The sequence below is a fragment of the Haliotis cracherodii genome, unplaced genomic scaffold, assembly GCF_022045235.1.
Source record: "Haliotis cracherodii isolate W230 unplaced genomic scaffold, xgHalCrac1.p SCAF_7, whole genome shotgun sequence".
Classification (NCBI taxonomy): Eukaryota; Metazoa; Mollusca; class Gastropoda; order Lepetellida; family Haliotidae; genus Haliotis; species Haliotis cracherodii.
Genome location: NW_027266330.1, coordinates 7,504,865 through 7,576,953, shown reverse-complemented (window position 1 = coordinate 7,576,953; position 72,089 = coordinate 7,504,865). Strand labels below are relative to the sequence as shown.

The 72,089-nt window shown below is 42.8% G+C and overlaps 3 protein-coding genes and 1 long non-coding RNA gene across 4 annotated transcripts; 3 read left to right on the top strand and 1 right to left on the bottom strand.

Moving 5' to 3' along the window:
* The first annotated feature begins 11,017 nt into the window (after positions 1 to 11,017).
* LOC139447550 (uncharacterized) lies at positions 11,018 to 26,296 on the top strand. Its single transcript, XR_011652032.1, has 3 exons — positions 11,018 to 11,092; positions 22,261 to 22,332; positions 26,209 to 26,296. It is a non-coding gene; the product is annotated as an uncharacterized lncRNA (long non-coding RNA).
* Positions 26,297 to 30,759: 4,463 nt separating this feature from the next.
* LOC139448022 (uncharacterized) lies at positions 30,760 to 31,206 on the bottom strand. The gene has a single exon (XM_071229525.1). The coding sequence runs from the start codon at positions 31,204 to 31,206 to the stop codon at positions 30,760 to 30,762; it is 447 nt and encodes a 148-aa protein (XP_071085626.1).
* Positions 31,207 to 46,318: 15,112 nt separating this feature from the next.
* LOC139448103 (autotransporter CRAC-like) lies at positions 46,319 to 49,803 on the top strand. The gene is made up of 2 exons (XM_071229618.1): positions 46,319 to 46,895; positions 47,939 to 49,803. The coding sequence occupies exons 1-2, from the start codon at positions 46,319 to 46,321 to the stop codon at positions 49,249 to 49,251; spliced, it is 1,890 nt and encodes a 629-aa protein (XP_071085719.1). The 3' UTR covers positions 49,252 to 49,803.
* A 10,680-nt stretch (positions 49,804 to 60,483) lies between these two features.
* LOC139448358 (uncharacterized) lies at positions 60,484 to 61,360 on the top strand. Its single transcript, XM_071229897.1, has one exon. It carries the CDS (start codon positions 60,484 to 60,486, stop codon positions 61,132 to 61,134), a length of 651 nt encoding a protein of 216 aa, XP_071085998.1. The 3' UTR covers positions 61,135 to 61,360.
* The last annotated feature ends 10,729 nt before the right edge of the window (positions 61,361 to 72,089 follow it).

The window sequence follows — 72,089 nt, the reverse complement described above, 5'->3', positions numbered from 1 at the left end:
GTTGACGTTTTATATTTTATGAATGGGCGAACACGTATATTTCAGTTTGTCATTCCATGATATCAATGCACTTTTCTATAGTTTTAGCATTTCTCTTTGGAATTTATTTAAAGCACTCACCTACATATACATTCAATAAATGTTTTTTTCTTTTCTTGTCAGTGTTTACTAAAGGGCGAGGTATGTGTAAGAAAACGCGGAATGATACCACAGATGATGATCATGCTCAGCCATCTTGGGAGGATGGGGTGGGGTGGGATGGGGTGGGATGGGGTGGGGGACCTCGGGAGTGACGCCAGGAGGCACGTCACAACAGAAGAGTTAATTTTGATATGGTGGTTTCAGGTTATTTATCTTTAGTTAGTTTTCTTCTCACGTTAGGCCGTTTAAAATGGCTTATGTAGGATTTCAAATGTGTAGAAAGACATGTCCAGGTGTGAAGAAGAAATGAGTTGCTGCATGTGGTTGAACACCTTTCAGAAACTGCCATTTGGTTGTCAGGATACGATCCATTTGGAATTGAAGTGGTATCTCACACTGCCTTTCGGTCCACTCCCTCATGTGTAATGTTAGTATTATTTGATATAAGACAGCTACGCGATAAATCGCAAAGAACAACGAAGAACGAAGCGCTGGTTTAATTCACGATAAAATATTGTTCTATCATGACGTCATTTCTGGAGATTCGAATATGTGCTCGCAACTTGATGACCTCCTAAATTGGACGACGTAATTTTGAGAGGAGAGTGTCTAGTGAGTTGTTCCCTTAGGATTGAGCCGGGCAACGCAGAACAATGCAGAACAATGCAGTGGCCGATCGATCGCATCCAAAAGTGGGAGAAGGAAATGTTCCTCTGAAAGTTTGTTTCAACCTTAAATCACGTCTGTGGATAATTGTTGCTCGTTTAGTTAGCCTTCATGATTCAGAATCAAAAAGGCATGTTTTAGTGCTGGTCCAATATCTTTATCACATTCCAAGTTCAGTTACAGAATTTTAACCAAGTTCATGCAGTCCAATATATTCCCCAGATCTGCCTTACGGAATACAGATCTTGCTTCAATTGAATGAATTTAAGTACCAAAAGCTTATACATTCGGTAAAGCAATAACTGGAATTGTTTTAAAGCCAGATTTGATTGAAATGATTGCAAAAAGCAAATGATACTGATATTGTGGACAAACATTTGACATTTTTTGAAGTCACTTTGGCGGGCATCTTGGATTTTCGGGGTGGGGTTGAGATCGCTAGTCGGGATGATCACACATCATCTATTTTTATAATTTTTAGTTAATTTTCTTACCTGTTCATGCGAAGTCTCAAACACAGTGGCAGTCTACTGGTGATGGAGTCGCTGTAAGACAAAGTAAACTCTAAACACATCCCGACATCTTCGTCATACATCTATAGTGTTTACATCTCAAAATGTTGGTACGTGACACGATGCAACATTTAAACACTTCCGAAGGCAACAGCGACTTACAACAGCACAACGATGAAGAGGAATGACGAGAGCTGGTTCATGTAATTAAGAATTTTTGTTTTTTGTTTTTAATGTTTAAAATATTTCTGTTACATCCAGTAGTTGTTAGCATTATTCTGTGTATATCTTGAGATTATTAACGTTTGGTGGATTGAGTTATATATGAGGAGACAGTCAGTACAATTGCTATTTGGAATTATTGGGATAATAAGATGTAACTCTGGCTTTATATCAGACTGTTTGTTTGTTGTTTTACGCCGCACTCAGCAATATTCTATCTTTACGACGGCGGTCTGCAAATAATCAAGTCTGGTCCAGACAATCGAGTGATTGACAACATGAGCACACGTGGTTTATAAATACTGTCCGCATTCGACATACTTGATGTCTTTTAACATTGAGATTGTTGTTCATCTACACCATTTGTCAGTACACGTTGTTTGATTGAGTCTTCTGGTGGTACTGTCAGTGCAACTACTGACCTAAGATAATAATACAGTAAACTACGGTTATAACGAACTCAAAGGGACCACTAATTTTAGTTCGTTATAACCGTAGTTCGTTATAAGCATATATACAACATATATACCACAAATGGCCGGGACTAAAAACTGTGTTCGTTATATCGGTCAGTTCGTTACAAGCATGTTCGTTATAAACGTGGTTTACTGTAAATGAAACTGAAACAAAATATGCTGCACAGAAAACTTAATGTAGCTAACAAGCATTACAAATACCGGCCACAGACAAGTTATTGCCCTTGAAAATATTCACTGGTGAATTAGATTTAAATACATTCGTTCAAGTATAGGAATAAATATACGGTTGCTTAGTAATTGATAACATCCTCAAATTAGATTCAGATTGCTGTTCATCTACCCCGCGCGTCTATCTCGAAAAAACAACAACACTTCCTTAATCCCATTTCTAAAGCTTGAATCGAAGTGTATCAATCTCTACGGTGCCTTTGTGATAACCGTTGATATATACTACTTCTCTTTCGCCTAGGTGAACACTACAAGGCTGACTGTCGTTCATTTCCCGAGGGGACACGGATGGCCCAGTCGTCTAAGGCGCCGCGATTCGCTGTGCAGAGTTGCGTCCCTTGGGCACGCCAGAAACCTATGATTGTGGGTTCGAATCCCGGTTCGCCCCGGTTATGTTTCTAGGTTTGTCAGCACCATACCATACGTGCTCGTGAGTTTCACCGAAGTGGTAAACGTCTGAGACCTGCATCACTTTGGGCTTTCTTCCCACATTAAGCTGACACGCCGTGATATAACTGGAATAATGTTAAAAGCGGCGTTAAACCCAACTCACTCAATCACTCACTCATTTTCCGATGAACGTCAGTATGCCACGTGATTCCGTTGTCAATCGAGCGGAGGCATACAGAACTACTTTAGAGGAGCTCCTCAATGTCTAAAAATAACATTAAAATCACAAGGGAAAACTGACAGCGACATCAAATCAGGCTATGAACGATGCAGGCTTTGAAGCCAGTCAGATCATGTATATGTCGGGTCACCGAAATAAAGCATACACTCGAAGCTACAACAGAGAATGCTCGACTTACCAAAAGAAATCACTGAGCTCCACACTGTCGTGTGTTGCTTCAGGAAATCCAACCGCGCCGCCTCAAGCGGTTATCCCCGTCATCAGCAACCGTGGCATGACTCAAACACACACCCAAAGTTTATAGAGCGTTAATATGTATCTAATTTCAGCATTAATATGTATCCATTTTCAGCATCAGCCGGGTCTGGATTTCTTTCCAACGCTTACTTTACTGGGAGCAACTTTTATTTCAAATGAGGGCGGTCGGGTAGCCTAGTTGTTAAAGCGTTCGCTCGTCAAGCTGAAGACCCGGGTTCGATTCCCGACATGGGTACAATGTGTGAAGCCCATTTCTGGTGTCCCCGGCCGTGATATTGCTGGAATATTGCTAAAAGCGGCGTAAAACCATACTCACTCACTCACTATTTCAAATGAATGACATTACCTTAGACGCCAATTTCTGCCGATTGTAAAACTGAGGGATGTCACTCCAAATAGAATGTTTGGGACGGATGACGTCACGACGTCACGACTCTCCGTGTTGATATAGTTCGCCTTAAATAATTAAAGTCTGATGTTTAATGGATTGTTTTGTTATGATTTATGTATTTGTCAATATAAGGATTGAAGTTGTATTTGTTGAAGTTCATCAGCTGATACAAATACAACTTCAATCCTTAAGTGATCCGTTTTTACTTAAGAATAAACAAATCTAACAAGAGATATAAAGCAGTAGACACGGCATGGTCATTCCAATAATTCAATTAGAAAAGTATTATTCTATCAGACTGACAAAAATGTTTTCTGGCAGGCATTCGACAAGACGTACATAGTTCAGTGAATGCATTTGTAGACATAGGATGGAATCAACTTTTAGGTATATGCATATAACTGTGTGTTTTAAGTATAAGAAATACCGAAAAAGTTAAATGTGAAAAGATAAAAACAACCTCCAGAAAGCAGTTGAACACATGGCACTTTCCGTCTAAACAGACAGCTTTTCCAGATCTGGTATCCAAACATCGGGAATTTAGGTTGCAGGTCTTGTATGCACAGGGCCCAGTGAGGACCTTTAAACACCAAAGAAAGGGACCATTTTTATATGTATGTATTGCCTTTACGATGAAGTGTAGGCAGTCCCTATACCCAGATTTTCAGTAAAACGGATGAGGCACAATAATAAAATAAAAGCGGAACCTTTTGCGCTGCAAACATGAGTGATTTGTTTGGTTTCCATTACGTCATATACATCTATATGTATGGTTTAAAATCACGCAATACACTATTCAGCCTTAAAGAAATTCCAAGGCAGAACGTCTGCATCAAATACAGTATTGTGTTACTATAAATGACTACATCAGGTTTACACATGTCAAATGACTTTAATCTCGGTAATGAATGCTGTTTTATTTCCTTGCTTTAGAAAACATATTTTCATTTTTTAACGGAAAGTGTCTTAGATTGAAATCCCCTTTCTGTATTACTCAGTCCCCAGATGATTGAACACCTTATGTAAAGATATATATTATGTGATAAGGTTTTCTTAACAATGTAATTTGAGATTGAAACAGCAAACTACTGTACTGAGACAACCGACTTTTTACAATTCATAATTCATGTTGTACAATAACTTCGTTTTGTATACAACTTTAGATGAGTTTTATTGTGACGTTTTACAATAAATGGCTTTCCTATGGATGATTGTCCAGTCACATGAATGTCATATGAATGGCACCTGACAACAATCGCTCACTCGTCACTAATGCCATGGGGATTCCGGATTAGAATAGGTCCCCAGTTACCTCTACTGGTCTCCAGGTCCGGTTATATCCCCAGTTACCTACATGTATGCTGGTCTCCGGGTCCGGTTAGGTCCCCAGTTACTTCCACTGGTCTCCTGGTCAGGGTAGGTCCCCAGTTACCTATGATGGTCTCGGGGTTAGATTAGGTCCCAAGTTACCTGTGCTGGGGTCCAGGTCAGGGTAGGTCCCCAGTTACCTATGCTGGTCTCCAGGTCAGGTTAGGTCCCTTGTTACCTGTGCTGGTCTCCAGGTCAGGTGAGATCCCCAGTTATCTATGCTGGTCTCCAAGGGTTAGGTCCCCAGTTACCTATGCTGGTCTCCGGGTCAGATTAGGTCCCCAGTTACCTCCACTGGTCCCCTGGTCAGGGTAGGTCCCCAGTTACCTATGCTGGTCTCCAGGTCAGGTTAGGTCCCCAGTTACTTCCACTGGTTTCCTGGTCAGGGTAGGTCTCCAGTTACCTATGCTGGTCTCTAGGTCAGGTAAGGTCTCCAGTTGGCTATGCTGGTCTCCAAGGACACAGGCAGACAAACAGACATTTTTTTATTCACATGTGCTTATCCTCACTGTGCCACTGCAGGGGATTAAAAGTCACTGCCCAAAACGCCCATAGTAGTCAGTGGTGAACTCAACTGAGGATTTTACCAGTATCCCTCAAAACCTATGAAAGCTGACTTTCACTGAAATGTAAGTGACCACTTAAGTTATCAATGTAAAAAGGCAAATGAACCTGCGATTGTCTGGTTTATTCCCAACAATCGCGGTGGGGGTAGTCCTATGTATCAGGTTGGTGGGACATCATAAATGGGCTTTACACATTGTACCCATGTGGGGATACGAAGCCGTGACGAGCGAACAATTTAACCACAAGGCTACAACCCCGCCCTGCTAATACTTCTGATGATCAAGCGTAAAAGGCGACTATGCTTGTCGAAAGAGGCTACTAACGGGATCGGGGGGTCAGGCTCGCTGACTTGGTTCATGCATGTCATCGATCCCAATTGCGTGGATCGATGCTCATGGTAATAATCACTGGATTGTCTGGTCCAGACTCGATTATTTACAGACCGCCGTCATCTAGCTGGAATATGGAGCTGGAGTGCGGCGAGAAACAAACAAACAAACAAACAACCCAACAACAACATGCATGATACAAACAAGATGGGGAAAAGGTTAATGAACATGCTGAATAAACGGCTGTACACTTGTATGTTATGTGGAGAGGTGATTCTCTTCTATTTTTTGTACTTTTTGACAAAGGAATGTAATCAAACCTCGAAAAATATGGATATTGTCGGTAGACAAGTTTACGAAGGTGTATTGTAGGAATATGAGATTATTAGCGAAATACCCTTCTCTCGGTTGGGAATAGTTGTCACACATCAACAATACATGTGGTTCCACATAATCAAAGCCTCCAGCATGGGAGACTAAACAGACACGTTTGGTATACGGAGTCTTTGTTTGACTGCCGCACTCAACAGCAAGTCTGAAGTTATGACACTGAAACATGGTTAGTATGTTCCTTTGATAAGAGAGAAGATCACCATGGCCAGTTAGGTCTTAACATGTAGTAAAGATTTAAACTGAGAATAATAATTACATTTACTAGAAGCGTCAAGGAGTGAGACAATGTTGAAAGAAGCGATAATAAAATCTTTGTTCGAAAAGTACCTTAAATGATGAGATGCGACCTATATCATGAGACGGTCAAATAAATTCAAAACCATATCCTAGCAAAATACTTCTTATAGGTTATGTCCAAGTATTTTTACCATCATTATCAAGAGTTTTAATTATTTTATATGCTTGCTGGGGACGTCTATGCTGTGGTTCCTGGACCAGTCTGCACCAGTGCTTCACCTCTCTGTATGCATAATGATAGTGCTTGGAGACCCTGACACACCCTCCCAGGACCTTATTGTTATTAGTATACTTGTTTACTTTCAGAAATAATTTACAGAATCTCGTGTGCACCCTCTCGATGATGTTACAGTAAGCGCTTCCCCATATCTCAGATCCATAGCACAGAATAGGTGTGATCATAGCATCAAAATGTTAAGATCAAAGATATCCAAAATGTTTCTTATAGTTGTTAATTGAGAATACTGCTTTTCTGGCTTGTGCTGCTAAACATGTTTGAGCCTTTGTCAATGACAATTTGGGTGAAAAAACAATACCAAGATATCTACACATGTTGACAACTTCTATTTCTTCTCCATTTAGAAGCCTTTTTTTCATTTCTGTGGAGGGGACCTCTATTTCTAGATACTATCATTCTAGTTTTGTTGAGATTTACTTTCATTCCGGTTTTGAACAAAAACGTTCCAGGACATATTTTTCTTTTGAAGCTGTAAAGCAGTAAAGATACAGATGAAACATCAACAAATAATAGGTGAGGTGACCAGTCCTTGTTTTAGCCCCTTAATGTCGAGCGCCAGACAGGGTAACAACAAGTACCATCTTTAAACGTCTTTTGGTATGACGCGGCCGGAGATCGAAACCCGGACCTTCCACTCTCCGGGCAGACGCTCTACCACCAGACAACAGAGGCGGTCTCAGCAAATAATAATGAAAACACATCAGACATATGCGGGCATTTAAAAACACCTCCCCCACCTTCCTCCAACAACCTTTTAGCAAGCTGATTGTTGAAAGTTATGAAGATGTGGGGACTCGTTGCGGGTGTCAATGTTACAACCGAAGTATGGTGATAATCCAGAGTCAGTTCTAACACAAGCACACAGTGATGTAATCATGTTTAATACAAACTTGAAGAATTTACCCTTAGCACCAAGTTTTAAGAGACTTTCAAACTATATTTCATTATTCATGCAGTCAAAAGCTTTGGAGAAGTCACTAAAGAGACAGTAAAACCTTTATTTTTCTTTGATAAATATTTGTTGATCATAGCTTGCAATGTAAATATATGTCCATTGGTGGAATAATTTTGTCTAAATCCAGCTTGTGATTCTGTTATTATATAGTTATTATCACACCAATGTTGCAGTCTATTATTTACAACTGAAGTAGGAAGTAAGAGTTGATCAATGATATTCCTCTAAAATTGTTTGGGCCAAGCTTACAGCCAGATTTATGTATAAGACACATAATGTTTCTTCTTCTGCTCTCATGGAATATGCCACTGGCATACAGTATTAAACAGCTTCGTTAATAAAGGAGCTATACAGTTCATTGATTGAAATAATTCACTTGCTCATCCATCTGAACCTAATGATTTGCCGCTTTAATATTTCTTAAACTGGAACACACTTCTTCCAATGTGAATTTAAATTCACCCATGTAGTCATTATTGTCTGCATCATAATCTCTATCACCCCATATCTCATGAGAGTAATCGTATTTAGGATCACTATTCAACAGGTTTTCAAATGGTCACACCATTTCTCCACTGATACGCCTGGAGAGACTGTAGAATAATCGCTGTATGATTGTAATACTTCTCCAAATGATTTTGAATCATTCCTTGAATCATTTATCCTTTCAGTTTGGAAGTATTCATCCTTTTTTCTATCTGATAGTTTTTTTAAACTTCTTAGTGGTAATATTCTTCCTGAAAGTCCTCAGAGCTCTCGGAGATTCATATTCTCATTGCTTAATTACTTCTAAGTCATGGGGGGCGGTCGGGTAGCCTAGTGGTTAAAGCGTTAGCTCGTCATGCCGAAGACCCGGGTTCGATTCCCGACATGGGTACAATGTGTGAAGCCCATTTCTGGTGCCCCCCGCCGTGATATTGCTGGAATATTGCTAAAAGCGGCGTAAAACTATACTCACTCACTCACTCTAAGTCATGGTCTCACCAAGGTGGATCCACTGAGGTTAAAGGTGATTGGTTATTTTTATATGCACTTTTGAACTGAACAGCTACATTATCATAGAGTTTGATAATAGAATTTCAGCTTTGTTCCTCATCCGCCTCAATCTGCTTGTTAATAACATCACAACAAGATAACTCAAGTCGTTGAAAGGCATTTAGAAGTGATACCAACAGGGAAGACAATTTATGGATGTCAACTTCTTTATCATGAGGAACAGAACGTTTCGGAGTATATGCTTACTCTTTCAGCAGGTGAATAAGGCAAGGTCCACACAGGACATTTTGAACCACACGAACACTTACGTGTTACCCTGGCTGACATGTTCCCCTGACATGAACCCCACTGAACACCCACGTTTTACCCTGGCTGACATGTTTCCCTGACATGAACCCCACTGAACACTCACGTTTTACCCTGGCTGACATGTTCCCCTGACATGAACCCCACTGAACACTTACGTGTTACCCTGGCTGACATGTTCCCCTGACATGAACCCCACTGAACACTCACGTTTTACCCTGGCTGACATGTCCCCCTGACATGAACCCCACTGAACACCCACATTTTACCCTGGCTGACATGTTCCCCTGACATGAACCCCACTGAACACTCACGTTTTACCCTGGCTGACATGTCCCCCTGACATGAACCCCACTGAACACTCACGTTTTACCCTGGCTGACATGTTCCCCGGACATGAACCCCACTGAACACTCACGTTTTACCCTGGCTGACATGTTCCCCTGACATGAACCCCACTGAACACTCACGTTTTAACCTGGCTGACATGTTCCCCTGACATGAACCCCACTGAACACTCACGTTTTACCCTGGCTGACATGTTCCCCTGACATGAACCCCACTGAACACTCACGTTTTACCCTGGCTGACATGTCCCCCTGACATGAACCCCACTGAACACTCACGTTTTACCCTGGCTGACATGTTCCCCTGACATGAACCCCACTGAACACTCACGTTTTACCCTGGCTGACATGTTCCCCTGACATGAACCCCACTGAACACTCACGTTTTACCCTGGCTGACATGTCCCCCTGACATGAACCCCACTGAACACTCACGTTTTACCCTGGCTGACATGTTCCCCTGACATGAACCCCACTGAACACTCACGTTTTACCCTGGCTGACATGTTCCCCTGACATGAACCCCACTGAACACCCACGTTTTAACCTGGCTGACATGTTCCCCTGACATGAACCCCACTGAACACTCACGTTTTACCCTGGCTGACATGTTCCCCTGACATGAACCCCACTGAACACTCACGTTTTACCCTGGCTGACATGTTCCCCTGACATGAACCCCACTGAACACTCACGTTTTACCCTGGCTGACATGTTCCCCTGACATGAACCCCACTGAACATGCAAGTAATCACCTTGACCTACAGATCAGAAAACGACCCGCGGTTCAAGTCAGCCTCATGAATTGGAACAATCTCTCCTTCTGGAATCGCAGCGGATTACCCCAAACGTAATCGGTGCGACGTCCTGTTCAAGCGTGCATTAATGTACACGGTGGATATGGTCGGTATCAAGTTGGTTTTGAATGTTCTATCAGAGATTGTAAAGCCATGTTGAACAAGTGTTGTGGCGGTGGTATTGTGAAACTTGCCTCTATGCGTCTGTGTGTGTCAGTCAGTCGTATAGGTTTCGTTTGAATGACATGAGCAGTTTTACACATTACGTTAAAACACGACTCTAATGGCATATTGAGTTTCTACATGCTTCCGTTTTTCTTTCATAGTCTCTCAAACTCTTGGTATACTTTCTTTGTATCTGAAACATTATTATGTTTTTCAAGCATTTTAATTTGGGACAATTTATGTTTTCAATATAATCAAAGTATATATCGCCTGTGTGTGAATGTAACGTTTGTTGGTGAATGTATCGCCTGGGGGTGAATGTAACTTCAGTAGATGAATGTAACGCTTGTTGAAATAGTTTACCGCCTATACAGGCTACAGGTTATAATGTGTAGAAAGACGATAGGCTATGATTATGTTGAACTCCCCATCTCTGTGTCACGTGTCATATGTGGGATATCACGTAGTCTCAGATCGAGACAAAACAGCTTTTAGTTCTAATCATATCTCACTCTTGACTGGCCACAGATTACGATCACAACACTTCTCCGGGATAAGTGAGTGCAGCAGTGTGTGATGGCTGTGAGAGTGTTGTTCCCGAGCCCCGCCAGTCTGTCACTCACTCAGACAGGGTAGCTAGCTGCCTCTCATTAGTCACATCGACGTCACGTGACGTGCTTTATTAGTAAACGGCATTGGACTTTATCAGATTATATACTGCGGCGGTGGAAGTCACAACCCTCCAGACATCTTGACGAAGGGAATAAACAACCTTCATTTCTCATATATTTTGATTCCGAATACAGGTATGTCAATATGATTTAATATTAACTGAAGGATTTCACATTTTAATAAAACAAAAGAATAGCACTATATTTCCAATAGTATATACAGCCTTGGATATATAAAAAAACATATTTGTTTCATGGTATACAACACCAGTGATTAATACACCTAATTGAATACTTATAAGCTTCATTCAGATTTAATATCCGTTTATATTTTATATACGATCAACAACGCTTAGATGTGTTCTACTTTCAACCTACTTATGTGTTACTTACGATCAATCACATCAAGATTTAGCAGACTTTAATTTTTCTATTTCATGTTACGTAATATCAATCTCATCTCAAGTACAGTGACATGTTTCATACTACAGGAATATCCAGATATTGTACGCCATCAATCACTGCATATATGCTGACAAGTACAGTGACATGTTTCATACTGCAGAAATATCTAGGTGTTATACACCATCAATCACTGCATATATGCTGAAAAGTACAGTGACATGTTTCATACTACAGGAATACCTAGACGTTATATACCATCAATCATTACATATATACTGACAGGTACTGTGACATGTTTCATACTACAGGAATATCTAGATGTTATACACCATCAACCGCTATATATATACTGACAAGTACAGTGACATGTTTCATACTACAGGAATATCTAGATATTATACACCATCAACCACTATATACATACTGACAAGTACAGTGACATGTTTCATATTACAGGAATATCTAGATGTTATATACCATCAATCATTACATATATACTGACAGGGACTGTGACATGTTTCATACTACAGGAATATCTAGATGTTATACACCATCAACCACTATATACATACTGACAAGTACAGTGACATGTTTCATACTACAGGAATATCTAGATGTTAATCACCATCAACCACTATATACATACTAACAAGTACAGTGACATGTTTCATACTACAGGAATATCTAGATGTTAATCACCATCAACCACTATATACATACTGACAAGTACAGTGACGTGTTTCATACTACAGGAATATCTAGATGTTAATCACCATCAACCACTATATACATACTGACAAGTACAGTGACATGTTTCATACTACAGGATTATCTAGATGTTAATCACCATCAACCACTATATACATACTGACAAGTACAGTGACATGTTTTATACTACAGGAACATCAAGATGTTAAACACCATCACCCATCATATATATATTGGCGAGTACAGCGACATACCACAGGCATATGTCGATGTTATACACCATCAACCGCTATATACATACTGTCAAGTACAGTGACATGTTTCATACTACAGAAATATCTAGATGTTATACACCATCAACCACTATATACACACTGACAAGTACAGTGACATGTTTCATATTACAGGAATATCTCGATGTCATACACCATCAACCACAATATATATACTGGCATGTTTGATCAACAGAAATATCTCGATGTTATACACCATCAGTCACTATATACATACTGACAAGTACAGTGACAGACAGGGATATCTAGATGGTATACAAGATCAGTCACTCTGTACATACTGACAAGCACATACTACAGGAATATGTAGAAGTCATACACCATCAACGACTGTATATATACTGGCATGTTTCATATTACAGAAATATCTCGATGTTATACACCATCAACCACAATATATATACTGACAAGCACAGTGACAGACAGGGATATCTAGATGATATACATCATCAGTCACTCCGTACATACTGACAAGTACAGTGACAGACAGGGATATATAGATGATATACATCATCAGTCACTCTGTACATACTGACAAGCACAGTGACATACAGGGATATCTAGATGATATACACCATCAGTCACTCTGTACATACTGACAAGTACAGTGACAGACAGGGATATCTAGATGATATACACCATCAGTCACTCTGTACATACTGACAAGTACAGTGACATACAGGGATATCTAGATGATATACATCATCAGTCACTCTGTACATACTGACAAGTACAGTGACAGACAGGGATATCTAGATGATATACACCATCAGTCACTCTGTACATACTGACAAGTACAGTGACAGACAGGGATATATAGATGATATACATCATCAGTCACTCTGTACATACTGACAAGTACAGTGACAGACAGGGATATATAGATGCTATACATCATCAGTCACTCTGTACATACTGACAAGTACAGTGACAGACAGGGATATCTAGATGATATACATCATCAGTCACTATATACATACTGACAAGTACAGTGACAGACAGGGATATATAGATGATATACATCATCAGTCACTTTGTACATACTGACAGGCACAGTGACATACTACAGGAATATGTAGATGCCATACACCATCAACGACTATATGTACTGAACAACAAAAGTTCCTGAGACATTGAAGTAGATTTAATGCAAAGTTATGTTTTTTACCAAATCTGAAACAATTTCGGTTTGCAACAGATTAAAGACTCATGTAAGTATTCAAATGGTTTAATTTGCCATACTGATTAATAAAATGCGTGATTTCATAAAAATCATGAACATGCCCAAATGTCAATTTACAAATCAATAGCGTGTGGTTGCGATGCAAGCAACACATCTTTGTCTCATGGAATGGACCAGGCGTCGCACAAAGTCCTGTGGGATGTCTGTCCAGATCTGCTGGAGCATGTTTCGAAGTTCCTGGAGAGTCTGTGGAACACGTGGTTGACGTCGAAGGCGCCGATCCATCTCATCTCACATGTGCTCTATTGGTGAGATTAGTGCTCGATTGGAGGGAGCCGGCTAGGGGATGACATTTACGTTGTTATGTTGACAAGAATCCTGAACAAGTCGAGCAATATGAGGCCGGGCGTTGTCAGGCGTTGAACGGTAATGCCTGGGCCATGACGACGCAAAAACGGTAGATGATCTCGGCGTGGTAGCGCTGTCCATTGAGATTTCCCTTTACCACCATCAAACGGGTCCTCTGTCTTGCTGAAATCCCACCCCATACCATAACGCTGCCGCCACCCAACCGATCTTCTTCCATGACACAATGATTGACGTAACGTTCACCTCGACGTCGGTACACTCGAATCCGTCCATCGCTGTGGCTGAGGTGAAAACGAGACTCGTTAGTGAATAGAACTTGTCCCCATTGCATGGCCGTCCAGCGTAGACGCTGTCTGCACCACTGTAGACGTGCTTGACTGTAGTTTCCTGTCAAAATGGGACGTCTCGCGGGTCTTCTGGTGACAATCCCTGCACATCTGAGGCGATGACGTACGGTTTGTGAAGATATTCGTCGAAGGCCAGGGATGCTTCTTGCAGTCACTGTTGCTGGCTGGAATCGATTTCGTAGGTGTCTTGTTCGAATCCAGTTGTCTTGTCGATTATTGGTTACGCGTGGCCTGCACCTCCGAGGATGGTCTCTGACTGCATTCGTCTGTTGCCAGCGTTGCCATAAACACCAAATGGTGTTTCTGTGGACGTTGAATTGTCTTGCAACATCACGTTGACTCGATCCTGCTTCAAGCATACCAATTATTATTTTCGGACATGCATGGCATTTCGTAATGTTGAATAATTGCGTAATTTTGTTGTTTTTCTGAGTGGTTGTTGTCAGCACGATGCATATGGAATTTCGTTAACGCACATGTTTATATACCCATTCTTGGGTAGTGAAATGCACGGGGCTTGCATAAAAGTCAACTTTTGCATGGACTGCATGCTTTTCTGTAGCAGTTGCGAGGTTGTGACTTGATTCCATACATGTACTACAATATAGAAAACCAAACTTTACTTGTTTGAAAAATACACTGAAATATTGGTGTCACAAGAACTTTTGTTGTTGAGCATATATACTGAAATGTCGTCATACTACAGTAATATGTCTAGATGTTATACACCATCAAACACTATATATATTCACTGACATATTGCATACTACAGGAATATTTAGATGTTATTCACCATCAATCTATATATAAACAAACAAATACACCGAATACTACAGGAATATCTAGATGATAGACACCATCAATCACAATATATATACTGACATGTTTCATACTACAGAAATATGCAGATGTTATACACCAGCAACCACTATATACATTCTGACAAGTACAGTGACATGTTTCATAGTTGAGTAATATTTAGATGCTACAAACACCATCTACAGTTATATACACACACATAATATACTACTGATTATATTTACCTGTATTGGAGGCACGTGTTGTTCCTTACGGGGACCACAACTTATACTACTGATTATATTTACCTGTACCTGTACTGAACACTTCTAGTCCTATCACCTGTACCCATCACCTCTGCCCCTATCGCCTGTACTCATCACTTGTACCAATCACCTGTAAACCTATCACCTGGACTCATTACCTGTACCATCATCTGTACCTCTATCACCTGCACCCATCGCCTGTACCATCACCTGTACCCCTATCACCTGTACCCATTACCTGTACAATCATCTGTACCTCTATCACCTGTACCTTTTACCTGTACCATCACCTGTACCCTCATCGCCTGTACCCACTACCTGTACCCCCATCACCTGTACCCATTAGCTGTACCATCATCTGTACCTCTATCACCTGTACCCATCGCCTGTACCCATGAGCTGTACCCCTATCACCTGTGCCCATTAGCTGTACCATCATCTGTACCTTTATCACCAGTACCCATTACCTGTACCATCATCTGTACCTCTATCACTTGTACCCATCGCCTGTACCCTCATCGCCTGTACCCTCATCGCCTGTACCCATCGCCTGTACCCACTACCTGTACCCCTATCACCTGTAACCCATTACCTGTACCATCATTTGTACCTCTATCACCTGTACCCATCGCCTGTACCCACTACCTGTACCCATCGCCTGTACCCACTACCCTTACCCTCATCACCTGTACCCATTAGCTGTACCATCATCTGTACCCTCATCGCCTGTACCCACTACCTGTTCCCTCATCAACTGTACCCATTAGCTGTACCCCTATCACCTATACCCATTACCTGTACCATCATCTGTACCCTCATCACCTGTACCATCACCTGTACCATCATCTGTACCCTCATCACCTGTACCATCACCTGTACCCTCATCACCTGTACCCATTACCTGTACCCATCGCCTGTACCCACTACCTGTACCCATCGCCTGTACCCACTACCCTTACCCTCATCACCTGTACCCATTAGCTGTACCATCATTTATACCTCTATCACCTGTACCCATCGCCTGTACCCACTACCTGTACCCATCGCCTGTACCCACTACCCTTACCCTCATCACCTGCACCCATTACCAGTACCATCACCTGCACCCATTACCAGTACCATCACCTGTACCCTCATCGCCTGTACCCACTACCTGTTCCCTCATCAACTGTACCTATTAGCTGTACCATCATCTGTACCCCTATCACCTGTACCCATCACCTGTATCCATTAGCTGTACCATCATCTGTACCTCTATCACCTGTACCCATCACCTGTACCATCACCTGTACCCTCATCACGTGTACCCATTACCTGTACCATCATCTGTACCTTTATCACCTGTACCCATTGCCTGGACCCACTACCTGTACCCATCGCCTGTACCCACTACCTGTACCCTCATAACCTGTACCCATTAGCTGTACCATCATCTGTACCTCTATAACCTGCACCCATTACCAGTACCATCACCTGTGCCCTCATCGCCTGTACCCACTACCTGTTCCCTCATCAACTGTACCTATTAGCTGTACCATCATCTGTACCCCTATCACCTGTACCCATCACCTGTATCCATTAGCTGTACCATCACCTGTACCCTCATCGCCTGTACCCACTACCTGTACCCTCATCACCTGTACCCATTAGCTGTACCATCATCTGTACCTTTATCACCTGTACCCATTACCTGTACCATCATCTGTACCTCTATCACTTGTACCCATTAGCTGTTCCATCATCTGTACCTTTATCACCTGTACCCATTAGCTGTACCCACCACATGTACCCATATCACGTCTACCCATCACCTGTATCATCACCTGTATCATCACCTGTACCCCATCACCTGTACCCCCATCACCTGTACCCCATCACCTGTATCATCACCTGTACCCCATCATCTGTAGTCCCATCACCTGTACCCCCTTCACCTGTACCAACCGCCTGTACACTCATCACCTGTACCAACCGCCTGTACCCGAATCAGCTGTACCCATCACCTGTACCCGATCACTTGTACTATATCACCTGAACCCATCACCTATACCCATTATCTCTACCATCCCCAGTACTCATCACCTGTACCCCCATCACCTGTACTCATCACCTGTATCCATTACCCCTACCATCACCTCTACCCATCACCTGTACCCGATCACTTGTACTATATCACCTGTACCCCCATCACCTATACCCATTATCTCTACCATCACCTGTACTCATCACCTGTACCCAAATCACCTGTACCATCACATGTACCCTTTCCCCGGTACCCATTACCTGTGCTATTACATATACACATCACCTGTACCCTATTACCTGTACTCGTTACCTGAGCTGATGACGCTGATTCACATGCTGACTCAATGGTGGGGTATGTGACAACTTGAAGCAAGCAAATGTTGTGATGAGATATGAACAACTTTAATGTGTGTATGGCTTGAGGCAAAAGATTGCCTGATAACTAACACAGAATCTGTACATATGATCTTTACGTACTGATATACAAGGCGTCTACGGAACAGGAAGGGATTACCTTAGCCTCTGGTCACTAACTTTTCACCTTTTTTCAAAATGTTGGTGACAAGCCATGTCGTGTGCCAGCGACACAGATGCCACAAAGACACACAGCCACACACACACTGCCACCAAGACACACAGCGACACACACACTGCCACCAAGACACACAGCGACACATACACTGCCACATAGATACACACTGACACATACACACTGACATATAGATACACAGTGTCACAAAGATACACAGCGACAAACACACTGCCACACAGACACACAGAGACACACATACTGCCACATACACTGCCACATAGATACACAGTGACACACACTCTGACATATAGATGCACAGTGACACACACGCTGACATATAGATACACAGTGACACACACTCTGACATATAGATGCACAGTGACACACACGCTGACATATAGATACACAGTGACACACACACTGACATATAGATACACAGTGACACACACTCTGACATATAGATGCACAGTGACACACACTGACATTTAGATACACAGTGACACACACTCTGACATATAGATGCACAGTGACACACACTCTGACACATAGATACACAGTGACACATACACTGACATATAGATACACACTGACACACGCGCTGACATATAGATACACAGTGACACACGCGCTGACATATAGATACACAGTGACACACACACTGACATATAGATACACACTGACACACGCGCTGACATATAGATACACAGTGACACACACACTCTGACACATAGATACACATTGACACATACACTGACATATAGCTACACACTGACACATACACTGACATATAGATACACAGTGACATATGCACTGCCACATAGATACACACTGACACGCACTGACATATAGATACACAGTGACACATAGATACACACTGACACATAGATACACAGCGACACATACACTGACATATAGATACACACTGACACATAGATACACACTGACACATGCACTGACATATAGATACTCAGTGACACATACAATGACACATATATACACAGTGACACATAGATACACACTGACACATAGCTACACAGCGACACATACAGTGACATATAGATACACACTGACACATAGATACACACTGACACATGCACTGACATATAGATACTCAGTGACACATACAATGACACATACACTGACATATAGATATACAGTGACACACACACTGCCACATAGATACACACTGACACATGCACTGACATATAGATACACACTGACACATACACTGACATATGGATACACAGTGACACACACACATTGACCCATAGATACACAGTGACACACGCACTGACATATAGCTACACACTGACACATACACTGACATATAGATATACAGTGACATATGCACTGCCACATAGACACACACTGACACAGGCACTGACATATAGATATACAGTGACACACACACTGACATATAGATACACAGTGACACATACACTGACATATAGATACACAGTGATACACACGCTGACACACAGATATACAGTGACACATACACTGACATATACACTGGCATATAGATACACAGTGACACATAGATACACACTGACACATTGATACACAGCGACACACACACTGACATATAGATACACACTGACACATAGATACACACTGACACATGCACTGATATATAGATACTCAGTGACACATACAATGACACAGTGACACTGACACATAGATACACAGTGACACATACACTGACATATCGATACACACTGACACATGCACTGACACATAAATAAACTCTGACACTTGTACTGAAATATCGATGCACAGTGACACACACACTGACATTTAGATACACAGTGACACATACACTGACATATAGATACACACTGACACACACACTGACACATAGATACACAGTGACACATACACTGACACATAGATACACACTGACACATAGACACACACTGACATTTAGATACACAGTGACACATACACTGACACATAGATACACACTGACACACACACTGACATATAGATGCACAGTGACACACACTGACATATAGATACACAGTGACACACACTGACACATGCACTGACATATAGATAAACACTGACACTTGCACTGACATATAGATGCACAGTGACACACACACTGACACATAGATACACAGTGACACACACGCTGCCATATAGATACACACTGACACACACGCTGACATATAAATACACACTGACACACACGCTGACACATAGATACACAGTGACACATGCAGTGACATATCGATACACACTGACACATGCACTGACACATAAATAAACTCTGACACTTGCACTGAAATATCGATGCACAGTGACACACACACTGACATTTAGATACACAGTGACACATACACTGACATATAGATACACACTGACACACACACTGACACATAGATACACAGTGACACATACACTGACACATAGATACACACTGACACATAGACACACACTGACATTTAGATACACAGTGACACATACACTGACACATAGATACACACTGACACACACACTGACATATAGATGCACAGTGACACACACTGACATATAGATACACAGTGACACACACTGACACATGCACTGACATATAGATAAACACTGACACTTGCACTGACATATAGATGCACAGTGACACACACACTGACACATAGATACACAGTGACACACACGCTGCCATATAGATACACACTGACACACACGCTGACATATAAATACACACTGACACACACGCTGACACATAGATACACACTGACACATGCAGTGACATATAGATATACACTGACACACACCCTGACACATAGATACTCACTGACACATACACTGACATATAGATATACACTGACACAAACACTGTCACATAGATACACAGTGACACATACACTGACATACACAGTCACACACTCACACACTGTCACAAAGATACACAGCGACACACACACACTGTCACAAAGATACACAGTGATACACACACACTGTAACAAAGATACACAGTGACACACACACACTGACACATAACTACACAGTGACACACACACACTGTCACAAAGATAAGTAGTTTCACAAAGATACACAGCGACACACACACTGTAACACAGATGAACAGCGACACACACACTAACTCATAAATACACAGTGACACAAACACACTGTCACAAAGATACAGACTGACATACACACCGTCACAAAGATACACAGCGACACACATGCACTGACACATAAATACACAGTGACACACACACTGACACATAGATACACAAACAGTGACACATAGGCACACACATACTGACATATAAGTACAAAATAATATACACACTGACACACATACACTGACACATATTCCAGCAAGTGTATCGTCTTGTATCGATACAGGAGAAACACGATACACGACACACACATTGAAACATAGACAAACACACACGCGCACGCACACACACACACACACACACACACACACACACACACGCACGCACGCACGCACGCACGCACGCACGCACGCACGCACGCACGCACGCACACACACACTGGTTCATATATCCACAAACACTCACGCACACACACACTGACACATATATACACAGTGGCACAAACACTGACACATAGATACACAAACACTGACACATAGATACATAGTGACACTCACATACTGACACACAATGACACAAACGGTGACACAGATACACATACACTGACATATAGATACTAAATGAGACACACACTGACACACAAGCACACACATACTGACATATAACTACTAAATAATATACACACTGACACACATACACTGACACATAGATACGCAATGACACACACATACTGACACACATACACACACATACTGACACATAAATACTCAATAATACACACACTGACACACATACACTGACACATAGATACACATTGACACAGAGATACACACTGACATACACATATTGACACAGAGATACACACACACTGACACACAGATACACACATACTGACACATAAACACACAAACACTGACACACAGATACACAATGACACACACATATTGACACAGATACACACACGCTGACACATTAACACACAAACACAGACACACAGATACACAATGACACACATATACACACGCACTGACACACAGATACACACACACTGACACACAGATACACACTGACACACAGATACACACGCACACTGACACACAGATACACAATGACACACACATATTGGCACACATACACACACACACTGACACACAGATACACACACATTGGCACATAAACACACAAACACTGACACACAGATGCACACTGACACACACATATTGACACACAGATACACACACACTGACACATCGATGACATAAATCATGACTATTCACTGCTGAGGTACACAGTCTGACTATTGCAGGACCCAGCATGAAGCTTGGCCTACTGGTGCCCCTGGTGCTAGCTCTCATTGTGTCCCACACCGCGACATCGGGTGAGTGAGTGAGTGAAGTGTGTGACAGGTTGGTAATTGTGCTAACGGGCAGGATAGTGGTAATATCTATAATTGAGGCTTTCATGCTTGGACAGGGTAGATGGTGTTATAGCAAAGCTTAGAGGCTTGGACAGGGAAGGTGTTATTAAGCGGCTTAGAGGCTTGGACAGGGTAGATGGTGTTAAAAAGAGGCTTAGAGGCTTGGTCAGGGTAGATGGTGTTACAACGAGGCTTAGAGGCTTGGACCGGGAAGAAGGTGTTATTAAGAGGCTTAGAGACTTGGACAGGGTAGATGGTGTTATGATAGATAGTGTTAAGACTTGGTACATAGTATTAAGTCGTGGCAGATAGTGTTATGACTTGGTAGATAGTGTTAAGTCGTCGCAGATAGTGTTATGACTTGGTAGACAGTGTTAAGTCGTGGCAGATAGTCTTATGACTTGGTAGATAGTGTTAAGTCGTGGCAGATGGTGTTATGACTTGGTAGATAGTGTTAAGTCGTGGCAGATAGTGTTATGACAAGGTAGATAGTGGTATGGCGTGGTGACTAGTTATATGACATTATAGGTAGTGTTATGACTTGTTAGATAGCGTCATGGCGTGTTAGATAGTGTTATGATACGGTAGATATTGTTATAACATGGTAGATAGTGGTGTGACATAGTGAATACTATTATGGTTTGGTAGATACTCTTATGACGTGGTAGATAATGGTATGGCTTGGTAGATAGTGTTATGACGTGGTAGAAAGCGTTATAACTTAATAGATAGTGTCATAGAAAGCGTTATGACTTTGTAGATAGTATTATGACGTAGTATATAAGGTTATGACGTGGTAGATAATGGTATGACTTGGTAGGAGGCGTTATGACTTTGTAGATAATGTTATTACGTGGTAGATAATGTTATAACGTGGTAGATAGTGTTATTACGTGGTAGATAATGTTATGACATGGTAGATACTGTTGTGACGTGGTAGAAAGCGTTGTAACTTAATAGATAGTGTTATGACGTGGTGGCTAGTTTTATGACATGGTAGATAATTCAGAAATGATGTATGAAGTTGGGGTTTGACTTCAGGGTTGGTTGGAGTGGAAAGACCAACCTGACGACAGATGGGCGTCTGCCTAACGCAGACGTCGAGCTAGTCAATCTAGGGGGTGGGTTTACAAGCTGAACTGCACGATAAGATCTGGATTACCTTGACGCGGGTCGTGTATCTTTGTTCTGACATGTTGAGTTGTACTTAATCTCTCAGTCTGATCTCACACCTGATAACATTGTCCTACATCTAACGTCACAGCATTAACATTCGGCTTCTTGGGAGGTTGAAGGCAATCGTAAAAGCAAGTGATGCATTTTGACGCCAAATAATTTTATTGCTGAGTAAAAGACAAAGCCGGGGTCCCGTCTCTCGGCACACCCAGGCTACTATATGACTTTCTGTAAGGAGCTAGGGGGTGTGGTTGGCGGGTTGGCTGGTGGGGGTAGAGGGCATTGCGGTGTACCACATGCCTAGACACGCCCGGGATATGTGTGCGTGTGTGCAGTGGGGCAAATTCGTTCTTAGTCGTCATCTTTGAGTGGTGAGGTCGTACAGATGTACATATGTATATAAGCCAATCAGTTCTGGAGGTGTTTGGTTAAGGTGGAAGCTGTTCATGACAGAAGTTTAGTGAGTACTTTTTTATCAACGTCACTGTTGTCATTGTATCCCGCAACCTTGGCATGTTTTAAATAGCTGTGGTGTTCCATGTATCATAAGACGGTGACGTTCATGTTGTTGATGGCGCTGTACTGCTGGATGGTAATGTGTTGGGTGTCAACCAGTTGAAGACTTTTTTCTAAGACTTCTCTCGGTTCTTTTCGGGGAGACTTTGAACAGAATAGCAATCTTACTTGCTCCCTGGACTGGATGTAGTCGACTGGCCTCAAACAGGATACGTGCTCAGGACTAGTTGTAATAGCAAAAGTGTTATTCCTCAGAAACATATAACATAATGTGCGCATTATGCAATGAATGCACCTGCTGTTAACCGTGTCAGCCCATCCATAGTATCACAATGACCAGAGAGTCAGCAAAACCTATAATATACTCAACAACAAAAGTTCCCGTGACACCAATATTTTAGTGTATTTTTCAAACAAGTAAAGTTTGGTTTTCAATATTGTAGTACATGTATGGAATCAAGTCACAACCTCGCAACTGCTACAGAAAAGCATGCATCCCATGCAAAAGTTGACTTTTATGCAAGCCCCGTGCATTTCACTACACAAGAATGGGTATAAAACATGTGCGTTTACGGGATTTCATATGCATTGTTTAGCATCGTGCTGACAACAACCACTCAGAAAAACAACAAAATTACGCAATCATTCAACATTACGGAAATGTCCAAAAATGAGCATCTGCGAGTCATTGGTATGCTTGAAGCAGGATCGAGTCTACGTGATATTGCAAGACAATTTAACGTCCACAAAATCACTATTTGGTGTTTATGGCAACGCTGGCAACAGACGAATGCAGTCAGAGACCATCCTCGGAGTGGCAGGCCACGCGTAACCAATAATCGACAAGACAACTGGATTCGAACAACACACCTCTGATATCGATTCCAGCCAGCAACAGTGACTGCAAGAAGCATCCGTGGCCTTTGACGAATATCTTCACAAACCGTACGTCGTGGCCTCAGATGTGCAGGGATTGTCACCAGAAGACCCGCGAGACGTCCTATTTTGACAGAAACCACAGTCAAGCACGTATACAGTGGTGCAGACAGCATCTACGCTGGACGGCCATGCAGCGGGGACAAGTTCTATTCACTGACGAGTCACGTTTTCACCTCAGCCACAGCGATGGACGGATTCGAGTGTACCGACGTCGAAGTGAACGTTACGTCAATCATTGTGTCATGGAAGAAGATCGGTTGGGTGGCGGCAGCGTTATGGTATGGGGTGGGATAACAGCAAGACAGAGGACCCGTTTCATAGTGGTAGGGAGAAATCTCAATGGACAGCGCTACCGCGACGAGATCATCGGCCCTGTTGTTCTACCGTTTTTGCGTCGTCATGGCTCCCCCTATCTCTCACCAATCGAGCACATGTTGGATGAGATGGATCGGCGCCTTCGGCGTCAACCACGTGTTCCACAGACACTCCAGAAACTTCGAAACATGCTCCAGCGGGTATGGACAGATATCCCACAGGACGTTTTGCGACGCCTGGTCCATTCCATGAGACGAAGATGTGGATACACAAGCTATTGATTTGTAAATTGATTTTGATTTTGTCAGGTTCATGTTTTTTTTATGAAATCACGCATTTTCTGAAGTCAGTATGGCAAATTAAACCATTCGAACACTTACAGGACTCTTTTATCTGTTGCAACCGAAATTGTTTCAGATTTGGTAAAAAACATAAATTTGCCTTAAATCAGGAGCTTTTGTTGTTCAGTATATATTGGTTCAAGATTAAGGAAGAATTTGTGGATTTCGCTCTGATACCTCGTGAATTTTTAGTCCATTTCGGGAGACTGCCCGGGTTCTACTTTCAATTTGGGTAACTCTGAAAAATACTAGGTTGGCAGCGATTCCTGGAACTCCCAATCGCTGTTTGGGCTGCTTGTAGATGGGAGAGTGATAATGAGCCTTGCCAGTCTGACTGTGCCAGGACCACTCGAACCCCTCTGCTGCATTTACGTTTTTTTTATAGTGCACAGACTTGCATGGTTGCATGGCAATGTTCCGACAAGTTGATCGATTGGCAGAACGTCGTCTCGCTGGCGGTGCCAAGATGTTCCTCGCTTGATTAGCAAACGTTTTCACATATTTTACACACGTTCCAAGATTTACGCTTATGTCTCATGATATATTTCAGCCCCTCTTGTCGATGGACGGCGCCCTGAGCGATCTGTGGGTTTTCGCGGCGTGGCCTTGCCTCCCATACACACCGGCACCGACAGACGCAACGCCGGCCCAGGTCGCCTCCCGCACGGGTTGTTTGGCAACAACGGCCTGGGCAAGTGATACTGCAGGCGATGACGGACGCCTGGATTCTTCTTTGTCCACGTGGCTGTCACTTTGGCGTCCAACTTTTCCCTTACATGTTCTCAGTACCCTGATAAACTGAAATAAAGCTGTTTATGTAAATCTGTCTTCAGCATTCATATTTAAGGGATGTTACACGAGCCTCAATCTAATATCAAGTTTATGTCCTGAGTGACATCATGTTCAGCTTGCCGAAGATTTACCGAAACGTTATTTTTTTCATTCGAACATTACCTTGATATCAAATTGAAGCGAGTGTAATATTTTATTTATTACCACTGATGTAACTTGAAGAGGAAACATTATTATATACAAGGGGTTACTGGTAAGTTCTGAGTCTCACCTGGAAAGACTTGGAACCGAGTTTATCCAAGTTTCGTAGAAGTCCTTCTCTTGACTGTCCTCAAAGATCTTCACAGCTGCTATGGCGTCATCATTCGAGTCAACATGGATTCCGGCTAGAGCTTTCTTCGTGTTTGGGAACAGATGCATGTCTGATGAAGCCAGACCAGAAGAAGAGGAGGGTGGTGAAGGTAATGACTGATGTGTCCACTTGTGCATTGTCCTGATGGAAGAGCTCATCTTATTTCCCATCTTCCCCCATCTTGTAGTCTCAATTATAACCTGTAATTGCTCCAAACATGCAGCACACTATGCTACTGTTATTGTCTGGCCTGTCGACGACACCATAACGACACCATGACGACACCATGGCATCATCTAATAGTCGTCCTCTAGCTGGCGTCCTCTAATAGACACCCTCTAATTGGCGCCCTGTAATAGGCGCCCTCTAATAGACACCCTCTAATAGGCACCCTCTAATAGGCGCACTCTTATAAGCGCCCTCTAATAGACACCCTCTAATAGGCGTCCTCTAATATATACCCTCTAATAGACACCCTCTAATAGATACCCTCTAATAGGCGTCCTCTAATAGATACCCTCTAATATACACCCTCTAATAGATACCCTCTAATAGACACCCTCTAATAGACACCCTCTAATAGGCACACTCTAATAGGCGCCCTCTTATAGGCATCCTCTTATAGACACCCTCTTATGGACGCCCTCTAATAGGCGCTCTCTATTAGGCGCCCTCTAATATGAATCCTCTAATAGGCACCCTCTAATAGGCGCCCTCTAAGAGGCTCCCTCTAATAGACACCCTCTAATAGGCGTCCTCTAATAGATACCCTCTATTAGACACCCTCTAATAGCTACCCTCTAATAGGCGTCCTCTAATAGACACCCTCTAATATGCACCCTCTAATAGGCATCCATAATAGGCATCCTCTAATAGGCACCCTCTAATAGGCGCCCTCTAATAGGCACCCTCTAATAGGCACCCTTCAATAGGTGCCCTCTAATATGCATCCTCTAATAGGCTCCCTCTAATGGGCGCCCTCTAATAGATACCCTCTAATAGGCGTCCTCTAATAGATACCCTCTAATAGGCACCCTCTAATATGCATCCTCTAATAGGCACCCTCTAATAGATACGCTCTAATAGGCGCCCTCCAATAGGCGTCCTCTAATATGCATCCTCTAATAGGCACCCTCTAATAGATACGCTCTAATAGGCGCCCTCCAATAGGCGTCCTCTAATAGGCGCTTTCTAATAGGCGATCTCTAATAGGCACCATCTAATAGTAATAGGCATCCTCTAATAGGCGCCCTCTAATAGGCGCCCTCTAATAGGCGCTTTCTAATAGGCGATCTCTAATAGGCGCCCTCTAATAGGCACCATCTAATAGTAATAGGCATCCTCTAATAGGCGCCCTTTAATAGGCGCCCTCTAATAGGCGCAATCTAATAGGCGCCCTCTAATTGGCGCTCTCTAATAGGCGCTCTCTAGTAGGCGCCCTCTAATAGGCACCCTCTTATAGGCGCCCTTTAATAGGCGCAATCTAATAGGCGCCCTCAAATTTGCGCTCTCTAAGAGGCGCCCTCTAATAGGCGCCCTCTTATAGGCGCCCTCAAATTTGCGCTCTCTAAAAGGCGCCCTCTAATTGGCGCTCTCTAATAGGCGCCCTCCCAATAGGCGCCCTCTAATTGACGCTCTCTAAGAGGCACCCTCTAATTGGCGCTCTCTAATAGGCGCCCTCTAATAGGCGCCATATAATAGGCGCCCTCAAATTTGCGCTCTCTAATAGGCGCCCTCTAATAGGCGCCCTCTAATTGGCGCTCTCTAATAGGCGCTCTCTAGTAGTCGCCTCTAATAGGCGCTCTCTAACAGGCACCCTCTAATTGGCGCTCTCTAATAGGCACATTCTTACAGGCGCCCTCTTATTGGCGCTCTCTAATAGGCACCCTCTAATAGGCGCCATCTAATAGTCGCTCTGTAGTAGGCGCCCTCTAATTGGCGCCATTTAATAGGCGCCCTCTAATTGGCGCTCTCTGAAAGGCACCCTCTAATAGGTGCCCTCTTATTGGCGCCCTCTAATAGGCACCCTCTAATTGGCGCTCTCTAATAGGCACCCTCTAATAGGCGTCATCTAATAGGCGCTCTCTAGTAGTCGCCCTCTCTGACGGTACTACCCGTTTAAGACACGTGGTTAACATCACATGTGTGAAGTCTTCAATTTTGTCTGGTTTACGGTGTGTAATACCAAGCAGTTACACGCAGTCAACCCATTCACCAACAAGCACTCTGCCCTGAATATGGGTAAAAACAGCGTAAAAACATACTCACTCATCCACCAACAGACAACTGTGTTCTATACATAGTGCTCACCTGGGTCACACTGAGTAAGCGTGATTGTTGGAGTAAATCTCATAAACTACATCCGGGACGTATGATATATAGTTGAGATAAAATCACATTATTATTTAATCACAGAATTGTTTGACACCAAGGCTATGTGCTCCCCATGTCGACAAATGAAGTCGTAAATCATTTTTCTTTCTATCTTCAAGTACAAACGAAAATCGCGTAACATCTTGCTCCATAACAAACACAAGAAAACTTCTGATGTTGATTGTTGCATATAATGTGATGATCAAAGAAGAGGCTGACACTCTGGGGGCCACACACGAGTGGCTGTCTCTTCCTCATCATAAAGCCTTCATCTTAAACCTGCTGGACCATACAGGTGTCATGTTTCCACACCTTCGAGACGTACCTGGTCTATGTATATATATCCACATCAACCCTGGTCTTCGGTGGGACGAGACCAAGCTTTAACAAAAAGGTTACACGACGACCCTTAATTTGGGGATTGCCTAAAAGTCGGACCAAGAAAAGTCGGGCCGGGCCGGACCAGCGGGTAATACTAAAAATGGATTGCAGAATAATAAAACGAAACGTGCATATCTAGGCAGATCTCAAATGTCCACAAACGTATAGTTTAACTCTTCAATTGAGTTTGAATCAAAATGCATCTTCAACTGATAATTATGACTGCATACCCAGAGTTCTCGTAGAAAAGTCAGTGTCTTACTTACTTACTTACTTACTTACTTACTTACTTACTTACTTACTTACTTACTTTGGAGATTTAACGTGCGCTTTCTGACTGATGCGTATTTCAGGTTGCTTATATAGAATTTGGGCATTTTGAGATTTGGAATAGATGCCGATGGGGTTGGGGAGGAGACCTAAGGGAGCTGGGTATAGTGGATGTTTGTTTGTTTATGTGATTTTGATTTGGTAGATCATTTTGTTTTTAAATGCGTTTTATTAGTTCCGTTTTGATTAAGAATACGCCTAAGGCCTTGAAGTTTTCTAGTTTATTTTGTGGTTTAGTATTGCTTCTAGAGTGAGAGGCTTTTTTAGATTGAGGGTGGTTTGTAATGCGGTTCGATGTGTTAGGTAGTGTGTCCAGTGGATGAGTGCGTGTTCTGGGGTTTCTAGTTGTTTGCAGTGTGTTTTCTTTCATGAGAAGGTTTCTCACCGACCTTAGTGTAGGGGTGTGAAGTCCTGGGCAGGAAATGACAGTGTTTGGACTACTCTTCTTTCATTAATTAACGTGTTGGCCATCCCTAATAAACCTTTACTAATTCATGTTAAACCAACACAGGATGTTTTCTGGAAGTGGATATTCGCGAATGTCATAGGGCTGACACGACACGTGTTAATAACTGTCCTAGCACTTCTAAAGTTACTAAACATACTTTACTATGTAGCCGAGTATTAGATCTACCTCTATACCACTTAAGTGTCTCATATTGCGGTATTTAAAGAAAAAAAGTTGCTCAAAGTGAAGCCCTGTTCACTCCACATTGTCAACATCCTCAACATAGTCTCTATCAGAAGTGTTTTGTCTGTGTTGGGTCCGACTTGGCCCGGGCTGTCAAAATCAACTTTAAACTCACAGATGTAACATCAAATGTATTTACATCTATAGACCAGTATTATATCTACCTGTATACCAATAGGGAATCAGCTGTATCTCCGCTTTGTCTTTGTATCTAGCTTCGCCAGTGAGTCTACTGTTTCATCTCCATGAATACCTAGGTGAGAAGGGATCCAACACAGCTCCACCTGTTGCCCTTGGTCCGATAGTTTTGTATATTCGAATAGAATATTGTTGACTGTGTTTGGCCTGGAGTTTGAGTTCCTGCCGCTGATGGCTTGAAGTGCACTTAGCGAGTCTGATAGAACGACTGCCCTTGCTTCCAAAAGTTCCTGTATGAGTTTGAGTGCATGATGAATTGCCTCCAATTCCGCAGTGAATACTGACTGACCATCAGGCAGGCAAACTGAATGTGCTTGGGGTTTGGAGCTGTGGATATGGATTCTGTAACCAGCACTGATGTTGATAGGATTCTTGGATCCATCGGTGTATATATTGGCCCAGCTGTCCCAGGTAGTTTGAATTTTAGTCATAGCTACTGATCGTAGTAGGGTTGGGTTTTCTTTTTTAGTGACTTCTTATGTTAAAGCAGTGTCAACTTCGGTTTTTTTTAAAGTTCTGGGAGGGTGTAACCCTTTGCAGTGACTTTCTGGGGGCTGAATGTCATAACAGTTGTGACTTCGGATGAGTTCACATACTAATATCCAAGATGGCTTAAGTCAGGGATTTTCCCAAGCTAGGGCTTCATCTCGAGCGTTTTCGTCGTGCCATATTTTTTTAACCAAAGAACAAAAGTCCCCAGAACGATAATATTGGCTTCTCTCTTCTTAGTTTAAAGGGGAGTTCTCCCGCTTCCACTTGTAGTGCTTCTAGTGAGGTGCCTGTTGCTGCGCCTATGGCTAGCATTAGGGCATTGTATTCTATTCTGTCGAGGCGGCTCAAGACAGTATTTGATGCTGAGTGAAAGGCCTCACAACCATAGTCTATGTTTGATATAAGTGATTTGTAGAGGTCCAGCTCAGTGTCCCAAGATGTGCCTGAAATTTCCCATAATACGTTCAGGTCTTTGACATTTGTTTTACTCATATTCTGTATGTTTGCGCCAATTGAGGTGTTGATCAAGGATCACCCCGAGAAATATTGCAGATTTTTCTAACTTGATTGGTTTACCTTTTATGGAGACGCAGGGTATCATAGCATCTTTCCCCCGGCATTTGAACAGAACTCCAACAGTTTTTTCACTTGAAGGGTGAATCCCCATTTATTGTACCATTGATCTACTCCGTCCAGGGCTGACTGGAGTTTTTTTTCGGATTTGTGAAATATATCTGTGCTTTACCCATATTACTCCGTCATCAGCGAATTTAGAAGTTTGGGTAGGAGGGCTGGCATGATCAAAATGATCATTGATCATGATGTTAAAGAGGGTTCGGCTTATAATTCTGCCTTGTGGCGTGCCATTGTCCAGTGAAATAGGATCAGATTGATTATTCCCTACTTTCACTGATAGCGAGCTGTCTTGCAGGAAGTTGTCTATGACGTTTGCCATGTTCCCTTCTACTCTGTGCTAGTTTTGTGAGGAGTCCGTCATGCCATACCATGTTGAAAGCTTTGCTGAAGTCCGGAAATACTGCGGCTATGTATTGTCTGTTTAATTGAGCTTTTTTATTTCATTTTCCAGTCTTAGAATATGATGTAGACGCTTTGGTCAGGTTTTATGTGGTTGCCAGTTTGAAGGTGATGCATGAACCTTTTCGTAACCATGGCTTCCATAGCTTGGCACATGTTTGAGGTGAGTGAGATCAGCCGATAAGATCCCTATTTCCCTGTTCCACCATGGTACCAGAGTTTTGCCAGTTTTGTGGTCTTTTTTAATTTGATTTTTCAGCTTCGAAAATAATTGCTGAGGTGAGATTTTGGCAAAAAAGAACAGGATTATCCGAGGCAATATCTGAGGATTTGAATGATATACATTTCTTCCTGAATTTAGCCCAATCAGCCTTTGCATAGTCTCATGTGGGCTGAGGATTGGGCTGTTTCTCTATTTTTTGTGGGCTAGCTATGTAGGTGAGTATATGAATGTCATCATGGACTTATCATTGGCAATGTGTGGCGAGGTTGTTAGTGGCACTGATTCGATTGTTGGCTCAGTGCTCACAGATTCCATTGTTTGCTCAGTAGAGTTATCAGTAGTCGCTTGGGTTTTGTGGACCTCAGTTGGATTCAGATTGCTGAGTAGGTATTTTATTTATGCGTTTGCTGATGAGAAAGCCTTTTGAACATGTCGGCGCCAAGGATGAATAACTCTTTTACCTGCAGTTTGTACACCATGTGTTGCAGTTTTCTTTACAAGAAACTCGGGAGCATTGTTTGCACTTGGATGGTTGGATGCATGATGTGTTTGTATGTCCATAGAGCATACAGGTTGTGCATTGGGTTGGCCTTTTCCTGTATGGCATAGTTTCTATGTCCTTACCACCTAGATTAATGTGGTCGGGGACTGACTGGCCTAGTAATGTGAGTATAACTACTCAAGTGTTGGTTGTGCACATCCTGAACGCCGACAGGATTGTAGGTTGGGTGACTTTCTTTTGGGCTTGACAGACAATTTGATCAAGCTCGTCGTCATTAATCCTTTTGTCCAGATGTTCCGCGCATCTGACATTGCTAAGCCACTTTGGGGTATCCCATTTTAGTTTCATCCCGTTTATGCTTTTGGGCATGTCAATTGACTCTGTAAGGTTGTCCCCGACAACAACATATCCTCTTCCACACTTATTTATTTTAATAATATTTTGTGCTTTAGCTCTTTGGCAATATCTTGAGCTGTTAGGATCTTTTAAGATCTTGGGAGAAGTCTGCGCTAAAGACTACTTTTTCCCATTTGGTTTGTGGTCTTCTATCCTGTTGTGTCTTCGACTCTGATGAGACCATTTTTTGTCTTTTCTATACCTTTTTAGCCTTAGGTGGGCTAGATTGAGACTGTTTGCGTTTAGCCATGCCTTGAGCCCATAGGGCAATATAATCGATATTTTCTTTGTGTCTAGTTTCGTAGAACGTGAATCTGTCCTGAAAATGGTCAGGGAAATTTAGCGCAACTTGACTATAAGTCATGCTGGTTGTTTTTTGGGGGCAATTTTTCTGGTGACCAGAGTGAAGGGATTCCCTTCATTTGGGTTGGGCTGACCCTTTCGAGAACTGGGTTAGATCTCTTGAGAGTTGGGCGAACTCTCAACAATTGTAATTTCTGGACATAAGTCCGCCATCTCCATTTCCAAGTTCATATTTGTCAGTCACAGGGGCCTGGGTGATTGACAACCGTGCAGTTTAAGCTGGTGAGCGAACCGAGCTTGGTAGGCGCGGAGGGTTGTGTACAGTACGGGACCTGTGACACAACTGGGTATCATATCTACCTAAATACATTTACAAAGTGTCACAGTACACCGCATGTAAAGAAAACACGGTGCTCAAAGTGAAACTCTTTTCCCTCTACATTCTCAACATAGCCTTTTGTCAGAAGTGTTTTGTCTGTGTTGGGCCTGACTTGGCCCGGGCTGTCAAAATCAACTTTAAACACACAGATGTTTCAGCAAATGATTTTACATCTATAGACTAGTATTATATATACCTATATACCACTTGATAATGTCACAGTACACCGCATTTAAAGGAAACTGGTCCGTTAAAGTCAAGCATTTTTACTGTATTTTCTTAAGAAAATCTCTGTCAGAAGTGTTTTTTTCTGTGTTGGGTCCAACTTGGCCCGGGCTGTCAAAATCAACTTTAAACTCACAAATGTATTTACATCTAACGACAAGTATTATATCTACCTAAATGCCACTTTATGTGTCTCGGATCGCGGTTTTTAAAGAAAACAAGGTGCTCAAAGTGAAGCCCTTTTCCCACAACATTCTCAACAGAGTCTCTATCGGCAGTGCTTGGATTGTTAGGGGTCCGACTTGGCCGGTGCTGTCAAAATCAACGTTAACCTCACAGATGTATTTCCAAATGTGTTTACATCTATAGACTTAAAGAAAACAAGGTGCTCAAAGTGAAACCCTTTTCCCTCTCCATTCTCAACATAGTCTCTATCAGAAGTGTTTAGCCTATGTTCGGTCCGACTTTGCCCGGCTGTCATAATCAACTTAAACCTCCATGATGTATCTCCAAATGTGTTTACATCTATAGACTCGTATAATATCTACCTAAATACCACTTTATAGTGTCTCAGATCGCGGTATTTAAAGAAAACAAGGTGCTCAAAGTGAAGCCCTGCCCTTTTTTCCTCTCCATTCTCAACATAGTCTCTTTCAAAAGTGTTTGGCTTGTGTTGGGTCGACTTGACCCGGAGTGTCAAAATCAACTTTATACACACAGATATATCATCAAATGTGTTTACATCTATACCACTTCATAATGTCACTGTACACCGCATTTAAAGGAAACTGGTCCGTTAAAGTCAAGCACTTTTACTGTATTTTCTTAAGAAAATCTCTGTCGATCTGAGTGAGGTTGTACATTTGGAGTCTGCTCTACCGGCTGCATTGGCACGATGTTCTATAAACGTACTGTGTTTGAAAATTCCATGAATGTGAGACCGAACTGATGGTCTCTAGATTTAGACCGAACTGATGGTCTCTAGATTTAGACCGAACTGATGGCCTCTAGATTTAGACCGAACTGATGACCTCTAGATCCCATTTGAAACCGAACGCGTAGCATATTTTTATTTATATTTGTAATTTTGTTACCTTGTAATGAAATATTTACAAAGACATTTGAAAAAGAACGTGTTTATAAGATAGGCCTACACATTTAAGGAGACGATATTTTCGTTCGATTTATGTATTTTCACGTTGTTTAATTATGCTGAAATTTCTGGGCATAATTTACCTGAACTAGTTAAGTTGGCTACGATAGAGGTTAGCTCATCTTCTCTGAATTATGCCAAGTCCGAACCATAAACGGAAAAATGCAGATTTAAAAATATCCGAAATCCATCACGTCTGTTGTATTGATATCAGCCGTGTTGATGGTCAAACTCAAGCAGTGAGACTTTGTTGTGCAAGTGCGCAGTGAAGCGGTCATAAAATCAGACGCATTATTTTCAATCCAAATTGATTATGTCAAATGTTATGGATTGTCAAATCAAATTCGAGTATTTCACGTAGGCATGGTACAATAATTCACAAACAAGCTCAAAGAAATATATCCATCAACTTAGATACACGATAGACATGTGAGGCAACAGTATTGTTGTCTGGTACATGCAGCTTATATGTTGTAGTATACTCCAAGAAATCACATTGATATACCAAAGTTATGATTCGAATTTCTTATGTCTGGTAAAGTTTCTTTGTTGTTTAAAGCCGCACTCAGCAACATTCCAATTTTAAGCCGACGGTCTGTAATTAATGCAATCTGGACCAGACAATCCAGTAATAATATCATGAGCATCGATCCACGCAATTGGGACCGATGATATGCATGAACCAAGTCCCCGAGCCCGACCACTTGATCCCGTTAGTCGCCTCTTACGACAAGCATGGGTTATTGAAGATCTTTAATAATAGTAACGCGGATCTTCACGGGTAGATATCAAGAATTGGTTCAGTGAGGTGACCGTGGTGGTTCTAGTAGTACTACATGGTCGGCCGCGTCTGGTAAGGGTACGTTGTGTCATATTTTTGCAGTTCACTTGCTGTAAGATTGTGATGGCATTCAAATGAAAACCAAACGAGCATACATGTCATATTGGTGTGTTTCGGCACCAGGCTCTCACACGGTTATGGGTTCGCGATTGTCCCATCTTTTCACAAAACGTCAACAGTTTCATTTTCTTTCCACACAAATCAATCCAGTCCACGCAGAAATGACCAATTCATTTTTGGCATTGATTTTGTATGGATGATTTGAACACTCTGTCAAATATCTACGAATTTTCTACTTTAGCGGGTTTTTTCATGCGGTACATAATTGTTTTCCCCCACCTATTGACAGGTATTTTCCTGTAAAAATCCGTAAAGCAAGAAAATAAGTGGGGCAAATACACTTCAATGGGTTTTTTTTAAATTCTCTGGGCAATTGCCTGCTCTGTGATGTCCTTTTAGTCAAAGCGAAATTAATGAAAATAACCTCTGAAAATTAGGAACATCGTAAATATCGCCATTTTGCTAGCATCACTATATTTTATGTGTGTTCTGGAATCAAACTATTGGATATTTACTCGGAGAATGGAATTTAAAAATTAACACATTGGTGATCTATTTTTCTTATCAAAGCACCATTGATCATTCTGAAACGTCGCCGATGACTCTATAATTGTTTAGAATGTTTTGGAGAACACGCAAACACGAACGCCAAACTTCACAGTGTACACAAAATCACGTTTCACCTATACCGGTTATGAGACGCCTAATTCGTCACGTATATTGCAAACTCAGCTGCCATATATACATGCCTGAATTCATCCTACATGTTAAGAATCAAGTGATAAATCGTCTTTGTCACAAATTGCACATAACCGTCTCTATGAACTCAAGCAAAATAAATTAGGTGTGAAAACGAAAACTTCGCTCTGAATCCTGCACTTGTTTGAAATTTAATCAAAGAAAAATTCCGATTTTACACTGTGAAGCATTTCTCCTATAATGAGAGACCCATTCATCTATTCCTTGCATACAATTGCTTCAATGTTTTACAATATGCAACGTCAACGTCGCCATTTCTGACTATTTCTTTTGTTAACAATGAAAAAACAAAATAACAAGTAACAATACGTGGATTTTCAGAAGGTTTCTGATTACTTATAAGGCACATTTATGTATCAGCGATCCCTGAATCAGCGAAAGTCCCCTCGTAAGATCGCACATAATTATGTCAGAGGACACGCCATTTTGTAAAAGTTGATCACCGGTTGTGACGTCATACGCCAACTTGCGCACCTGGTACATCATTGGTTATTTCTTGGAGGTGAAGGACGGGTGATTAATAATAAGCTGTGTTGTTTTGTATTGGATTGGAAATATTATGATTTGCGTGAATCTGAAAAATATACCTGCAATTGGATCACTGCGATCCACTGTAACATGTAACATAAATCTCCTAAAATTTGCGTCATGGTGAAATTGGTATCCCTTATAATTTAGAATACGAATTTATCAAAAAAGAATTTGACATTGTGTTAGTTTTAATGGAGTAACACAAAATGTCAATCATTTCTCAAATGAAAAATGTATTTATATTAAATACTAGTATTTAAAATGTAAAGAAATTTTGTTTGTCATTTAGGAAATTCCGCTGTCAAAATGTCTTCTCCGAAATGCTCAAATATTAAACCTCTTCACCTTTCACGCCAATTTGTTTAATTAGAGCACTGGGAATTTTCAGCAGATCAGAAAGCCAGTTGCTGAAGACCAGTTCTGACTCGGATCTTTTAATCAGAAGATCACCGTGTTGGATTTTGCCATCTCTGTATGTGCTGGTGATAACCTGTAACCCGACCTCGTCGACCTCGACACGGAAAGAATTACGCATCAGATCATGTTGAGTTTTCAACCTCCTGCTTGCCCAGTCCTCTCTTTAAAGTAAACAAATAAGGTCCTCGTCTTAATAATAACTTGAACGCCGACTGATTCATTCTTTCTTATTTTCACCATATCCCCTTCCCAAATAGGCTGACGGCACCGCAAGTCTCATCTTCCCGATGCAAGGGAGATAACTCACTATAAACGTCCAGTTTCCACCCTTGACGAACAGTTAATACGCCGTCAGTTTATATGCCGTGATATAACTGGAATACTCCACCATACGAGGTATATGTTCCAATTGTTTTAATACGCTAACGCTACAACGTTACATGGACATAAGTTTTGTGCAAACGGGAAACGGGAATAGACATGTGGTGAGAGGGTATCCGTAATCTACAAGACGGCTCGCCCCCCCCCCCCCCCCCCCCCCCCTTTCGAAGGCCGCCATGCGTCGGAACGGGGCAAGCCAATCAGAATTATATCATATTGTTCTCTTAAAAAAAAGAAACGTAAAACCGATATTGTTGGCCATGAAAACAAAATTAACGGACCAAGATATGCAAAATAAAGTGGTTTCATGTGTTATAGTGTCAGTGACAAATTTCCCTGATCAAAATGATCACAACATGGACATGCAAACCATTAGTTGGGAAACACGTACGATTCGGAAAAACGCACCCAGTGCAGAAACAAAAGAGCCATGGAGCTCCACGTACTGCACGTGCAGCAGTACTATGAACGGTATTAAAGTGCAGGGTTTTTGATTGCCTGGTATCTGCGTCAATCGAACAGTGACAGTTCAACAACGTGCCAAGATTAACAGAAGTGCAAAGAAACGGCGTCAAAGGCCGGTTGCAGACAGGGGAATCCTGATCAGCTGAAGCCAGGGTTTTCAATGTAGCGCCCAGCACCATCACAAGGCTATGGGATTGGTTTCAACAGCTGCATCCGACTGCGCCATAACCTACGTGAAAAGACGACCACAGCCACCTCAACCGCATCCCATACACCCGGACTGCACAGAATCTCCGACCAGACTGTACGAAAACAGCAGGTCTACGAGCAAGACTTCCTGTTCAACAACGACTGCATTGGTGGTCAACACAGGGTATGGCCTCAACTGCGATGGAGAGATGTCTGGTTCAGCGACGTCGAGGAGAACGTTACGCCGGAAACTGCGTACAGGGAGTGGACATGTTTGGTGGGGGTAGCGTTATGATGTGACAGGACAGGCAGGACAGGTTTGGTCCATATCCAGGGCAATGTTACGGCTCAACGATACATCGACGAAGTTATCCAACCACACGCCCTGCTAATTGCTGCCAACGGCAAAGGTGTATTCCAAGAGGACATCACGGATCACAGGATCCTGTCTACACAACGAAAACATTGGTGTTCTCCCCTGGCCCTCCAGATCCCCGGATTTGAAACCAATAGAGCACCGGTGGGATGAATTGGATAGACGGCTACGCCGACGTCAACCACAACCCCAGACGTTGCATCATTTGGCTTTTGCGTTGCAGGTAGAGTGTGGGCTACCATTCCCCAGGATGTGATTCGTATACTTGTCTCTTCCATGGCAGGAGATGTCAGGCCGCTGTCGATTCCAACGGGGTACATATGCGTTATTGATGGTAGCTGACCTACACCTTGGACTTTTCCTATGTACCGATAACTCAGAAACTACACATGGGTACAATGTCTGGTGTCCCAGGCCGTGATATTGCTGGAATATTGCGAAAAGCGGTGTACAACCACACTCACTCGCTCACTCCAAAGGTGATCACATCATATGAGAACCCTGAGCAAACTTTGTCAATCCAATGTAAACGACGGATTGTGGATTATTGAGCCAATCACCCGTCGGCTTTCTAAATGATTCTGTTTTAAACACCTCGATTCGGAAATGTTCATCTTAGCAAATGAAAACCCACACACTTATGAAATATCCACAACAATATATTAGGGAGGTGCTTCTTTGTTTTCATTTGGTTCCGATTTAGAAGCTTTGACAGTGAGTAAAAGGTGGCCCCGTCGGGGTGGCCATCTTCACGCGAACATATATCGCGTCGGAGTAAAAGGTGTGAATATAATGAGATTGAAGTCCCTCCAAACTGCAATTTGGAGGATATCCTTTCACTTGACTTACTTTAAGACTTACTTTACAGACTCCATCTTACTTCCTTCTCTTAATGCTATCGCAGCTAATACCGTCTGTCTTACCTTCCTCTCTGGGGATACCCTCTATCTTACCCTCCTCTCTGGGGATACCCTCTGTCTTACTTTCCTCTCTGGGGATACCCTCTGCCGCACTTACATCTCAGGGGATACCCTCTGTCTTACCTTCCTATCTGGGGATACCCTCTATCTTACCCTCCTCTCTGGGGATACCCTCTGTCTTACTTTCCTCTCTGGGGATACCCTCTGTCGCACTTACATCTCAGGGGATACCCTCTGTCTTACCTTCCTATCTGGGGATACCCTCTATCTTAAACTCCTCTCTGGGGATACCCTCTGTCTTACTTTCCTATCTGGGGATACCCTCTGTCGCACTTACATCTCTGGGGATACCCTCTGCCGCACTTACATCTCAGGGGATACCCTCTGTCTTACCTTCCTCTCTGGGGATACCCTCTGTCGCACTTACATCTCTGGGGATACGCTCTATCGCACTTACATCTCCGGGGATACCCTCTGTCTTACCTTCCTCTCTGGGGATACCCTGTCGCACTTACATCTCAGGGGATACGCTCTGTCGCACTTACATCTCCGGGGATACCCTCTGTCTTACCTTCCACTCTGAGGATACCCTCTGTCTTACCTTCCTTCTCTGGGGATACCTTCTGTCGCACTTACATCTCAGGGGATACCCTCTGTCGCACTTACATCTCAGGGGATACCCTCTGTCTTACCTTCCACTCTGGGGATACCCTCTGTCTTACCTTCCTATCTGGGGATACCCTCTGTCTTACCTTCCTATCTGGGGATACCCTCTATCTTACCCTCCTCTCTGGGGATACCCTCTGTCTTAATTTCCTATCTGGGGATACCCTCTGTCTTACCTTCCACTCTGGGGATACCCTCTGTCTTACCTTCCTATCTGGGGACACCCTCTGTCTTACCTTCCTCTCTGGGGATACCCTCTGCCGCACGTACATCTCAGGGGATACCCTCTGTCTTACCTTCCTATCTGGGGATACCCTCTGTCTTAACTTCCTATCTGGGGATACCCTCTGTCTTACCCTCCTCTCTGGGGATACCCTCTGTCTTACTTTCCTATCTGGGGATACCCTCTGTCGCACTTACATCTCTGGGGATACCCTCTGTCGCACTTACATCTCCGGGGATACCCTCTGTCTTACCTTCCTCTCTGGGGATACCCTGTCGCACTTACATCTCTGGGGATACGCTCTGTCGCACTTACATCTCCGGGGATACCCTCTGTCTTACCTTCCTCTCTGGGGATACCCTGTCGCACTTACATCTCAGGGGATACCCTCTGTCTTACCTTCCTATCTGGGGATACCCTCTATCTTAAACTCCTCTCTGGGGATACCCTCTGTCTTACTTTCCTATCTGGGGATACCCTCTGTCGCACTTACATCTCTGGGGATACCCTCTGCCGCACTTACATCTCAGGGGATACCCTCTGTCTTACCTTCCTCTCTGGGGATACCCTCTGTCGCACTTACATCTCTGGGGATACGCTCTATCGCACTTACATCTCCGGGGATACCCTCTGTCTTACCTTCCTCTCTGGGGATACCCTGTCGCACTTACATCTCAGGGGATACGCTCTGTCGCACTTACATCTCCGGGGATACCCTCTGTCTTACCTTCCACTCTGAGGATACCCTCTGTCTTACCTTCCTCTCTGGGGATACCTTCTGTCGCACTTACATCTCAGGGGATACCCTCTGTCGCACTTACATCTCAGGGGATACCCTCTGTCTTACCTTCCACTCTGGGGATACCCTCTGTCTTACCTTCCTATCTGGGGATACCCTCTGTCTTACCTTCCTATCTGGGGATACCCTCTATCTTACCCTCCTCTCTGGGGATACCCTCTGTCTTAATTTCCTATCTGGGGATACCCTCTGTCTTACCTTCCACTCTGGGGATACCCTCTGTCTTACCTTCCTATCTGGGGACACCCTCTGTCTTACCTTCCTCTCTGGGGATACCCTCTGCCGCACGTACATCTCAGGGGATACCCTCTGTCTTACCTTCCTATCTGGGGATACCCTCTGTCTTAACTTCCTATCTGGGGATACCCTCTGTCTTACCCTCCTCTCTGGGGATACCCTCTGTCTTACTTTCCTATCTGGGGATACCCTCTGTCGCACTTACATCTCTGGGGATACCCTCTGTCGCACTTACATCTCAGGGGATACCCTCTGTCTTACCTTCCTCTCTGGGGATACCCTCTGTCGCACTTACATCTCTGGGGATACGCTCTATCGCACTTACATCTCCGGGGATACCCTCTGTCTTACCTTCCTCTCTGGGGATACCCTGTCGCACTTACATCTCTGGGGATACGCTCTGTCGCACTTACATCTCCGGGGATACCCTCTGTCTTACCTTCCTCTCTGGGGATACCCTGTCGCACTTACATCTCAGGGGATACGCTCTGTCGCACTTACATCTCCGGGGATACCCTCTGTCTTACCTTCCTCTCTGAGGATACCCTCTGTCTTACCTTCCTCTCTGGGGATACCTTCTGTCGCACTTACATCTCAGGGGATACCCTCTGTCGCATTTACATCTGAGGGGATACCCTCTGTCTTACCTTCCACTCTGGGGATACCCTCTGTCTTACCTTCCTATCTGGGGATACCCTCTGTCGCACTTACATCTCCGGGGATACCACCTATCTTACCTTCCTATCTGGGGATACCCTCTGTCTTACCTTCCTCTCTTGGGATACCCTCTGTCTTACATTCCTCTCTAGGGATACCCTCTGTCTTACATTCCTCTCTGGGGATACCCTCTGTCTTACATTCCTCTCTGGGGATACCCTCTGTCTTACCTTCCTCTCTGGGGATACCCTCTGTCTTACCTTCCTCTCTGGGGATACCCTCTGTCTTACCTTCCTCTCTGGGGATACCCTCTGTCTTACATTCCTCTCTGGGGATACCCTCTGTCTTACCTTCCTATCTGGGGATACCCACTGTCTTACCTTCCTCTCTGGGGATACCCTCTGTCTTACCTTCCTATCTGGGGATACCCACTGTCTTACCTTCCTCTCTGGGGATACCCTCTGTCTTACCTTCCACTCCGGGGATACCCTCTGTCTTACATTCCTCTCTTTGGGGATACCCTCTGTCTTACCTTCCTCTCTGGGGATACCCTCTGTCTTACCTTCCTCTCTGGGGATACCCACTGTCTTACCTTCCTCCGATTTAGAAGCTTTGACAGTGAGTAAAAGGTGGCCCCGTCGGGGTGGCCATCTTCACGCGAACATATATCGCGTCGGAGTAAAAGGTGTGAATATAATGAGATTGAAGTCCCTCCAAACTGCAATTTGGAGGATATCCTTTCACTTGACTTACTTTAAGACTTACTTTACAGACTCCATCTTACTTCCTTCTCTTAATGCTATCGCAGCTAATACCCTCTGTCTTACATTCCTCTCTGGGAATGCCCTCAGTCTTACTCCCATCTCTGGGGATACCCTCTGTCTTACTCCCATCTCAGGGGATGCCGTCTGTCTTACTCCCATCTCAGGGGATACCCTCTGTAGCACTTCCATCTCAGGGGATACCCTCTGTGGCATTTCCATCTCAGGGGATACCCACTGTCTTACTCCCATCTGAGGGGATACCCTCTGTCTTACTCCAATCTCAGGGGATGCCGTCTGTCTTACTCCCATCTCAGCGGATACCCTCTATCTAATTCCCATCTCAGGGGATACCCTCTGTCGCACTTCCATCTCAGGGGATACCCCCTATCTTACTCCCATCTCAGGGGATAACCTCTGTCTTACTCCCATCTCAGGGGATACCCTCTGTCTTACTCCCATCTCAGGGGATACCCTCTGTCTTACTCCCATCCCATGGAATACCCTCTGTCTTAATTCCTCCACAGGGGATACTCTCTGTCTTACTTCTGTTATTTTTCATCTCTGGGGAAGCCCTTCGTCTTCCGTCCACGCCTCGGGAGCAGTCAGTACATTTCTGAAAATACCGTCTTACTTCCTTCTTTGGGGATATCCTCCGTCCTACTCCATGTATGCCCCTCCCTCGCCCAGGCTACGATCTGTCTTACCCGCATCTTACCGCCTGCCTTACTTCCATCTCTGTCCGTCTCTGGGGATACCATCCTTCTTGCCTTCATCCCACGTTTTACCTTCTCTCTTACTCCCATCTGTTGGGGAAGGCGGGACTAGCTTACATGTTGAATCATCATGTTTACTGTACCTGTTAACTGTACTTGATAACTGTACCTGTTGACTGTACCTGTTAACTGTACCTAAAACTGTACTTGATAACTGTACCTTTTCACTGTAGTTGTTGACTGAACATGCTAACATGATATATGTACCTGTTTACTAGCTGTTACCTGCTATCTGTACTTATTCACTGCACTTGTCAGCTGTACTTGTGAACTATACATGTTAACTGTACCTGGTAACTGAACCTGTTAACTGTACTTGGTAACTGAACCTGTTAACTGTACTTGGTAACTATATTTGTTAACTGTACCTGTTACCTGTACTTGTAGTCGTAACTGTACTTGATATCTGTACTTGTTAACTGTACTTTTTAAATATAGCTGTTAACTGTATCTGTGAACTGTAGCTGTTAACTGCACTGGTAAACTGAACTTGTTAACTGTAGCTGTTAAGTGTACTTGTTCTGATACAAGGTCAATGTAAAGAACAAATTCCTTGGTATCAGGTCTACCAACGTAAAGAACAACGAACTTTAAACGTCACCCGACTCAGTTTCAGACCTTCTATTTAGCATTCTACGTTAGTGTTCTCCTTAATACGTTTCAGTATAATTGTATATAAAATCAGGTTCGACAACTCTGTACATGTTTGTCAGGAGGTGTTTGACACAACTCTGCCGGCAAGTCGGCCTGCCGGCTCTATAACTACACGCGTGGGTTCGACTATACATAGGAGCGTAAACCGCACTTACAGAATAAGGTTAAAAGTAAAAATTATTTTAAAACATAGAACTAGCAAGTTCCTGTGATGGTGTAGCATGTCCGTGCGAGGGGAGGGTTGCAGCTACATGTGCAGGATCACCATGGCCTGGGCACACACTAACAAGCTTAACACCAAACCATCCATCGTTCACACACCAATCAGAAATCTCCGGGTAAACATCACGTCTTGGGTCAGGTGACACAGGCAAGTCTCGCCTCGCCGCTACAACTGGGTGTGCACACGCAGGGGGCGTCCCAAATTGTTTCATCATCATTGCCACGTCACCGTTTATCTATTGATTCCTAAACATGACATATTTAGCTGTTCAGTGACACATTTGGCTTTTTCAGTGTACACGTGTAGATCAATAATTGTATTATGGTACTATGGAATTGAGGGCGCGGGTGGCCCAATTGTCTATGGCGCCACGACTCGCTGTGCAGAGTTGCGTCCCTTGGCTTCGCCATAAACCTATGGTTGTGGGTTCGAATCCCGGTTCGCCCCGATTATGTATCTAGGTTTGTCAGCACCATACTCGTGCTCGTGGGTTTCACCGAAGTGGTAGACGTCTAAGACCTGCATCACTTCTGGCTTTCCTCCCACATGAAGCTGAAACGCCGTGATATAACTGGAATACTATTAAAGGCGTCGTTAAACCCAACCCACTCACTCACTAACTCACTCACTATTGAATTAGCTAGCTGTTGCTATGAAGATATACACCCTGCGGCATGTGACACGTGGTTGTTGCTTACCTTCATCTGTTTATCATCATCATCGATACTCACTATAAATACCCCATCCCGTTTGAGACAGCCCCTCAATGAATCACCATGGCGCCCATGTAATACCTCAGTAATACGTTATTTTGTTCTGAAACAAACAAGGCTAAGCCTAGGCGGGACTGTGTGAGAGAGTATATATAGATGACAATGACATCGCCATCACACCGCCAACATGGACGTAACAACGTTGTTCAGCGTCGTTGTTGCTGCAGCATGCCTCCCACTGGGCCAGGCGATAGTGACCGTGCAACTAGACGAGGTCGCATTACAGAATGGCTACCCTGGCTGCCGCCTCATGCCGCGATCTAACGCTTCAAATCAGCAAAACGTTTGGATGTTCCAAGGCGAAAGTCTCACCTTAAACTTCTGCCTTGACAACCCTGCCGTCGTGAGCGTGGACGACTTCATCTACTCCAATGATGGGTGGACGGACACCGTGCTCATCGCCATTGACGACGAGCCTCTGGCTGACGTGGAGACCCATGACACGTCCTTCGAGGGTGAGCTGTGGAACATATTCTCGGGCACAGGACCCCAAGGGAAGCAGGTGTCCCTGCAGGAGGGTTCCCACACGCTTACTGTGTCCGTCACCCAGGCAGACAAGTGGGGCGTGGAGCTGGACGCCCTGGTGTTGAGGGTGATGGAAAACGGCAACAGCGGCATTGACGACATGAAGTGTGAAGGCGACTACCCCACGCCTGCCCCGTTAGACTACCCCTGTGCAGTAGATGACAACGCCCCCATCAAAAGTAAGTTCGGGATACCACTAGCCCTGCACTAGTAAACACGTGACTTAACACTACCCCTGCACTAGTAAACATATGACTTAAAACTAATGACGTAACATTATCCCTACACTAGTAAACAAGTGGCTTCACAAGCCAGTCCTAAGAGTAAGCAAGTCACTTACTTACTTTTCACTCAGAGTTCAACATGTAATCTAAACATTTAATCTCCTCACAAGACACTTGCTGTATGTGATGGATGTTAATACATCAGGATCTCACAGACATACACGCCAGCAATTCTAACAGCATCATATTGGCCTAGGTCTAGCAGCCATATACATCTGTGGTTTAACAGTCATTCGCACCTGGGCATAACAGTCATACACATCTGGGCATAACAGTCATACACATCTGGGTCTAACAGTCATATACACCTGGGTATAACTGTCATACACGCCTGGGTATAATAGTCATACCCACCTGCGTCTAACAGTCATACACACCTGGGCATAACAGTTATACACATCTGGATACTACATTCATACCAATCTGGGCATTACAGGTATACACACCTGGGTCATACAGTCATACACACCTAGGTCTAACAGTCATACACACCTGAATATAACATTCATACACACCTGGGTCTAACAGGCATACACACATGGATATAACATTCATACACACCTTGGTCTAACAGGCATACACACTTGGGTCTTACAGTCATACACACCTGGGCATATCAGTCATACACACCTGGGTCTAACAGGCATACACACTTGGGTCTTACAGTCATACACACCTGGGCATATCAGTCATACACACCTGGGTCTAACAGTCATACACACCTGAATATAACAGGCATGAACACTTGGGTCTTACAGTCATACACACCTGGATATAACAGGCATACACACTTGGGTCTTACAGTCATACACGCCTGGGCATAACAGTCATACACACCTGGGCACACATCCTCGCTCTGTTATACCCTCCAATCTGATTGAATCCTCATTGTCCAATGGTATCTGTTCGATGGTACTCTTCAACTATTAATTTTTCAGTGATGCCTGCATCAACGCCTGGGCAGAGAAATCTGGGAGTCTCTGGCACCACTGACAGTTCAGTCACAGACAGCAGTGGTGGTTCAGTCACAGACAGCAGTGGTGGTTCAGTCACAGACAGCAGTGGTGGTTCAGTCACAGACAGCAGTGGTGGTTCAGTCACAGACAGCAGTGGTGGTGGTTCAGTCACAGAAAACAATGGCGCTACTGTCACAGACAACAATGTCGCTACCGTCACAGACAGTGACGGTGGTTCAGTCACAGACAGCAGTGGTGGTTCAGTCTCAGACAAGAATGGTGGCAACGTCACAGACAAAAATGGTGGCTACGTCACAGACAACAATGGCGGGTACGTCACAGACAAAAATGGTGGCTACGTCCCAGACAACAATGGCGCGTACGTCACTGACAACAATGGCGGTTCAGTCACAGACCCTACATCGAGATCATCAACTGGACAATATTCTTCGTCTTCTGACAATTCAGCAGGCGACCAAACCGGAAGTTCAACTTCACAATCTCCTGACAGTGTGACGTCATCGGGCAGCAGTAAAGTGAACACGTCCGTGGTGTTTAGCGGGTCCGAGGGTGAGGACATCACTATCCAGCGTGCGGACACCCCCTTCTGTTCGGGGGGACAAGCTAACTACGACATCGTGTCCAGCGTGGGCTCCCTGATGACTATCTCCCTCACCCAGATCATCACCACCACTCTCACAGTGCACCCCAGCCTTGGCCTCACGACGGACAACCCTCGTGTGCTGTTGTCGGACAACTCCGCCTACATCCAGGCCTTCCGGGGCCCGAGCAACGACATGTGGGTAACCATGGGACGGAAGGACGCAGTACCGTGTTCTGCTATCCAGCTGTCAGCGGCAGACGTCAACGGCAACATGACGTCCCGGATGTTGTTGAGGGACGACGGTGGCATCCTGCTGTTCCCTGAGGGCGACGCCTCTCGCCAGGCCGTCTACTTCCCCACACAGGCGCACGTGGCCAGTGGGAGCCCCGGACTAAAACTAGCTTCGGTTGGCATCAACGGAAACGGTAGTGACTTTGATATGACCCTTAACACGGAGTTCGGGACCAGCAGACTCGCTGTTGCCATGGGAACAGTCACCACCAGCATCACCTTCTTTGGAACTCCCCTGGGGGCCGTGACCCGTCTGAGTTCCTTGGTCCTCCCGTGTTTGAACCAGGAGGAGCTCGCCAGTGCCTTCGTCTCGGCAGACAACACAGAGTTTGTGTCCATGTTTGATCCCTGGAGATCTTTCACTGGCAAGGAGATCACGCTCGTCACCACAATGGATTAGTCACGGTAGTCACTGGATTAGTCACGGTAAACACAACAAAGACTGAAAACCATACTAAGTTGTAATTGAAATCAACGGACTATTTGACTGACATATGGTCCAATTATGTATAATTGATTATCAAACTATATATTATTTTTTAACAAACTATGTACTAAATATAAAATCCAACTATTGACGCTGAGTGTGGTGGGGTGTTATCCATCTTCTTGCAATAATGTCCTTCTTAAAACAAGTAGTTGTTTCGCTTTGCGTATTATATACTCTCCACATAAAGTAAGGGAACAAGAAGTATAAATGTCTGGATTGGTTGTCAAAAGAAGGATCGGATTTGAAAAAAAAATGATTGCGAGAGATAGAACGATCTCAGAACCAAAACATAACATTCCAACAAACCCGACACATTGCACGTGGACCATGCAATAACTCCGTGGACGTGGGGAGTAGGTATGTTTTGGGATTTTATGGAACAAAAGAATTATGCTGAGGCCATTTAAATGATCGGCACCGCACAAGGCGCCCTAGTTCACCAACACAAGTCCAGGGTCGATTAATCAGGAACCAAGATTTAAGGATCGAACCCAAACAGCCAATCAAATCGCTGTTCGCTTGCGTCATCCAACTGGGCTTGAAGGTAATGACAAGGCAATTAGACATCGCCTCGACGCAGCTGATGCGCATGTTCGCAACCCAGATGGGACAGAGGGGGGGGGGGGGGGGACGTGATCAGCTATTGTCTGTCAGAGCGTCAAAATAACTTACATTCAAAGATAAGATATCTTACGTTTAAGATAAAATACATTTTCGGAACAATCTTAAATATGTCGCAGAGTCCCGTTCCACAAAGCGAACGTAGCGCTAAGACTGCCATAGGTCTCTTTTAAAGTATGGTTGTTACGATTGTCTTAGCGCTGCGATCGCTTTGTGAAACGGGGCCCTGCGACATATAGTATAAAGTTACGATACCTATCATAACTCTGATAGAATTTAAAACTCATTTGTGTTAGAGATTGAAAAAGCGGGATGTTTCCCAATGACGTAACGGGGATTTCCCAGTCGCTGACAACACAACATCAACATGGTGAGGGGACACGGAATTCCTGATTGAGTTGTCAGGTCACATTGTTTAACACGCATCTGTTTGAGTGACATTCCGTACACTCCTACAATTGTCCTTAAAGTTGGCGTTTTATTAAAAGATGTCAAGACAAATAGCATTCGTGTGCCATGCAAAGGCATTTTTCAAACCCAATAAATGTTATAAACAATAAGTGTACTATATATTACCACACTAGAGCTATTATAATTGAAATGTTATGCAAAAAGATGCTTCTCTATTTACACATCGTGTGCAATGTCAAGGACGAATGTAAGGGACGTTATTCTAAATGACAATGACGATACCTTTGATCGAACAGCAGGCGTTCAGCATTTGAGATACGTGTTCAAGTCTGACGTTACGTGATGTATACTGGGTCAGTTACACAATACTGTTTGTGTTTGTGCATGTTTATGTCAAAAGTCAAGTTAATACTGAAAAAATTAACATCATCGCTGGAAACAAACAAAACAAATGGTATTGTGGTGACAAAATGTGTCTATTTTATATTGACCAGAAATGTTCATTCAATTAACGTTTACTGTGGGAAAATATTGTAAAAAGAGAATCTTTGACATGCAATGTTAAAAGAAATGCTACTTTTCACTCAAACGAGTTATTTTTTTTTAAATCGCCATTATCGTAAATACCAATCAAACATTTGTGCTTAAGTTTCGCCGTCAAAACTTTAATAAATTGCTATATTTGAATACATCCATGATTTTGGTATATCCATCACCTGTTCATAAAGAATGCAGTTGCTCAACAGACAATATTTAATCACTTGTTAACAAATATTTGTCTTTCAAATATTTGATAATTAAGGCATTGTTTTTAAAACAAACTAGAATAGAATTACTTTTGCTAGCAAAAATATAAGATATTCTCTTTTTACATATATACTACACAAATGTTTTATTAAGTGTCTTCCTTGTTAAAACAATACATTTTACACGGTTTAGTTAAAATTCAATTGTTAAGACCGCTCGCCCCACACGATTGTAGATGTAAAAACGCTTATGGTTTTGCACTTCGTCAAATAAACTAGAGGGCAAAAGAAAGGAAACACCCATGTTTGATGGTCAATAAAATGAAAACAAACAGGACAATGTTATTCAACGAGGGTGTATTCGCTAATAGGGTCACATGCGAAACTCAAAATATGTGACGTGTACATGGCGTTTACATGAACATGGGGATAGGCAGATCACAGTTCACAGGAATGATCAGAGTCAACCAGGTACTGTCTTCACAGGTTTGGTACGCTCAGTAACGAGTATGACCACCGTGAGCACCAATGCACGCCGAGACTCGCCGCCTCATTGATGTTGTCAGCCGCCTGATGACGTAATCCGGAATCCCGATTCAATTCAATTCTTACAGCGTCGGCAAGCTGTTGCTGGTTTGCTTGTGGGAGTGGAAATCTTCGGATCTGACCCTTCAGATGATCCAACAAGTGTTCAGTTGGGTTCAAGTCTGGCGAGAGTGTTGGCCACGGAAGAACGTTGACGTTGTTCGTATTCAGGAAGTCCTGGACGAGCCTTGTCTTTTCAATGCTTCTCCCTTCATGCATCTATCTTTTGTGGTTTTTAAAATAGAGTTATTTTAAACTGTGGTAAAGTTTCTTTTGGCAGTCAGTTTATATCAGACACGCACATCGGCCATGTATATCAGACACCTATATCGGCCATGTATATCAGACAAGTATATCGGCCATGTATATCAGACACGTATATCGGCCATGTATATCAGACACGTAAATCGGGCATGTTTATCAGACACGTATATCGGACATGAATATAAGACACGTACATCGGGCATGTATATCAGACACGTATATCGGCCATGTATATCAGACACGTACATCAGCCATGTATATCAGACACGTATATCGGCAATGTATATCAGACACCTATATCGGCCATGTATATCAGACACGTAAATCGGGCATGTTTATCAGACACCTATATCGGCCATGTATATCAGACACGTATATCGGCCATGTATATCACACACGTACATCGGCCATGTATATCAGACACGTACATCGGCCATGTATATCAGACACCTATATCTGTCATGTATATCAGACACGTACATCGGGCATGTTTATCAGACACCTATATCGGCCATGTTATCAGACACGTACATCAGCCATGTATATCAGACACGTACATCGGGCATGTATATCAGACACCTATATCTGTCATGTATATCAGTCACGTACATCGGCCATGTATATCAGACACGTATATCGGCCATGTATATCAGACAAGTACATCGGCCATGTTTATCAGACACGTATATCAGCCATGTATATCAGACACGTATATCGGCCATGTATATCAGACACGTATATCGGCCATGTATATCAGACTTGTATATCGACCACGCATATAAGACACGTACATCGGCCATGTATATCAGACACGTACATCGGCCATGTATATCAGACACTTACATCGGCCATGTATATCAGACACGTACATTGGCCATGTTTATCAGACACGTACATTGGCCATGTATATCAGACACGTACATTGGCCATGTTTATCAGACACGTATGTCGACCATGTATATCAGACACGTATATCGGCCATGTACATCAGACATGTATATCGGCCATGTACGTCTGACACGTATATCGGCCATGTATATCAGACACGTATATCGACATACAAAGTGAGTCAAATTGTATATCTGGACTTTAAAGTGAGCCAAGTTGTATATCTGGAATATAAAGTGAGTCAAGTTGTATATCTGGAATATAAAGTGAGCCAAGTTGTATATCTGGAATACAAAGTGAGTCAAGTTGTATATCTTGAATATAAAGTGAGTCAAGTTGCATATCTGGAATATAAAGTGAGTCAAGATATCGTATGTCTGGTTGATTGATTTCTTCGTTAACCGACCTCAATAACAATTGCACGTGCACGGAACCCGCTCGTGTCTTGGTCATGTGTCAAGGAGGGATCCCCAAGGTTGCCTTATATCCCCTTTATTATTGACTTCATACACAGATAACTTTATTTGCAACACCGATCACTGTTTTAACATAAAGCTGAACTTGTTGGTCTCCTATAAGATTCTGAAGTCAACCACAGAAGACAAAATCAAAATGTACAGAATGGGATGAATTAAAACAGGATATGATAGTCGACTTCCGAGGAAAAGAGTCCAAATTAGACCCACGCATAATAATGAAGAACTTGAAATTATTAATGAGTACAAATATCCAGGCACCATTATTTGCTCTAAACTTTCGTGGAATGTCAATACAGGATTTATTTACAAAAGGGCCCTCAAAGACCTTTTTCCTCGCTGATTCAGGTATCTTAGTATTGGTCCAACTTTTATGTCCTTGTTTTATCAAATCGTTTTACAAAGTAGTCTAACCTTTAGTTTCCACTGGTGGTATGGGTGTTCTGTCTGTTTTATTCAAAAATAAAATTAACTAAAATGTGAATAAATGTTTTTCCCATACAAAACATCAGCAACTTGTTAAAAGGGCTAACAATATTCTATTTGACAGTTTGCAAATTGTGTTTTAGGGGTATGAGCAATTACCTTATGGTCGTCGACTGCGCATGTCGCAAATAGAAAACAGAGCCCATTGAATCATTCGTACCAGTCAGTCTTCGTACCATTAACAATCAGATCTGGTGATATTTGTGTTTGGATCTACCACATGTACTTAACTTGAGTACCTTTTTAAGCTATGCCTCACTGCTTCCCTATTTTTCTCGGTAATTGTTAGTGCTATTGTGTCGTATTGTCGCGGTGTTCATGTGTGTGTCGGTCTATTCAACTGAAATCATCAATCTGTTTGTGTTTCTCTATGCTTGGTATCTTTCTGTCTGTCTGTCTGTCTATCTTTCTGTATGTTATATCAGTTACATAACAGATGCATAAGAATAATGGGTATATATTTCACAAGTGTATCAAAGGAAAGTTGCACATCCGTCACAAACCTGTTATACATCTAGAGTAAGTCTATAATCTATCTGTCATACATTCAGAGTATATCTGTAATCTATCTGTTATACATCCAGAGTAAGTCTGTAATATATCTGTTATATATCTAGAGTACATTTGTAATCTATCTGTTATGCCTCTTGTGTAAATTTGTCATATATGGTGTACATCTATATATCTCTACATCTATATATATATAGATGTATACCATATACATGTAAGTGTATATCATTCCATTCCTGTTTTTTTCCGGTGATGCTAGTTCTACTTGTTCTCTGGATATTGGCAGATCCGCTGGCATAACACGTGACACACAACATAACACACACATAATACGACACTGACAAAACATATAGAGTACAGCACAAGACAAGCACCACATAATACACACAACATAACACACACATAATACGACACTGACAAAACATATAGAGTACAGCACAAGACAAGCACCACATAATACACACAACATAACACACACATAATACGACACTGACAAAACATAGAGTACAGCACAAGACAAGCACCACATAATACACACAACATAACACACACATAATACGACACTGACAAAACATATAGAGTACAGCACAAGACAAGCACCACATAATACACATGACAGAACACAACGAAAGATATCGCAAACGAGACACCACACCACGATAAACATGAAACAATGCCGTGGACGAAACAATAACCAACACAACTCACATGAAACTTACAAACAACTCACATATGATACAGCACAACAAAACACCTAAAACACAAGCGACAACAAACAGTGTGTGTACCACAACACACTTGACACAACACAAAACTAACGACACAACGCACAACACACATGACCCAACACACGACTAACAAAACACATGACACAACACACAACTCACAATACACATGACACAACACACAACGTACAACACACGACTCACAACACACATGACACAACACACATGACACAACACACAACGCACAACACACAACGTACAACACGCATGACACAACACACAACGTACAACACACATGACACAACACACGACACACATGACACAACTCCCGACTCACAATACACATGACACAACACACAACTCACAATACACATGACACAACACACAACGTACAACTCACGACTCACAACACACATGACACAACACAAAACTCACAACACACATGACACAACACAAGACTCACAACACACATGACACAACACACAACGCACAACACATGACACAACACACGACTCACAATACACATGACACAACACAAGACTCACAACACACATGACACAACACACGACTCACAACACACATGATACAACACACGACTCACAACACACATGATACAACACACGACTCACAATACACATGACACAACACACGACTCACAATACACATGACACAGCACACGACTCACAACACACATGATACAACACACGACTCACAATACACATGATACAACACACGACTCACAATACACATGACACAACACACAACGCACAACACACGACTCACAACACACATGACACAACACACGACTCACAATACACATGACACAACGCACGACTCACAACACACATGACACAACACACGACTCACAACACACATGATACAACACACGACTCACAACACACATGATATAACACACGACTCACAACACACATGACACAACACACGACTCACAACACACATGATACAACACACGACTCACAACACACGTGATACAACACACGACTCACAATACACATGACACAACACACGACTCACAATACACGTGACACAGCACACGACTCACAACACACATGATACAACACACGACTCACAATACACATGATACAACACACGACTAACAATACAAATGACACAACACACAACGCACAACACACGACTCACAACACACATGACACAACACACGACTCACAATACACATGACACAACGCACGACTCACAACACACATGACACAACACACGACTCACAACACACATGATACAACACACGACTCACAACACACATGATACAACACACGACTCACAACACACATGATACAACACACGACTCACAATACACATGACACAACACACGACTCACAATACACATGACACAACACACATGACACAACACACGAGTCACAATACACATGACACAACACACGACTCACAATACACATGACACAACACACATGACACAACACACGACTCACAACACACATGACACAACACACGACTCACAACACACATGATACAACACACGACTCACAACACACATGATACAACACACGACTCACAATACACATGACACAACACACGACTCACAATACACGTGACACAGCACACGACTCACAACACACATGATACAACACAAGACTCACAATACACATGACACAACACACGACTCACAATACACATGACACAACACACATGACACAACACACGACTCACAACACACATGACACAACACACGACTCACAACACACATGATACAACACACGACTCACAACACACATGATACAACACACGACTCACAATACACATGACACAACACACGACTCACAATACACATGACACAACACACATGACACAACACACGACTCACAACACACATGATACAACACACGACTCACAACACACATGATACAACACACGACTCACAATACACATGACACAACACACGACTCACAATACACATGACACAACACACATGACACAACACACGACTCACAACACACATGACACAACACACGACTCACAACACACATGACAACATACGACTCACAATACACATGACACAACACACGACTCACAATACACATGACACAACACACATGACACAACGCACGACTCACAACACACAACGCACAACACACGACTCACAATACACATGACAACATACGACTGTCAACACACATGACACAACACACATGACACAACACGACTCAGATGACACAGCATGACACAAAAAACTCATTTGATACAATTCACAACAGATACGACACAACACACAACTCACAGCACACAACCCAGTGTACTACAAAACAGACGTCACACAATGCAACACACATGAAATATCGCAACACGCCACGACAAACCACACACAACCCAACTGAAGCGACACAATACACAATGCTCATAACAACGCGATATACATAAGGACAGCACAACACTCACGATAAACTACAACACACATGAAATATCGCAACACGCCACGACAAACCACACACAACCCAACTCAAGTGACACAATACACAATGCTCATAACAACGCGATATACATAAGGACAGCACAACACTCACGATAAACTACAACACACATGAAATATCGCAACACGCCACGACAAACCACACACAACCCAACTCAAGTGACACAATACACAATGCTCATAACAACGCGATATACATAAGGACAGCACAACACTCACGATAAACTACAACACACATGAAATATCGCAACACGCCACGACAAACCACACACAACCCAACTGAAGCGACACAATACACAATGCTCATAACAACGCGATATACATAAGGACAGCACAACACTCACGATAAACTACAACACACATGAAATATCGCAACACGCCACGACAAACCACACACAACCCAACTGAAGCGACACAATACACAATGCTCATTACAACGCGATATACATAAGGACAGCACAACACTCACGATAAACTACAACACACATGAAATATCGCAACACGCCACGACAAACCACACACAACCCAACTGAAGCGACACAATACACAATGCTCATTACAACGCGATATACATAAGGACAGCACAACACTCACGATAAACTACAACACACATGAAATATCGCAACACGCCACGACAAACCACACACAACCCAACTCAAGTGACACAATACACAATGCTCATTACAACGCGATATACATAAGGACAGCACAACACTCACGATAAACTACAACACACATGAAATATCGCAACACGCCACGACAAACCACACACAACCCAACTGAAGCGACACAATACACAATGCTCATTACAACGCGATATACATAAGGACAGCACAACACTCACGATAAACTACAACACACATGAAATATCGCAACACGCCACGACAAACCACACACAACCCAACTGAAGCGACACAATACACAATGCTCATTACAACGCGATATACATAAGGACAGCACAACACTCACGATAAACTACAACACACATGAAATATCGCAACACGCCACGACAAACCACACACAACCCAACTGAAGCGACACAATACACAATGCTCATTACAACGCGATATACATAAGGACAGCACAACACTCACGATAAACTACAACACACATGAAATATCGCAACACGCCACGACAAACCACACACAACCCAACTGAAGCGACACAATACACAATGCTCATTACAACGCGATATACATAAGGACAGCACAACACTCACGATAAACTACAACACACATGAAATATCGCAACACGCCACGACAAACCACACACAACCCAACTGAAGCGACACAATACACAATGCTCATTACAACGCGATATACATAAGGACAGCACAACACTCACGATAAACTACAACACACATGAAATATCGCAACACGCCACGACAAACCACACACAACCCAACTGAAGCGACACAATACACAATGCTCATTACAACGCGATATACATAAGGACAGCACAACACTCACGATAAACTACAACACACATGAAATATCGCAACACGCCACGACAAACCACACACAACCCAACTGAAGCGACACAATACACAATGCTCATTACAACGCGATATACATAAGGACAGCACAACACTCACGATAAACTACAACACACATGAAATATCGCAACACGCCACGACAAACCACACACAACCCAACTGAAGCGACACAATACACAATGCTCATTACAACGCGATATACATAAGGACAGCACAACACTCACGATAAACTACAACACACATGAAATATCGCAACACGCCACGACAAACCACACACAACCCAACTGAAGCGACACAATACACAATGCTCATTACAACGCGATATACATAAGGACAGCACAACACTCACGATAAACTACAACACACATGAAATATCGCAACACGCCACGACAAACCACACACAACCCAACTGAAGCGACACAATACACAATGCTCATAACAACGCGATATACATAAGGACAGCACAACACTCACGATAAACTACAACACACATGAAATATCGCAACACGCCACGACAAACCACACACAACCCAACTGAAGCGACACAATACACAATGCTCATTACAACGCGATATACATAAGGACAGCACAACACTCGCGATAAACTACAACACACATGGCAGAGGCAACCGCCGAAAGCCATTTACACCCGTGTGACAAATACCACATCCTCTCGTCATTAGTCACTTTTTTTTACTGTAAATGTAACATTTGACACCTCTTTGCCGTTTGAAGTGGGCTTATCGCAAAGGCCGTTTGCAACGATATGTCAAAAGTCAAACAGGACAGTGTGAAGCTACACGTGACTCCATCACAACATAGCGATAAAACCAGAACCGCCGGGTCACCTTGACCTTTAAGGTCACAGAGTACAGGCATAATGTATCAGTATGTATATATATGTATCAGTGGGTTGCTTCGTACAGGAAACAGTAACACCTCCATCTCACCCTATAGTGGGTTGTGATATAGAGAGACAGTCTTCAACATCCAGTAACACCTCCATTTCACCCTATAGTGCGTTGTGACATAGAGGGACAGTCTACAACATCCAGTAACACATCCATCTCACCCTATAGTGTGTTGTGATATAGAGGGACAGTCTACAACATCCAGTAACACCTCCATCTCACCCTATAGTGTGTTGTGACATAGGGAGACAGTCTACATCATCCAGTAATACCCCCATCTCACCCTATAGTGTGTTGTGATATAGAGGGACAGTCTACAACATCCAGTAACGCCTCCATCTCACCCTATAGTGTGTTGTGACATAGGGAGACAGTCTACATCATCCAGTAATACCCCCATCTCACCCTATAGTGCGTCGTGGTCTATCCCATCCGAACCTTTCCCTGCTCCAGTGTTTTTTTCTTGCTTTCCGTATTGCCTTCTCAAATTTCCACTTATCTCCTAACTCCTAAACAAAGAGATCCGTTTACTTATAATTACCGTGTAACGACAAGCCAAAATGTCAGAAGACGGGCGGGAGAGAGTAACTGTCAGCCGCGTTGCTCAATCAGTCGACCACGTAGCACGGGCAACAAGGATGTCGTTGACAATGTTCCTCTCTACACTCTTTATTACCCTATTGGCGGAGCACACGGCCGCCGTGTCGATACCACTGGAACAGGTTGCTGACTCCAACAACGTCCCCGAGTGTCGATATCGACAACGATCTGGAGCTGCCACAAATAAGGCATCTGTCTGGCTGTTTGAGGGGGAATCTGTCTCCTTCCAAATATGTCTGCTGTCTCCCGATGACGTGATTATTCACGATCTCGTGTACTCAAATGATGGTGGGAGTGACGTCATCTCAATTGCCATTGACTCTGACGTCATTGGTACAGTTAATACAAGTGATCAATCAGGAAACGGCTTTCTCTGGAACGTATTCCGACATTCTGGCTATGTAGGACAGGGAGGCTACTCCGAGGGAAGGCACTTACTGTCTATAACTGTGACCGATTCAGATGAATATGGCGTCGAGTTGGATACAATTGTTTTCGGCATCGGCGCATTGACGGAGTGGACGTTTTGTGGAGCGTCCCCAAGTGAAGAATTCGTGGCAACAACAGACAAATGTCCGCCAGAAGTGTCAAGACAGGTGTCTGGAGTTTGACTGGACTGCCTGATGCGACTGTCTGATGCGACTCTCTGACGCGACAGCTTAATGCGACTATCTGATGCGACTGTCTGATGTCAACCTGGGACACCTGGACACCTGGCAGACCAATCAGTCTCCACTGCTATTCCAAGATGGTGCACTTGTATTTATTCTAATATTTCCTATGAACATTTATCAAATACCACACATCTTGGCGACTGTTCGATCCACCTTCCACATGTGCTGTGAGTATAGATACATACATGTGATTAATTCTGTTGTCTTTATTAAAAGCATTAATTGTTTATTGTTAAGCAAGTTTATCTCTGCAGACGTTGTAATATGCAGCTACCAGCCGATTCGTCTCGCATCAAAACACGGGCTGTGTACTCGCGGGCAGATGACCACGGAGTACGCTGATCACTGTGTCGGATTAAAGAGACTGATTAATGAGTGATTTCAGTAATTCGTTGCAAATTAGGTGTGTCGGGTGAGTGCGAGACTGTCGGATTAACGGGTCTAAATAGCACTGATTTAATCGGTTCCCATCATTAGTGTCGGATAAAGCCGATAGTCGGATTAACGAGTGTCGGATTAACGAGTGTCGGTTTAACGAGCGTCTATCTTGTAGAAGCGTGACAGCTGTTCGCGTGTGTTCATGCGTGTAAGTAACGTGACGTGTATAGACCGCCTGCATGAATGTGTTAATTGTTTGTTACAACATCCAGTAATACCCCCATCTCACCCTATAGTGTGTTGTGACATAGGGAGATGGTCTACAACATCCAGTAACACATCCATCTCACCCTATAGTGTGTTGTGACATAGGGATACGGTCTACAACATCCAGTTACACCTCCATCTCACCCTATACTTGGTTGGTTGATTTGTTGTTTAACGCCACACTCAGCAATATTCCAGCTACACGACGGCGGTCTGTAAATTATCGAGTCTAGACCAGACAATGCAGTGATTGACGTCATGAACATCTATCTACGCAATATGGATAAGATGACATGCACCAGTCAACTCAGTAAGTTACGTTATAGATGTATATACCGTATTCATGGTGTATGTGTGTGTGTTTGTGTGTGTGTTTGTGTGTGTGTGTGTGTGTGTGTGTGTGTGTGTGTGTGTGTGTGTGTGTGTGTGTGTGTGTGTTTCAGAGAGGCGTCGGTGGAGGCAACCTCAATAAAAGTATAATAAAGAACATTAATGATTTCTTTGAAACAACCTGTATCACGTGATATGTGGGCACGGAGAGGTGACTTGCTGAATGTGGTGTAGTTATAGTGTATACACAGCTAACGTAGTGAGAGGTGACATGCTGGACGTGATGTTATAGTGTATACACAGCTAATATAGTAGTGAGAGGTGACATGCTGGACGTGATGTTATAGTGTATACACAGCTAATATAGTAGTGAGAGGTGACATGCTGGACGTGATGTTATAGTGTATACACAGCTAATATAGTAGTGAGAGGTGACATGCTGGACGTGATGTTATAGTGTATACACAGCTAGTATAGTAGTGAGAGGTGACATGCTGGACGTGGTGTTATAGTGTATACACAGCTAATATAGTAGTGAGAGGTGACATGCTGGACGTGGTGTTATAGTGTATACACAGCTAATATAGTAGTGAGAGGTGACATGCTGGACGTGATGTTATAGTGTATACACAGCTAATATAGTAGTGAGAGGTGACATGCTGGACGTGATGTTATAGTGTATACACAGCTAATATAGTAGTGAGAGGTGACATGCTGGACGTGGTGTTATAGTGTATACACAGCTAATATAGTAGTGAGAGGTGACATGCTGGACGTGATGTTATAGTGTATACACAGCTAATATAGTAGTGAGAGGTGACATGCTGGACGTGGTGTTATAGTGTATACACAGCTAACACAGTAGTGAGAGGTGACATGCTGGACGTGATGTTATAGTGTATACACAGCTAATATAGTAGTGAGAGGTGACATGCTGCACGTGGTGTTATAGTGTATACACAGCTAATATAGTAGTGAGAGGTGACATGCTGCACGTGATGTTATAGTGTATACACAGCTAATATAGTAGTGAGAGGTGACATGCTGGACGTGGTGTTATAGTGTATACACAGCTAACACAGTAGTGAGAGGTGACATGCTGGACGTGATGTTATAGTGTATACACAGCTAATATAGTAGTGAGAGGTGACATGCTGGACGTGATGTTATAGTGTATACACAGCTAACGTAGTGAGAGGTGACATGCTGCACGTGATGTTATAGTGTATACACAGCTAATATAGTAGTGAGAGGTGACATGCTGGACGTGATGTTATAGTGTATACACAGCTATTATAGTAGTGAGAGGTGACATGCTGGACGTGATGTTATAGTGTATACACAGCTAACACAGTAGTGAGAGGTGACATGCTGGACGTGATGTTATAGTGTATACACAGCTAACACAGTAGTGACAGGTGTCATGTGGTATGACCACAACTTACAGATACATGTACATGTGGTATTACCATCACTTACATATACATGTACATGTGGTATTACCATCACTTACAGATACATGTACATGTGGTATTACCATCACTTACAGATACATGTACATGTGGTATTACCATCACTTACAGATACATGTACATGTGGTGTTACCATCACTTACAGATACATGGACATGTGGTATTACCATCACTTACAGATACATGTACATGTGGTGTTACCATCACTTACAGATACATGTACATGTGGTATTACCATCACTTACAGATACGTGTACATGTGGTATTACCACCACTTACAGATACATGTACATGTGGTATTACCTCCACTTACAGATACATGTACATGTGGTGTTACCATCACTTACAGATACATGTACATGTGGTATTACCATCACTTACAGATACATGTACATGTGGTGTTACCATCACTTACAGATACATGTACATGTGGTATTACCATCACTTACAGATACATGTACATGTGGTATTACCTCCACTTACATATACATGTACATGTGGTATTACCATCACTTACAGATACATGTACATGTGGTATTACCATCACTTACAGATACATGTACATGTGGTATTACCATCGTTTACAGATACATGTACATGTGGTATTACCTCCACTTACAGATACATGTACATGTGGTATTACCATCACTTACAGATACATGTACTGTACATGTACATTGCATTTGATTACCTCAGTATTCCATGAGTCTAGACAGTCCCCTTATTACCAAGGGCTAATCACCTGAAACAATAGATGTCACCCACCATCTAGTTAGTGTCAAAATTCATCTCATAGTTCAAAACCTTCTACTAACATTCACATAAATACTAATCCCTAATATGGTTGGTCCCCTCGACCTACGCTTGTTGTGATTGGTCTACTAACCTAAACCAATAGTATAACATGTAAACACGTAGGGTAGTATAAATATCGGTCCTCGAAGAAGTGTGAGAAGTGAATAGTGTACCTAGTCCAAATCTCCAAATTTCAAAACTATATTATAAGCAATGCTTAAACCCCCTTCCCGGGTTGCACGCTCCCTTTTATCCCCCTTCTCGGCAAAACACTCAATTGCCTGGCGGGCCGTGTGCGACATACGCTGCAGTCGGAAAGCGCACGTAAAATCCCAAATGTAAGATAAGTGTGTGTGTGAGTGAGTAAGATGGATGGATGTTGGATGAGTATGGTTTTACGCCGCTTTTAGCAATATTCAAGCAATATCACGGCGGGGGACACCAGAAATGGGCTTCACAGATTGTACCCATGTCGGGAATCGAACCCGGGTCTTCGGCGTGACGAACGAACGCTTTAACCTCTAGGCTACCCGACCGCCCCCGAGTGAGTAAGAAGTGTGAGGTCAGTTGAACGCTGTGTTGTGAACATGGCCATAACTTCGCCCATATGCAAAGGCCGATATTCTAGGTGAACGCTTCTCACCTGCCAACAGCAACAATCTTTGCAGCAAAGAATTCAAACGGGGAAAAAGGCACACGTGTAAGATATAAAAACATCCGCAAAGCAAGCATCGAGTATACAATATACCATTTACTGTGACAGAGTTTGAAGACGCAATACAACATAGAATAGGCACCGCAACTGGTCTTGACACGAGATAGTTACATCGGCTACGAGATATTGAAAAACCTACCTGATCAAACAAAGAGCTTACTCACTGAGTCGTATAACACGACATGGTCCAAAAGGAGAAGTCCCAAAAGCATGGAAACATGCTGCAGTTAGGGAAAGACGAAGCCCTACTAGACTCTTCTCTATCACCCACCTCCCACATGTGCAAGGGTAGAGAAGCCATGGTTACAATCAGGCTCATGCATCACCTTTAAACTGGCAACCACATCAAACCTGACCAGGGCGGGGCACTCATGTCTAGATCTTATACTAAGACTGGAAAATAAGAATAAAAAAGCTCAATATTCGCAGTATTTCTGGGCTTCAGCAAAGCCTTCGACGTGGTATGGCATGATGCACTCGTCATAAAACTAGTACAAAATGAAGTAGAAGGGAACATAGCAAAGAGCATAGACAGCTTCCCTCAAGACATGTCGCTGACAGTTAAAATAGGGAACAATCAATCTGATCCTATGTCAATGGACAATGGCACGCCACAAGACAACATTATAAGCCCAACCCCGTTTAACATCATGATCAATGATCTATTTGATCATATCGACTCGCCTACCAAAACTTCTAATGACGGAGCAATATCCGTAAAGCACAGAAATACTTCATAAATCCGAAAAAAACAACTCCAGTCCTTTCAACTGAAAAACACTGTGGGGGTTCTATTCAAACGCAAGGGGGAAGATCCTTTGATACTCCGCCTCTCCATAAAAGGCAAACCAAACAAATTCGAAAGAAAATCCGCAATATTTCTAGGTGTGATCCAAGATAAACGCCCCATTGGAGCAAACATATAAAATATGTGGAAAACAGATCGGCCCGACAGAATCCAATACAAAGTCCTAATGCTGCAGCAACAGGAACTGCACTAGAAGCACTACAAGTAGAAATAGGAGAACTCCTATTGAAACTAAGAAGGGGGCTGGCAATAGTATCGTTCTTGTAACGAACCTCAAACCATTTGGTGAAAAGATATTGTAAGAAAAAACACCGGAGAAAAAGTCCAAGCTCAGAAAAAAACCCTCACAAATCCGTCTGGGATATTAGTACGTGAACTCAACTGAAGGGTTACACCCGTCCTGGACTTTACAAACTCGCAAAGTTGACACTGCTTTAACATCAAAAGCCACTAAAAACTAAAACCAACCCTATTACGATCAGTAGCTATCACTTAAATTCATACTAGCTGGGACAGGGGCAAACCGGGATTCGAAACCACAATCTTAGGTTTCTGTCGTGCACAGGGGACGCAACTCTGCACAGCGAATGGCGGCGCCTTAGACAACTGGGCCACCCGTTCCACCTCACACTGGCGAAGCTAGCTCAAGACAAAGCCGGGGTACAGCCTATTACCTTCAGTGAAGTAGAGATAAAAAGCAAAATGAAAGCCTCCATAGCAGAAAGATGGCAAGCCATGTTATTGGAATGACAAGGCCACGCCCAAGCCTGGACTCGGTTAAAACAAGGATCACAATTCGATCCGCTATCTGTCATAGATCTCCTAAAGCCAAGGGATGCAATAGCGAAGGCCAAACTGACTCTATTTCTGAGAGATGGACAGCTACTCGAGAGCAGCCAAAGATAAAATGAAATCACATCAATATACGAAAATATAAATCATATCAATATAAAAATAAAAATTCTATGAATATCAAAACTCACAATAGATATGTGTTACCAACTCACACATACGAGTCCTAAAGAGAGAGAGGTCAGCCGAAATTGCGACGGCGGAAGGCGACCTCTTAAACACTTACAGCAACAACTCCATATCTACAGAGTTGCTCTCGCCTTTCTAGGAACATGCTTGGTCCCTCTGAGGTGTATTATTTTTTCACCATAATTACTTATATATATATGATGTTCATGTAAATATATGTGTGTATATTGTACAAGTCGTCCCGTGTTCTTCCTGGTTAAGCTACCCTCTTTCGTCAGAACATTATATCACTTGTACATGTTTTCGCCATCACATATATATACATGTCTTTTTGAACACTTGCATGTACGTATACAATCACTACATATGTAGCTGTGATATACGAAGCTGTCATGGTGGTATTTCCAGTACTAACAGCTATATGTAGCTATGGTAATTCCTGCACTGAACTGTATGAACTCATGGAGCCATGGCTCTATAGACTCGTTTCAATAATGGACCAAAAGTCTTATTTGGATTAAGGTTGTATGGTGCCGCACTCACCATAGTCCAGGTATATTAAATATTAATTTTAATATTATGATCAATGTCCCAAGGCATCAAACTACAATAACACAAATGCAACCCAGTTACCATGCCCGACCACCCGATCCATTTTGTCACTTCTCACAAGGCAAGGTTGCTTGTAATCTCATTAAGATCAGATCTTAGTTCTCGCTATCGCTAAACAAAGACCTGAGGACATCACATTACCGGTCACGTCAGAACGACCTTTCGCGAATTTTGCCCTACCAATCAAATGACTGACAAGAAATCGACATTGGCCAATCAGAAGCCAGCTTTCTCGAGCTTTACGACACTAGTTTCAAACTGGCGACTACGTTCAAAACATATTTTGACGTATTCTCGATTAAAAAATTTAAAACTGATAAGAACATTCTGGAATGGCTTATAGATGGTCTAGATTGTATGGATATAATCATAAAACCCGTAACTGTCGTTCGGAATATCCCGTGTTAATATCGTGGTTGCATGATTAGAAAACACATTCCGACTATCACTTTCATGATCTGGTAAGCGACGCTCTGACTGGTTGGATGAAAGGTAGTTCTGACGTGACCCGTAATGGGATGTCCTCAGATCTTGTTTAGCGATAGCGAGAACTAAGATCTGATTTTAATGAGATTGGGTTGCTGGAGACATATTCCCAACAGGCTAGTAAGAGTATGTGTGTAAATTATTGAGACTGGACTATAAAATCCAGTGATATTTATCTTGTGAGCAACGATCCATGCCACACGCATTCAACCAAGTCAGCGAGTCCGAGCACCAAATGCATTAAGTTTTCTCTTCAGTATAGGTTGCTAGGGCCCAATCTAACCTGGAATCACAATGGGTGAGTGAGTATGCTTTTACGCCGCTTTTAGCAATATTCCATCAATATCACGGCTGGGACACCAGAAATGGGCTTCACACATTGTACCCATGTCAGGAATCGAACCCGGGTCTTCGACGTGACGAGCGAATGCTTTGACCACTAGGCTCCCCGACCGCAATGTATTTACAGAATCATCCATGCTGTCGGTGGACAATAACACACTCGGTCTGGTCACATCACCTGCCTCTCATTTCATTGGGGCCTTGATACAAGCAGGGGGTACCGCGGGACCCAGAGTCCCATCTCCGTCAGGGTAGCTGAACCTGTTGCATCTCCCCAAGGCAAGAGTGGCCACTGGCCAAATCAAAGTCCAGTTGCCATTTCAAACCTACTTTTCTTGGCTAAAATATGAGGACTATCGCACATATCGATAGTCCAATTAGAGAACGTTTGACAAAATTAGCGCCCAGATTCCTAATACGTGGTCTATGGCCAACGCTATCGCCTGTCCAATTTGTGCTGAAATTATTCCAGCGTAGACAAGTTTTTTCAATCAACTCGCCCAAGTACTTATATATTTGAGTGCAAACTTCATTGTTTCGGCGATGTGCAGTGTTTCTGGATACTGTGTAGTCTGTATGCCTCTGTAACTGTTAAGAGCGAAATGTGGCAGCAATAAAATTCTTTACTTGTAATCTGTCATTTTGTTTGCCCGTGAAAACAATAAGAACAAGCAAACTGATAGGACATGGCGTTCTCATCACAAGGTAGACAACTCGTGTTCCACACAGGTTGATGCAATACTCGATGGCGAGGGTGGAAACGAGGCTTGTGACACTCTAGCCTCGGGAAGATGGACATGTACCAACCCTTCGTGTTTGTCTGTTTTTAAACAACGCTCTCAGTAATATTCCAGCCAAGGCTTATAAATAAATGAGTCTGCACCAGACAATCAATTGATTGATATGATGAGCAACAATGCATGCCATCCAGATAAGCTGATATGCCATCCGCCAAGCTTGATAAAATTGGGTTTAATGTCTTTAGAATTATTACACTTGCATAGTGACTTTTGCTGTTTAAAAGTTCTATCCCAATGAGATACCACAGTTTAAAATAAATACCCCACTCAGAAACAGTATACTGACTCTTAATGCTGAGTCCCAAGGTGCGTATCATCAAGTACACTCTTTATACGTCTTTTGGTAGGCTGCAGCTAGGGGACTAAACCACTGACCATCCACTCTCCTGGCAGATGCTCTATCTACTGACTACAGTTGCTGTCTTGCTGAACTTGAGAACCTAATCCATTTGGTCGCCCCATACACCCTGCACAGGTTACTGGGGACAAACACGGAAACAAGGGGCGATCAGGTAGCCTAGTGGTTAAAGTGTTCGCTTGTCACGCCGAAGACCCGGGTTTGATTCCCATTTCTGGTGTCCCCCGCCTTGATATTGCTGGAATATTGCTAAAAGCGGTGTAAAACCATACTCACTCAGTACACTCACTCTGCCATGGAAACCAGCATGGGTCCAGCAGTACCCCAAAGGAAGAAAAAATTGAACACAGAACACGAGGATGTAAAAAATAGACAACATTTATTCTCACAACAAATATAATGAGAATACATTTGCACCAACTTCGAACCATCCACATTCAGATACACCCAGCTGCTCCAGATTGTCCTGCCATCTTCTTGACATTGAACAAGAGGTTCAGTCTCACATGTGTATGTATAATGAAGTACCTAACCGTTAAGCATTGCTTACTGAATCTCAAAAACCCTTTCAATGGAAGAAGTTGCCCCAGGTAAGAATGTGAAATTTTAAGAGAGTTTCCAATATTGCAGCTCACCTTCACAAGGCTGATGAAAATGACCATGTACACTACAAGTGAACAGCTGTATTGATGATGTGCAGAGACATTTGTGAAAGTGGTTAGCCACCCAAAACAGGGATAATAGCAGTATTTCGGACAAGTCGATCCTCTTTGCACACAGGCACATGCGCTATTTAGACTCACAGCAACAATACAGTTATTGAAGACGGTATTCCAACTCCTTTTTATTGTGCGTTCATGAAGTTGCAATAACTTTCTAAATGTTTTCTGCTATCTTTGGTATATATTTGGATTGTAAAGTAATTTTGTAATGGAGATTTGTTTTGTTTGTTGCTTAATGCCATATTTAAGCTATAAGACGGCGGTCTGTAAAAAATTTAGTCTTGACCAGACAGTCCAGTGATTGACATCATGAGCATTGATCCACGCAATTGGGACACAATGACATCCATCAACCAAGTCAACGGGCCTGACCCCCCTAGAGTCGCCTTTTACGGCATACATGGGTTGCTGAAGACCTATACTACCCCGGATCTTCACATGTTTTGTAATGGAGAAATCAGGAGAATCTGTAGATTTCGGAATTAGAATGAATGAGTTGCTCCGACACTCGGAATGAACAAAATTCAAGTGATTTCTCCAACTTCAAACCCACTAGGGTATAATTTCTCTATAATTTTGCACAATGGCCTATAGTACATCAGGTTTACTTGTTTAAAATGCATGTTCAGAATGGCCAGTGAATTACTGATCAGAATCAACTGTAAGAACAATAGTGTTGCCTTATTATAATGGTTTAAAATTGGGAACTAAAGTCAAGTTGAAAGATTTACGCTTGGTCACAAACTGACAATAAAATAAACCAGCTAATACCATCTCATCTGACAAGTTTGAGAAGGAAAAAACACAAATCTCTCAAAAGGGGAGTTCAAAATTTCAGAACAGACAAATTTGGGAAATTGACTTTCAACAGTCATCAACATTATCAAACCATAAAAAAATTCAATTCAGTTATGGAGTATATGCTCAAACTATTGGTTGCCTGGAGTGTCTAATCTACATCCCTGAGTTGCCTATGGTGGCCATTATCTCCTATAGTTTCCACAGTGAACAGTGAGGGAGTATAGCACAGCATCGCCAGCGTGACGTGGGAAGAAAGCCTGAAGTGATGCACTCGATCATTTTAGTGAACCACACAAGCACAGATATGATGCTTACAAACCTTGAAACATAATCAGGTGAATCAGAATTAGAAACCATGATCATGGGATTCTGGAATGCCCAAGGGAGGTAACTCTGCACATCAAATTGCAGTGCCTTAGACACACTGCAAGAAATACTAAGAAAGACAACTCCGATATGTCTGATAATCACAGGAGCTAGAAGTTGCAATCCTTCATTCAGTCTGTCTCTTGAGGTGTTGAAAAAATATACCACCACAAACACAATGAGATGGTGGATTCTCACAAAGCCAAATTCTATTTTAGGAAAGCATTAGTTTGCTGTTTTAATTACAGTGAGCAAAAATGACATTGGACTCAATGGACAAGCTTTCAGGTCTACTGTAAAGATTGGTAAAATTCACAACTGGAATTGAAAATAATAGCTTGTAAATCACAAATTAGTAGCATAAAGCTTAGTTGTCACATAGAAGTGTTAGAATATCATTGATTTTTCAGAAATTCCAATTTTGATGAATAACATGTTTTTTTCTCAGTTATGTGCTATGGGAACATGCAAGTAACAAACTTGATAAAGTAAAATAATTGAATAAATAAGAAAGTAGATAAACTTCCTAATGAAGCATCTAAATCATGATGGTCCCAAAGGAAGCACCTGGATTAACTTGAGTTTCCAGCTTAACACTGTCCTGCCCTCTGTATAAACCAAGCTGTACTTATTTAACCAGTATACTGGGTGTCCAGATA

Coding starts and splice junctions, on each gene's coding strand:
- LOC139448022 (XM_071229525.1), bottom strand. CDS start 31,206: ATGACTAAAATTCAAACTACCTGGGACAGCTGGGCCAATATATACACC.
- LOC139448103 (XM_071229618.1), top strand. CDS start 46,319: ATGGACGTAACAACGTTGTTCAGCGTCGTTGTTGCTGCAGCATGCCTC. Junction 46,896..47,938: donor TGACAACGCCCCCATCAAAA/GTAAGTTCGGGA, acceptor TTAATTTTTCAG/TGATGCCTGCATCAACGCCT.
- LOC139448358 (XM_071229897.1), top strand. CDS start 60,484: ATGTCAGAAGACGGGCGGGAGAGAGTAACTGTCAGCCGCGTTGCTCAA.